Raw genomic sequence first — 63,852 nt, 5'->3', positions numbered from 1 at the left:
ATATCCATACATTAGTGAATCTCTCAGTACTCAATTTGAGAAACTTCTGCTTGCAGTAGATGATATTAACACAGAGACACACAAGGCTAACATGAAAAGAATAGAGAATAAGAAGCTACAGAAATCTCAGCACTAAAGGGAACATAGATAATCAACATCTCCTTCTAATGCTATCAGAAGAGGGGATAGAAAGAGGTGATGGATGACTAAAAGGAAACTTTTTTTGATGCAACAGGGCAGCTACATATACAAACTCATAGCAATTTGACAGCATGTACAAAACCTGTGCAAGTCCAAGCCAAACCAAACACCAGTATGGAGAGTAAAGTTGTGCACACAATCCAATCCTTAGCCATGGAGCAAATGGCAAATGTTAACTGGTAGGAAAGGGATAAGTAATTCTTTTTTCTTTCTAAGAGTGAAGCCCCTGATAACTCAAACACATTTCAGGGGGAGACCAAATCTAGGAATATTTGGATGTCACAACTTTGTCCTGAAGGGTTAAAAAAAATGGACATAATATCTGGGAAGGTAAATAAGGTAGATTTGGGAAGAATTGGTAAAGGATGGCAAATATGATCAAAGCATGTTGAATGATGCTCAATACTCTTAAAGAACTTATAGAAAGAATGGAAGAAAGATGAGGAGCAATGAGCTAGCAGTGCCCCATGGTAACCAGTGTAAGGTGAAGGATGGGAACAGATGGAAAATACTTGATGACATGACTTCCAGAACTGAATGGGAGGGGGGTAGGGCTGTAGATCATGTGTCCTTATGTTTGTTCTTGTTCAGTAATAAAAAGGTGACATTTTCTGTACAGACCATTGCAGATGAGATGGAGAAAAGGAAGAAAATGAGGTGTGTTAGGCAGTGTGACATTAAATTAGAGGCTTCCTAGGGAATCTCTAACAAAGTGAAGTTATTGAGTTCAATGTAGAGATTATTTTTCTATCACAACTAAGATCTGAAAGAAATCAGAGTTCAATATACTCTAACTAGAAAGACAGAAAAAAATATAGGAAGATCTCAAAATATTGATGGCCCATCAAGGGACTATCTATGTCAGGCCCTGGGACTTCAACACATCCAGGATACAAAACAACAAAAGTACCAATGGCACTAGAAAAGCTTAAAGTATGAGGAATTTTTTTTTCAAGATACCTCCATATCTTGAGGTATAATCAAGGGCAACAAATACAGAAATTGGAAATTGTATTGATTAGAAGAATATTAGGGTTTCCTAGGTTAGCAGAGAAAGTACAAAAAACAAAGCTTGATATAAAATAGGTAAGACTTCTAAGAGGTAAACACAGGAATGTGGGAAGACTGGGAACAGCCTGCAATTTGGCAAGAACATTTATCAAACAGACTGGAATGCAGCAGGTCACTAATCTACTTTGCAAACATTAGATATTTAAAATGCTTTAATTTCCTGTGTTTCACAACCAGAAAGCACAGCACATATCCTCCAGGTCTGGCCTTGCCTGCTGAAGCATGAAACATCTGAGGGGGTGGTTTGAAAGAGGATCAAAATCAGAAACAGCCTTGAGAGTAAAAACATGCCAAGTTAGTGGTCATTCAACTGAGCAGGGAACCCACCCCTATGGCTTCACAGACCCCCAGGTAGCTCTTTCTGATGCTAGCTGTAACTTCAAGTTAACAAAAGAAAGTTCATTCAGGTAACTTCTTTTTACTTCTTCCATCCTTAGTCAAACAAAGTCAGTGGTGATACTTCTAGTCTTCTTATATCTCAGATTCCTCCTCCTTTCTATCGATGGTTGTTAGTGTTTGTTAGGTTTACTTTTTTTCCTTCAACACTTTCCTTTTGTTTTCTCTGCATGTGAAAATAGAAAATTTCACTTATTGTGGGTTTCAGCTCTTTGTGTACCATGGGCTACAATTCTGAGAAGAAATAGAATGGAAAAAAAAGGCCTAAGCTGATGATATAGCCTAATTTGTATTCTAGACAGGATGTCATTTCATACACAAAGAAGGAGGAGGGCAGAGGAGGTGGAGATTGTTGGCATAGTTTTCCTGTCCTTCTTTAGAGCAAAGAGACTCTTATGTCTAAGTACCTGGAGCCTTTGTGAGACCACTGTGGCCAATTTGGTATTGATACAGCAACCCCAAAGGAACTGAGTTTTCTCATGTTGAAAACTTAATCTGTACAGTTGACTGGCATTTTCTTTATCTTTACAGAAGACATGAGAAGAAGCATCTGTGTGTACCATGTGACCACACTTTCTCTGATGATCTTAACTTTGACACAAGTTACCTTTTCAGGTGAGCAATCTTGGAGGTAAAATTTTATTTTCTTAAAGCTGTAGAGAACATCATAAGAGTCATTTTTAAAACTTTCTATAAGAGTGTTTTTCTTAAATAGGAAATGTTGAGCTTGTTAGTCCAAACTACATACCATTAAAATTTATTTTCCTAAGAGGAAAAGTCAGCTTTGTTTTCTCCTTTGTAGATTCTTTTCAGCTCTATGTTTGGAACCAAACCAAATCTTCTAGTTCAAAGAAAAATGGAATGTTCTTATTATAAGTAATGTATTGTGAGAGCATGATGTCTTTTCCTAGAATAGATTGTGCATTTCCATGCAGAATTAACAATATCTTTGAAATATGACAGTAGAGGACATGACAATAAAAAGCATGGGCATTTTGTGTGAATGCTGTTGGTGTGTGTCTGGGTAATTGTTCAACAGAAACCAGTGATTTAACATAGCTCAGATCATACGTCTCCTGCCAGGTGTATCTCTTGGAAATGTTTGCCAGTTTATGGGTAGGCTCTAGAGCTTTCTTAAATGACTTTCAAAGAAAAGAAGTTTAGAAATTCAATGAAGTCTAGTTTTTCTTTCATGGATTATGCTTGTGATGTATTATCTAGGTAATCTTTGCTTCCTTTAAGACTAATGTTTGGCATTTATTGTTTCTTTCAGTTTTTATGTGTTGAACTTTAAGTTTGAAATCTACACGGAGTTAGTTTTTCTATATGCTGTAATAAATGTTCACAGTTCTATTTTTTCCACATAGAGTATATAATAGTCTCAGCATCACTTGTTGAAAAGACAGAGCTTTCTTTTCCACAGGATTGCCCTGTTACTCTTTTTTTTAAACATTTATTTCTTCATAGTTTTGTATCTCTTTGGGTTTGTAATTCTGTTTCATTATTTATCTAGTCCTATGCCAGGAAAATGCTATACTAATTTCTACAGTCTTTATTTTTGGAACTATGTAATATCTCACATACAAAGAAGTTAACAAAAAATGGCCATGGTGGGGGTGGTTATGAGATTGCTCATTAGGTAAGGAGTTTTGATCCTGTGGCTGATGACCTGAGTTCAATGCCCATAGCTCACATAGTAGAAGAACTGACTCAAGCAAGTTGTCCTCTGACCTTCACATGTGGGCTGTTTCTGGTACTAAGTAATAAATAAATAGAACCAGCATGATGGATGTTCAGTTGGCTTATGGGTAAAGTTGCTTGTCATCAGGCCTGGTGACCTAGGACTCATGGTAGAAGGAGAGAATTAACTCCTGTAAGTTGTCCTCTGGTTTCTACATGCACACTCTGTCATATTTGTACCTGCAAATGTGCATGCACATGCACATGCACACATACACACAACTACATTTGTAATTTTAAATAAACACATAAATATATTTTCAAAGAATTAAAGGAAATCAAGAAAACACCATAAAGGTGAAAACAAATAGAAACAATGAGGAAAAAAACATATTTCAAGAGAAACATTTTCCCCACTGAAATGGACATAATGAAACTAACCCAAATAATCCTTGAACATAGGATTTCAGTGATAATAATTTCATTTTAAAGAAAATTAAATATGTATTTGTACCAGTCAGTCTTAAGTCTTAACTTGACACCTAGAGTCACCTGGGAAGGGTATCTTAATGAGGAATTATCTACATCTGGTTTGCCAGTGTGTGCCTTGATTACTAATAGATGTAAGAAGACAAAGCTCTTTGTGGGTGGCACCATTCCCTAGGCAAGGCATCCTGAAAAGTATGAGAAGAGAAAGCTTACTGAAAACAAGGCAAGTAAGCAAGGACACACTTATTCTTTCTTGGATTTTGATTATTGATAGGATGCGTCTGCACAGTGTGATATTCTTCCTTGATGTCTGAGAAAAACTTAGATCAAGTAAAACCTAGAATTGTGATCCAAATAAAGCCTTTCTTCCAAAAGTTGGTTTTATGATTTTTGTTTATTTATTTATTTATTTATTTATTTATTGTGTGTGTATTGTGCAGTGTGTGTGTGTGTGTGTGTGTGTGTGTGTGTGTGTGTGTGTGTGTCATTGGTGATATTTATTACAGCAACAGAGATGAAACTCTCGAACAATATAAATTCTAGCTTGTGGAGTTTTTTTTTATAGAAGACAAAATGTTAATTCTTTGCAGATTTTGTGCACATTTTAAGTTTGAACAAATAAGTAAATATATAATGGGTCATGATAGACAATTTCTTTTTTACCAGCAAAGGAAGTTACTTTATAAAGTCCTCTAATAGTTGAAAACAAAACAGTATGCTTCCACAAAACCCAAATCATGGGAACAATTTTGAAGTAGTTTACTTTGTTTTTAAATTTTTTCCTATATAATTATTATTGTTTTTAGATGGATATTGAATAAGGTAGCTTGAAAAGTAAAACAAAAGGATGTCAAGCACAATTCCACAGATCCTTTACCCTAGCTCTCTGAAGGAAGAGGCAGGGGAATCTGTGATTTCATGATCAGCCTGGTCTACAGTGAGTTTCAGGATAGTTGGGGCCACATAGACAGACTATCTCGAAACACCAAATTTAATCAATCAATCAATTAATTGTATGACAAATCTCTACAGAGACAGATTTTCCTTTATTAGAACAATAAAGGGCAGGCATCTTTCCATAGGAAAAGAAACTGTGCACCAAGATGCAGGAGGCTTGAGGATCTTGCAGGGCAGAGAAGGGAACTTTTGGGGTGGAAAATGGCAGCTGCAGGTCTGTTTTCTGCATTCCCAAGCTGTTAATTTTCACTGAAGTTCTTGCCTGTATGTTAAGTTCCTTGTCAAGGGTTTCCCAGCTGTAGCTGCCTGAAGATAGCTTTCAGGGGGTGTGAACTTTTCTGCCAGGAATTTGTCTGCTCACCTGAAGGTTTTAGGTCATTAACCCTTCCGGATTTTACTTATGCAAGTGTTTGTATATGGAGTGTGTGTGGGAGAGGGGCTGTGCATTTGTGTGGAGGCCAGAGAACTATTTTCAGGAATCAGCTCTGTCCCTCCCACCACTCTGTACTCTGGGTTCAAGCTCAAGGCCTCAAACTTGTACAGCAGATGCTGGAACTTCCTAGGACATTTTGCCAGCTCCAATCTGAAATTAATTTTAATTAAAGCAATATGAATAAAAAGTTACATTCAAAGAACTAATATCACCCCTTTCCATTATCGTTTCTGCTCTAATCACACTCCATTTTCTTTGTATTCAATTTCAGTTCTCTGGGCTTCCTGTGTTGATTTTTATCCGGACAATATTTACACACTGTTACCCTCTAGCTGCCTACATGAAGATGGCATACTATAGATGTCTGTTTACAACTTACTTTTCCCAACTCCTGTTGACTCTTGGAAGTCCAAGGGATCATAGTTCATAGGGAACTTCCTTTCTATTGTCCAATTACATACAATTCCACTGAGTAGACACAGCAAACCACTTGGCCACTGTTCCACTGAAGTATTTCATTTTAGTGTGTAACAACAAATAGCTCAATAAACAATCTTATGCATACTAGTTTTTGTATTGTTGGATGTTGAAGCCTGCTCCAACGAGTGAGCTAGGATACCTGAGTAGGGGTGTGAGGATTAAGAAACGGCAGATAAAAGAAACAGAGACAGAAACACATGATAGATTCAGGAGGACTTCCCAGCCCATGCCTTTCAGCACCCCAGACAGCCCGGAGTTTAATTTAGAACCTGCTTATACACACATTAGATGCAAAGTAGAACAAAGAACAACATAGTCAGTAAATCATGCCCCTGCTCTATCCTTGAATCAGAGCAGGAAGGCTTGCTATCTATCATATGAGTCCCGCTAGCAGCAAGCAGCTTCATTCCCTATCTCTATGTGTCTTCTCGCCTGGCCTTCGCCAGCCTGCATCTTAAGATAATATGTTCTTTCCCATGGGCTTAATCGGAGCTTTCTCACAGCTAAGGTGACAAAAGAAGCAAGCTTGAACTCAAATGACTTGTAAATCAGAATAGGCTCCAGATGGAAACTGAGTCACTTGTGGGCTCCCACAGTTGGAGCTATATCCTCTGAAGAAATTCATTGAATTGGAAGTGATATATTAAAATGAAACTTCAAATGTAATTTTGTACCATATTGACAACTTCCTCTTCATAAACAATGCTTTTGGAGTCTCATCATTAAAGAATGAAAAACTTCTTCCACAGCAGCTGACATAATAGGTGATAAGTGATTTTTTTTAAGTATAATTTGAAATAACTCTTATCATGGAATAAGTTGAATATCTTTTACAGATTTTGCTTCTGTATCTCTGCTGTGTGTGTGTGTGCATGAATTATATATGCATGTATATTACCTATTCCGAAATTGACTTCTTCATTATTTTATTACATTATTTTAAATTTACTTTTGTAATATTTTATTTTGGTGAGGACAAATAGCTCAGATTATTTTACACATTGTACAAATATTCTATTATTGAACTGTATATCTAGTCCTAAATTCTGAGGTTTAATTTGGAAATTAGGAATATTTTGTTTATTTATTTATTTATTTAGGTTTTTTGAGATGGGATTTCTCTGTGTAGCTTTGGAGCCTATTCTGGCACTCATCTGTAGCCCGGACTGGCCTCGAACTCACAAAGATCCACTTGCCTCTGCCTCCCGAGTGCTGGGATTAAAGGAGTGTGCCACCACTGCCCAGCTGTAATTTAGGAATATTCATCCATGTATTTTTTAAGTACCTGAAATAGAACTATAGCAGGCCCTATCTTCATTCATTCTCCCAAGGCTGTTCCTTATCTGTAGCCACCAAGAACAACTAACTAAACCTGCTCTTAGCACCACTCTCTTGAAAGCAGGGTGCTTGTTCTACTTACTTGCCATTAACCAATGTATCCATATTAACTTAGTGTCTTAGCAGGACTTGCAGTATATATCATATGTAATTTAATGGAGTTCTGAAAACGCATATAATTACCCTAATTGTTGAAAAGGGAAACCTGGAAATAACATTATAATTCATACAACTCCAAATTGTTTTTATTTAACTGATGAATGCATTTATTGCAATGCTGGAGTTAGAACACAGAATTCACAACTCCAGACAAGCTCTCTGTAGCTTGTCACTCAGCCCAATACTCTTCACTTAATGAGGCAGCAAATTTGCAATGAAGTATGCACTGTAAGAATTGTATACAGAATAGATAAATAGATTGATAGAGCAGTACATAAAAGAATATCACTTAAAGTTCTGTTGCTGTAATTTGCTTATGTAGCTTTATGCATGAGTGACTAGTGGGTGAGATCATATCCCTTCATGACTATTCTTTATATATATGTATGTGTGTATATATATATATATATATATATATACTTTTATTACATATATGTATGTGACAATGATAATTAAGGAAGAGGTCATTAATTTGAGAAGGATTGGAGCAGGCATAGAGGAGATGTAGAGAAGAGAGAAGAGATAAAGACATAGATGTCTTTTGTTTTTGGCAGCATGACTATTCTTTTGACTCATTGTGTTTGTATTTTATTTGCAGCACTTATCAAATCACGCAATCTTTCTACCTGGCCTAAGGTAAACAAATTCCTCAGTTTTAGATTCTCCTTCTAATCTGATTACTCTTCTCAAAGGTGTCTAAACCTTCACATAAGTGAAGTGCATTGACAGATTTTCACATGGCTTTGATTAGACACACATCTTAATCTCTCCATGCTGGACTTCCTCCCATGTAGACTAATCCTGATAACATACTAACATATTTTAGTAAATGTTATAGTAACACATGTGCACACACACACACACACACACACCGATTAGACATAGCTCAGCATTTAGTGAAATAATAACCATTCCTTGCTCAGTCACAAAGTCACAAATGTCACTTATCTCTTGCCTACAAAGACATTCCTTTTTCTTAGAAACTGCATGGAAACCCTGTCCTCTCTAAGTTCACAAACACATAATGAGTAAAGGTATCTACTCATTAACTTCTTATTCAATAGCATACTGGAATGGAGACAAGGTCAAAGGAAAACTGCACTTGGGGTTTAGCAGGGATTCTATTATGATTATCATTCAATGATTATAGGATACATGGGGGTCATTACATTACAAAGGAACAAAAACCCACCTGATGGAAGTTCAGAAGACAGGAAATCCTTAAACATTCAGCTAGAAGGGTTGGAAGTGAAAGGCAATCTATAAATGGGGAAAAATAAACTCTTATTCCTGTCATGTTTATGTTTCCAGCCCCCATGCAAAATGTATTATCCAATAGATCCTGGATATGAAGCAAACTGTCCAGATGTGGTAGCATTTGTTTGCGCTACAAATGGCTTAACATACAAGAATGAGTGCTTCTTTTGTATTGATCGGTGGTAAGTTCAAAACAAAATATAATTTGCTTCAAGGTACAAAACACTATGTTGAAATTTTTCATGGCACATCAGTGTAATCAACACATAGATCAGGCATGTGTAAAGTATGACATGGCAACAGGAATGGAGAAGATGGGCACACATGGAATTGTAGAAACATCTCCCACTTTAGGACTTCATTTAGAAGATAGTGAAAGCACATTTAAGAGCAACATCCACTTTAAGGAACTAACTTTCTGTCTCCTTTCTTTAGGGAATTCGGTCCTCATATTGCATTTGTCAAATATGGAAAGTGTACCTAGCAGCTAATGGAACACCTTCACTTGTTAGTTCTTTCCACTACTTCATTCTGGAAATTATTTCTTTGCAAATTTGAGGCGTTTAACTTGCAGACTACACACATGCTTGTGCCCCACCCAAATTTCAAACCAAATGGAAAACAAAGGAATCCAAATAATGGAAAAAAATGTCATATTTGTTGCAAATAAACACCTTAATACATGAAATGATTGCTATTCATTACTGTAAACTGATAGTTTAAAGTCAGCTTCCATGTGGAGAGATGTATAATCTGTCAGTCCAGTGAGATTACTACTTGCCTATTGAATTAAAATCAGCAGGTCTCTCTCTCTCTCTGTCAGGCAAGCTTTGTGCCACTAGTTTCACTTACAGCCAAAGAGAAAACATCCTTCCCATGAAAGCTAGACTACAGAGAAGGAGGTCATGTGGTTACCCAGACTTAGCACTAGCTTTCAAAATCTCTAAATCATTCCTCCCTCTCTTTGACTGGACTCTAGGAGCTTGGCCCAGAGAGATGATATAAGCAAAGGGCTCAAGACTATAATGGGAAACCCACAGAAACAGCTGACCCGCGCTAGTGGGAGCTCGCAGACTCTGGACTGGAAGCTGGAGGAACCTGCATAGAACTGAACTAGGCCCTCTGAATGTGGGTGACAGCTGTGTGGCTTGGGCAGTTTATGGGTCCACTGGCATGGGACCAGGATTTATCTCTAGTCTGTGAACTGGCCTTTTGGAGCCCATTCCCTGTGGAGGGATACCTTGCTCAGTCTAGATACAGAGGGGAGGGCCTTGGTCCTGCCTCAACATGATGTGACAGACTTTGTTGACTTCCCGTGGGAAACCTCACCCTCTCTGAGGAGTGGATGGGGGTAGGAGGAAAGATGTAGGGAACAGGAAGAGGAAGGGGAGGGAGAACTGGGATTGGCATGTACAATTTAAAACAAACAAACAAACAAACAGTGTTACAGTTCCCATGGTTAGAGGATTAAAACACCAGTGAGAGATGAGGAGTGGAGGAGTGTCACCCTATGAACGCTTCTTACTCAGAGGAAGAAAGAATGGGAGTGTGGAAGTGAGATCAGAACTCTCCCCTCGGTTTTGCTACGGACTGTTTAATTTAGCATCATGCCACTGTCCTTGGCCCTACAGAAGGATGATCTGTTCAGCTTAACTAACTCTCACCTTAAACAAGATGTATGTCCTTATCAAAACCAACTGCTCTTTCACTCGGCAGTGATAAAGGTGAAGGCTGTTAAAGGGTGATTCTCAGCCTTCCTACTGCTGTGACCCCTTAGTACAGTTGCTCATGTTGTGGCAACCCCCCCAGACATAATATTATTTCATTGTTACTTTATAATTGTAACTTTTCTACTGTTATGAATCATAATGTTAAGTATCTGATATGCAGAATATATGATTTGTGAACCCTGTGAAAGGGTTATTTTAGAACCCACAGGTTGAGAACCACTGCTGTGAGCTTCTTACTTATAAAAGAAATAACCCACCACCTAGCAATGAGTGTTGCTAGTGGCTCACTTAGAACCTAAGGCCTTAAGAATATCATTGACAGAGCATCTCTTACTTTTGTCTAAATAGCATTCATCCAGAATCCAGAATCTTAAGCTGGGTGTTGGTGATTTTAATGAAAAATACTCCACATTGTCTCAGGCACTTGAATACCTGGTCTGAAGATGCTGGTGATATTTGGCAAGGTCTGAGAGACGTGTAGCCTTCTTGAAAGAAGTGTGTCACTAGAAGTGGGCTTTGAGAGATGAAGGCCTCACCTACTGTTACTATGTTCTTTCTGCTTTGTGCTTGTGGTTCAAGATGGGAGATCTCAACTCAGTGTTCCAGCTGTCATGACTGCCACCACTCTTGCTGACTCCCCATGATGTCCCTCTGAAACCATAAGCCCTTAGAAACTTTTTCTTCTATATGTTGCCTTGGTCATCATGTTTTATCACAGCAATAGAAAAATAAACAATGCAATGAGCATGGTGGCACACACCTTTAAATCCCAGCACTCAGGAAGCAGGAGTAGACAGCTGTTTATGAGATTGAAGTCAGTCTGCTCCTTATAGCGAATTAACATTCAGCTAGGGCTACATAGCAAGACATTCTTTAAACAACAAAACAAAACAAAAAAAAAACACAACAGCAACAAAAACAAATCAATAAAATAATTATCCTTTTTACCATTAACCTTTTTGGTGGGCTAATTCAACCCTCAGCCTTATGTCTTCAGTCTGTTGGCTCCATGGTTAGAAGTAGAACACAAACCTATACATGGAAATCACCTGGCCACAGGTATCAGACTTGGGAGCAGCATCTGCTTTAATAGAGCCATTGGTATTTTATATTTTACCTAGACAGACTGTGGCAAAGAGAACCACTTTCTCCTGGGTACACACCTAAAAACTCCCTCAGAACCACAGTTAACTCATGAGAACAAATGAGACTCCTCAATGAAACAAAACTACAGGAAATAGAGAGAATTGGAAGGAAATGAAATTACCTCCCATTTAGATCCATTTTTAAAGCCATGCCTCAACCAGATCTGCTGATTTTGACATTTACATGTAATAGTCATTTCCCTTTCTTTTTTACACAAAGAGCATTACATTTTCTCTTCTGCGAGACAACACAAATGATGTGTTGAAGAGCATATCTAAAGAAAAAGTTGAATCCCTGAACCTTTCATTTTAGAAAGATTCTTTCCCAAAAGTTACCTGTATTGGAAGCCAAAGTCTTCTCACGGGCCACAAAGGCAGTATCGTCATTCTATTTCAGTCATGTCTTATATATACAAAATCCATGGCAGCAAGTGAAAGCCATCTTACTCCCACACAAAAAAATATTTAAGATTCAGAGTTATGATATCTCCTATAGCAGCAAGTTCAGAAGACTATTTTACAAGAGAGCAGCAGACCAGCCCTATCTCCACCTGGGGAGAGCTTTCAACAGCGACTTGTCACAGTCTTCCTTCACATTCTGTTATTATTTGATACCTATTCCACTGTGTCTCCTTTTCTATCGTTACCTTCAGGCACAAATGTATGCACTGTGTTTCCCAGATCCATTGCTGTGTGGTAAACAAGTTTACCAATACTTTTATCCTTGTCATAAAATGCTACTCATGGACTGGAAAAGTAGCTCTGTCTGTCAAAGAGCCTGTCTAGAATCCACAGAGCCCCGGATTAAACCTTCAACCCCGAATAAACAAAGAGTGGCAGTATACACCTGCAATCCCAGCATCAAGCTGAGGACCAGAACTTCAAGATGATATCAGCTATATAGTGAGTTGGAATCTATCCTGGGATACATGAGAACTTGTCAAAACAAACAAACAAACAAACAAACACTATGTGTACTTCCTTCCCCTAACTGACACTACTCTTTGCCTGAAATACACTTTTGTTGCTGGGTTAGTAGAGAATGGAATGATCATTATCCTTCAAGATTGGCTGAGACAGTTTCCAGTTCATTTCTAGAAATGCTATGTTAAATACTTAACATTTTAATCAATCCCCTTTTCACAATGCATTCCTATTACCCAGACACTAGCCATTCATTACCTAACATATCCCAGGGATTTTCTACTCAAACATATAGCCTTCTTTGTATGCCATTGACCCAAGCAATGTTAATATACACCGCATACAGAACACCAAATAGACAGGGTCAGAAAATAAATTCCACATGACATATAATTAAACACCAAATGTACAAAACAAAATATTAAAAGCTACAAGGGAAAAGATCAAGTCACTTATAAGGGCAGGGCCATTAGAACAGCACCTGATTTTTCAACAGAGAGACTAAAAGCTAGAAAGGCCTGTATAGATGCTCTGTACACTGTGAGACACAGATGCCAGTCCACCAAAAGTATCAATTGCAATAGGCAGAGAATAAAAAACCATTCCACAATAAATCTGAATTTATCCACCTATTAATCTATCTACTGGTACTGCTCTACAGAAGGCACTAGAAGGAAACTTTAGTCTAAAGAGATTAACTCTACCAAGAGGAAAAATGAATAAATAACATAAGAACAGTATATGAAAAGAAAAGGAAAGACACCAACACCACAACATCAAAATAACAGGAATCGATAAATACTATTCATTAATAAGTCTCAATATGATGATCTCACATACTAATAAACTGTATTATAAATTAGAATCCATCTTTCTGCTGCATCCAGGAAACATCTAACCATCAAGGATAGACATCACCTCAGGGTAAAAGGATAGACAAAGGGACAAAGTTATTCTAAGCAAGTGGAATCAAGGAGCAAGTAGGAATGGATATATATATATATATATATATATATATATATATATATATATATATATATATGGTGTGTATGTGTGTGTGTGTGTGTGTGTGTGTGTGTGTATCTCAAACCAAAATCAATCAGAAGAGATAGGGATGAACACTGCATATTTATTAAAGGAAAAGACTCACCAAAAGGATATTGGAATTCTAAACTTTATGTACCAGACACAAAAGAACCCAAATTCATATAAGAAGCATTGCTACAGCTAAAACAACATATTGACCGTAATAGTGATGATGGAAAACATCGCCAGCTCCCACCAATGGACAGTTCATCCAGACAAAAACTAAAGAAAAAAAATAACCCTGGGATTAAATGTCACCATAAATCAAAGAGCCTAACAGATACCATAGATTTCAAGAGAAACTGACTCTAGAAAATTGTTCAGAGACCTACAAGACTGACCCCAACTAACAATGTGAGCAACAGTGGAAAGGCTACTATAAATGCCCTTCCCTGATAATGAGATTGATGACTAACTTATCCACCATCATAGAGCCCTCATCTAGTAGCTGATGGAAACAGAAGCAGATACTCACAGCTAACTAAACACTGAGCCGAACTGGAATCAAGATGCAGAGAGGGAGGACAAGAACAGGCTATAGAAACCCACAGATACAACTGACCTAAACAAGGAGGAGCTAACAGGCCCCCAGACTGATAGCTGGGAATCCAGCATTGGACCCACTCGGACCCCCTGAACATGGGTCTCAGAAGGTCTGGGCAATCTTAGGGGCCTCTGACAGTGGAACCAGGATGTATCTCTGGCACACAAAAGGACTTTGGGAGCACATTCCCCATGGAGGGATACTCCCTTAACTTAGAGGAAGGAGGGAGGGCCTAGTCCCTACTCCAAATGACTTGACAGATTTAGATGACCACCCCCAGGGCATCACCCTACATGTGGAGTGGGGAGGATGGGAAGGGAGGGTGGTCAGAGTGCAGGTGAGGGTGGAAGAGAGGGAGGGAGGGGGGAAGAAGGGATAGGAAGGGAACTGGGACCGATATGTAAAATAAAAATAAAAAATAAATTAATATTAAAAGAAATAATAATAATAAATAATAGTAATAATAAAACACTAAAGAATATACTTTCTTCTTAGCAGCTCATGGAACTTTCTCCAAAATTGACCACATCTTAGGATACAAAGAAAGTCTCAACAGATAAAAGAAAATTGGGGTAACACCCTGCATTCTGTTTGATCACCACAGATTAAAGCTAGATATCAACAACAACAGATAAAGGAGAAAGCTTACAAACTCATGGAAACTGAACAACTCACTACTGAATGAAAATTAGATAAAGACAGAAATCAAGAAGGAAATTTTTTAAAGAAGTAAATTAAAATTAAAATTTGTTAAGAATTAAATGAAAGTGAAAACACAAAATACCCAAACATGTGACAACATGAAGCAGTTCTAGAAGTGCATAGCATTAAGTGACCACATTTAAAAGGTCTGAAAAGACCTTCTATTAATTATCTAGACCTCATATTAATTACATACTTGACAGCTCTACAAAAATAAGAATAAATAATAATAAAAAAGAGCAGATGGGATAAATACTCAAACTCAGGGTTGAAATAAATGAAATAGAAACAAACAAGCAAACAGATAATACAAAGACTCAATGGAACATAGAGTTGGTTTTTTGAGAAATTCAACAAGATTAACATACCTTTAGCTAAGTTAATCAAAAGATAGGGAATCCAATTTAATAAAATTAGAGATAAAATGTAGATGTTACAATAGTCGAATTTCAGAGAATAGTAATGACATACTTTAAAAAAAAATTGCACTCCACCAAACTGAAAACCTGAAATGACAGAATTTCTGGATCTATATGACCTACAAAGTTAAATCAAAATCAAATAAATGATTTAAACAGGCTGATAACCCCTAGTGAAATAATAGAGTAATGTAAAACCTTCTGGCCTACTATTCTATGGATATAGACTGTGTGCTTTGTTTAACTTCTCCAAGCAATTCTAATACTGACATGTATCAACAAATCTTTAGACTGGGCTCCCCACTTTTACATATGTTCAACAAGATAGTGCAGAATGGAAAAATCAAAGAACAGGGGGAATGGCACTGGGAATATTGCCTCTTTAAGAGTGGAATTGTTCTCAAATGAGGATTCTAACTTGGATAATAAAAATAGCAAACAACAAGACACGTTCTCATGAGTTCTTCATCTTTAGATGTTGCCTATTCGGGAGATTTCACAAGCTTCCTTCTCTCACTTGGCCAATCCTGCCTCCTAGACTCCTCACAGCTTCTGGGCTGAGGCTCTAAATGTATTCTCCTGTATCCTAAATATGCACACCCAGTCAGCTCACGCATCCTCTGTGGCTTCAGCGTTTGTTTGCATCACTTATTCTGGCTTTATTTACCATCCTCACCATCCAGTCTCTTGTGCTGCTCTTACTCGGTTGGTGACTCCCTCACTTCAAGTCCACTTTTCTTCCTTTGTCCTAGTTGCCATTTTACAGAGCTCTGGAGTGGGCATCTGTTAGGTTACCTCTATTCCCAAGCATCTTCATTTCTTCTTATTTCTCTTCTTCATTTGCTGGCTGTTTGTAAATAGGCAGCAGCTCCTGCTCTTTGGTCCTTTTTACATAGATGTCTGACCCTAGTAAATATGATTTGTCTTCCTAAAAATGATTGCAAAACTGCCATTGTCTCTCCATGCCTCTAGCTTGGGTGGTTTGGCTTGCCAAGTCTAGAACTTCAAGTGTGGGGATGTTGGAATGTTACAGGTCCAGAGCCTAGTTACAACTCATCTTTGGCTACCTACACTTACATACCTTAATAGCAATCTCTTGTCCACTTATGTGTTGGCTAACAGGTAAAAAAAATATATATCTTTGGACAAAACCCCTCTTTACACCATCTGCAAGACTAAGAATGCCATCAGAGAGCATGTGATGTCGCTGGAACACTTTTCTCTACTTTGCTTCAACCCACCTACTCAGTGTTCGCACCAATGTATTTTCAAAGTGACCTCATTTATGATTTGCTTTGTTATGTTATTATAAAAAAACCTCATCAAATTGGAACATTGGAACATGTATTTGAGGGTAACTAAATATGTTCCCAAGCCATGGACACTAAGATTTAACTTCAGGATGAACTCTCTCTTTTCCTTTGAGCTGACATGTTTCCTTACATAACTGTGATTGCCAGATGATTGATTAATTACCACTGTTGAACTTGCTCTCCAACTTGATTGACATCGAGTCACCCAAAGTTCCCACCCTGAATCACATGGTCTGACCCGCCCTACCCTCATCCCTCAAGTGTGACCAGCACCACCCTATAATCTGGTGCACCCAGTTCCTATTCTAAACAAGACACACCCATATGTTGTACCATAACTTATATCTGAGATGCCAAAAGCAAAGAGCTGACCCATTTGGGGAACTAGGCCAACTACATAATCCTATATTCTTTGATCCCACCATGCTCTGCTCAGTTTGGAGCTCGTTTCCTTTCAGTCATATCAATAGCTCCTTATTTTTCATGGTTGTGTTCCCAGACCATTAGGTTTTTGTTTTTGTTATTTCAGTTTTCTGAGTTCTCCAAATCACTGCATAACCTCATTTCTTTACCATGACTCCCCCTAAAGCATACTTTACTACCTCCAACTTCTTCCTCATACTGGAATTGCAGTTTCTGAGGACTCGAATTTCAGTTTTAAAGGCTACCACCTACTTTGCCTATGCAGTTCTAATTCTCTGACACTCCTAGATATGCAAAACCTGCCTGTTTTCTTTCACAAATAGTCCTTTCCCTACTATCTACTTTTCTCATGCTTTCTCCTTTTTTCACACAAGTCCTCTCTTATAGCACTGCTTAAGCTCTGCTCCGTCTCATTTTCATTACCGATGTTGGGGCAGAAAAACTGAAGAATGATTTCCATACTCAAAAACTTCAAATTATCAAAAACCTACCAAGTAACAACATCACTAATAACAAAGAGCCAAATAAGACATTCATTACATTACAAATCTGAACATTTACAAGATATCTCACCTGTGATACAAGGTATTTTTTAAGTGAAGATTTCTACTTTATTATGTTTATTGTATTCTTGCATGCATTATTTAATAGTTAAAATATTACATTGATTATGTCAAGAAAAGTTAGACTATAACTAAATTTTAATAATGTTTCTTTAAGATAATTTTATAGTCTCCAGTATCAAATAGAAAACATTTAAGAAAAATACATTTATTTATTGAATCATCAAGGCATTTCTATTTAATTGGTGATTTGGTTCACCTAAAGACAAAAGCTGTTTTAAAAATTATCATGGAAATTAATACAAACATACATAATGCATCTAGTTATAGTCTATGCATTATATACATTTTATTGTATCATTTATGTACAGTATGCATGATTATAAAATATCTGTCCTTACATTTTCAAGCTAAAATTGCCCTTAAATTAAATATAAAGACATATTACTAACATTTTTAAAATAAACTACTAATGATAATAATATGACAATAGTGGTACTTTTTATATTAGTGTATTTAAACTGTTTTAACTGAAATATGTATTGAGCATGTAAATAAAATTTCTAGATAATTTATTTCTTAATTGAGCAAAATTTTTTCAACTCTTAAACTTAGGAAATAACTATTATTGTTATATTGTTCTTATTTATCATTTGGTATTTATTTTTAACAGAAATATCTCACTTTTGAATTGAATTACATTTTTTCACTTTTTGTTAGTTTTCAGAGAACTTCATGCAATGCATTTTGTTCATATTCTCCTCTCCTTCTACTCCTCCCAGAACCACACCCATGACTTTCCAACCTACCCTTTTGTTGTACTATTCATATCCAGTTTGTATTGTCCATATACTCTTGGGTGGCCTTCCCCTAGAGGGTGGTCACCCAACATGAACAGCACTCTGATTGAAAGGGACTCCCTCTGCCAGCAGCTATCCATTGCCAATAGCTTCTTAGTCAGGAGTGGAACTTGCTGCCTGCCTTCCCCCTCCATGTTGAAATTTTGTCTGACTTGAACTTGTTCATGTCTTGTGTGTGATGTCTCAACTGCTGTGAATTCACATGTACAAATTCCCTAGGTGTCTCAAGAAAACACCTTTCTTTTAATCCTAATCTATTTATGCCTCTGAAATCTTCTGGCCCCTCTTTTGAAGTGGTTTGTGTGCCTTGGGAAAAGGGGATATGGTAAAGAGGTCTGGGTTAGTACTGAACACTCCACATCCTCTTATTTCCTACATATTGGCCACTTGTAGTTCTCTGTGTTAATTGCCATATACTCCAAATAGAAGCTTCTCTGATGAAGGTTAACAATACACTAAATCTGTGGGTCTAATGATGTCTTTAGGAGTTGGTTTATTTTATACTATGTCCATTTATCAGAATAATAGTATTGGGTTCTCTCCTAGGGCCTATGACCTGTCTACCAACATATCATAAAGGTACCAAGAATGGGTTTCAATTTGTGCAGTGGCCTTAAATGAAATCAGAAAGTGATTGGTTATATCCACAATATTGATGCCACTATTGGACTTCTGTGTATGACTTGCTAGGCCAGTTATTATTGATGGTTTTCAACACCTTCCATTGCTTCTGAGTACCAGAATGTCTTATCCTTGCCCTGTGACTCGTGTGTGTGTGTGTGTGTGTGTGTGTGTGTGTTGTCTTCAGTAATAGGGTCTTTTCTTTTAATTAAAAACAATCTATTTTACTTAGCAATCCCAGTTCCCTCTCCCTCCTATCCCTCCTCCCATGCCCCCCACCATCTTCCCAACCCACCCTCATCCACTCCTCTGAGAAGGTGAGCTCTCCCATGGGAGATCATCAAAGTCTGTCACATCATTTGGAGCAGGTCTGAGACCCTCCCCTGATTATCTAGGCTGAGATAGTAACCCTCCTTAGGGAATGGGCTCCATAAACCAGTTCAGGCACTAGGACTGGTTCCACTGTCAGCCCATAGACTGCCCAACCCCCCCCCCATAACACCCACATTCAGGGGGCCTAGTTCTGTCTTATGCAGCTGTCAGTCTGGAGTGTGTGAGCTCCCACTTGCTCAGGTCAGCTGTGGGTTCCTGGGAATTCCCCTAGTGCTGGGTTTCTCATTAAACCCATAAAGGATCCCTCTATCAAGGTATCCTTTTCCTTGCTCTCCTCTGTGCTTTTCCCAACTTGATCTTCCTGATCCTTCATGTTCTCCTCCCCTCTCCTCTCCTCCCCTTATCTCTCTCCTACCTCCCCCATCAATCACTCATTTTTAAAATGGCCTACAAGCTTGCCTACAGCTCAGTCTTATAGAGGCATTTTCTTAACTATGGGTACCTTTTCTCAGCTGACTTTAGCTTGTGTCAGGCCGACATAAAATTTTCCAGCACAAGAGATAACCCAGTCCAGGGACTAGGCTTTGTATTGCTTTTATCATATGGTGTCTAATAGGGATATAGTTGACCATTATAAGGGTAACTCCATTTATATTACTTTAGGAAGATTCTGCAGTAGGTTTTCATATAGTCAGTTTGAAATGTCATTAGTAATTAACTTATTAGCTGTTTCCATATTCTCTCCTCCACTCTGACCACCCACCCAGCCCCATTCAACTACTCGGGTCCCATTTTCTCTCTTTATTCCTTTCTGCCACTGTGTTCTATCTTCCTTCCCTTAAAATCATTCCCTGCATCATGCCTTACTAATTGCCTGACCTCTATGGATTTTCAAAATTGAATGGACATATCAAAAGACTCATACAAACATACAAAATGAGAAGAAACATACCATGTGTGTCTGAATCTCACCTCATCTGAGTGATTGTTTACAGCTTCACCCATTTATCTGTGGATTTTTAATTTCATTTCTCTTAAACATACACACACACACACACACATATGTATATGAGAGAGATTATAAGTGATTTTTGTCATTTTAGGCTAATAAAAATAGCGTGATTCCTTACAGCTTTTGCAAATATCCTGAGTTATTAATACCCACTTCCCTCTATGTTGGCATCCCTCCCCCATCCTTAGTTACAGCTTCCACAGTTTTCATACTTTCCTCTTCATGTAAGTTGCATCCTGCTATTCCTCTCTCTAGCATCCCTTACCATCACACACACACACACACTGAAACTATTTTGCTTTTGTGATTGCTGTGGCTATTCCAGGTTATATGCTCATACCTGAAGATTTGGAACTAATAACCACAGGAGACAGAATTTGTGGTGTTTGTCTTTCTGGGTGTGGGTTATGATGTTCAAGATAATATTGCTTAGTTTCATACATTTACTTGCGGATATTATGATTTAATCTATCATGTTTTTATTATTCATTCCTCAGTTGAAGAACATTTAGGTTGTTTCCATTTCCTAGCTATTGTGAAAAGAGTGGCAATGTGCACAACTATATGTTAATTCCTGTCATTTTGTCACTTTTGACTAAAGGAATTATTTATGTATTTTCCATGCCTCCTTAATTTTGTTTAAACCTCTTCCCCCTCTTTTTTTTTTTTCCTGAGACAGGGTTTCTCCATGTAACAGTCCTACTCCTGGAACTAGCTCTATAGACCAGAATGGTCTTGAACCCACAGAGATCTACCTGCCTGTTCCTCCCAAGTGCTGGGTTAAAGGTGTGTGCCACCACCTCCTGGCTATTTAACCCTCTCTTATGTCCTAAGCATCTCTTCTGATATCCTCTGTAGAGCTGGCTTACTATTTATAAATTCCTTGCATCTATTTCATCATGGAAAGCTTTTATTTTGATCATGAGTGATAGTTTTCTGAGTACAATAGTCTGGACTGGCATCTGTAGCCTTCCATAACTTGTAGAACACTGTCCTAAGCCCTTCTGACAGTCAAAGTCCCCACTGAAAGAATCAGCTGCTATTCTGATGGGTGTGACTTTGCCTTTCTTGCTACCCTCAATGCTCTTTCCTTGACCTATATCTTTGGTGTTTTGCCTTTTCCATCCATGTCTTGGAGGGAGAGGGGGTGTCTTTTCTGGTCCTATTTGGTGTTCTGTATGCTTCTTTTTTTAATAATTATTTTATTATCATTATTTACGTAAGTCTGGACACCAGGGGTAAGGAGGATGATATGGAAACCATGGCAAATGGATCAGCAGGTTCAGTGGGAGGCTAGTGGATAGAAAGGGAAGGCTCCCAGTGTGGGAGCGGGGCTGGGAGGGAACCCAGGGAACCAGCCTGGCCAGAGAGGACTCACTCCGAGTCTCACCTCAAAGGCACTGAGCATTGTGTGGGTGAATTTGTCCAGGAGAGCTGGCCCTCTGGCACTGGAGGAGATGGTGGTCTCCAGGGACACTGAGGAGCAAGGCAGTGTGACGGCTGGCTTATGTGACAGCATCAGTGCCTGCTGTTTACTCTTTGCCGGCCACATGGGAATTTCAGACTAAACTTTGTATGTGGCAGCTTAGCGCTTGTTGTTGTTGTTCTGGGTGTTGGGAGTTGTTTTAAAGGGGGCTGGCTGTATTCTTTTTCCAAAGAGCCCATGTGGAGGAGGGAGGTAAAGAAAGAGCCCTGAACTACCTTGCTCGGGAACCAGGGAATTCACCTGATGGCTCATGTTGCCCTTCTGTTGTACCTGGGGAAACAGGCAGTGGCTGCTGGAGGCAGGGAGACTGGTCTCAGATCAGCTTCTTCTCAGGACAATACTCCGTAGACTACATTTTCAGATGAGTTAATCCATAGTACATTTACTACCTTTTTAAATATGTGCATACCTAGAGAGGGCCTTTCCTTCTTTAGCTAGAATGAGCTCTTTTTTAGGTAAACGAATGTAGATGCTTTCTGCATGTCATGTACTACACATGATGATGGAGTTACGAAGGAAATAATATCCGTGGTCCCCAGCTTTAGGGGGAGAGGAACATACAACATCGGGCTTCAGTGCCTTATGGCCTTGTTAAGTAATCACAAAAGCTTTGATCCTCAGAACATCCATTTGCCACCAGCCACCAGGGCACTGTCATTATAGCTCTTGTATTTGGGCACAGTCTGACAAATGACATGTTGTTCAGTTCTTAAACTTCTGTGCCTGGGAAGCACTTACCGCTTCCTCAACCAAAGCAGCAAGGTTTTCTGGGTGAAAAGAAAGAATTGATTCCGGATGGCTCTTGCCAGGGAGGAACTAAATGCAAACGTACAAAAGACAATGCCTTCTTAGTATCTGCCACAGCTGGATGCTTCTTGTACCTTGCTAGGCACCTCTTCCCTTAGTTTAGGGAAGTTTCCTTCTGTGATTTTGTTAAAAATGCTGTCTCTGCCTTTAACCTAGGTTTCTTCTCATTCTTCCATATTTAATATTTTCTTTCCTTGAGTGATCCAGTTCTCCTCCTTGTCTTCAAGACCTGATTTTCTCTTGGTGAGGCCTTTGGTTTTTTTTTTTTTTTTACTTTCTGAGTTTTTCATTTTGAGTTTTTAAACTAAATTTTCATTTAAATTAAATTTTTTTAAATTTTTAAAATTTTTAAAAAATTGGTATTTTATATACCAATTTCAGTTCCATCTGCCTCCCATCCTCCAATTTTGAGTTTTAGGTTTGTATTTTCTTCATAGATTCTGTCTCTTCATTAAATTCCATTTTCTCATCTTGAATTGTTTTTTTCTCTCACCTTTTTTATTGGTGCCTTCATGATCTTCATTCCAGAATTTATTCATATCCCTTTTGAGTTCTTTAAAAATATTTATTATTAACATTTTAAAGTCTGGGATATCAATCAAGTTGCTTTTCTCTGGGATTAACAATTTTTGGAGGAGACATATTGTCTTGATTATTCATGTTGTTTGTGTTTTGCTGTGTGCCTGAGGCATGTGAAGCTAAGTCATTGGTAGTGTTTATTGATATCTGGTCTTTAATTTTGTGTGAGCATTTAAGTCTGTTGTTTTCCCAACTTGTCAGGATGAGTGGGACTTAGGGTCCAGTCTTGGGGAACTCCTTGTTGATGTTCAAATGGGCTATCAGATATGGTTCTGGTTCAGCTAGGACTAAGTGAGATTTCTGGGCCAGGAACATCATTTCTGTAGAGTTATAAGATGTTCCCAGCAGATCTTCAGAATTCCAGGGGATTTGCAAAGGACTCACTGTCAGTGGTTGGCATGAGTGGAGTTGTGATGGGAATCTAAAGTTTGTATTTGGAGAGTAGAAGCATGTGGCAAGGTGGGACCCACTCTTCTCAGGCAGGCTACTGGGGCTGATAGAGTTGACAGTTGGATTTGGGGTTCTTCATTTATAAAAGCAGAATGAGCAGACATGGAACTCATGATCATTAAATAGGAGAAAGCAGTGAGTGGAGTTGGCACTAGGATTCTATGATCCCTGCCAACAGAAGTTGGACATGTAAGTGGGCAGGAGGACTGTCAGCTGACAGGCAGTGGAGGTGGGTGGAGTCTGTACTAAGAGTCTGAGGTCCCTCCTTGAAAAGGAAAGGTAAGTGGATGTGCAGTATCCAGATTGAGAACTGTTGATTTAGGGCTTCTACCCAGAGATCAGGAGTGGCTAGGCACAGGCCATGTGACCCTCTGGCAGAAGGCAAGGGTATGAGGAGTTCCATATGGATTCCTATCCAAAGAGGAGAGACCTATGGTCTCTTTTTATCCACAGTTTCCTTTCCTAAGGTTTAAGTGTCCCAGTCAACTGTGCAATAGAAATGTTACACAGGTTATAAAAAAAACTATTCATAATTTTAAATTACATGCTATTCTAAGTAGAGTGGTAAAACCTCACACCATTATGCTCCAACTCAACCAGGATATGAATCATACCTTTCTCTAGTGTATCTACACTATTCAGACCATTATACCATTAGTCATTCCGGGTTGTTGGATATGCTGTTACATGTCACATTGTTCTTGTTCGAGCAATCACTCACTCTGTAGCAATGTAATACAATATCATGAGATATATATATCATTCATTTTATTTCATCTAAACATATCATCACACATCATCTTGTATAATAACATCCATTATATTATATTTTATAATTGTTTAGTTGTAGTACCAGGTATTGTTTATCTTTTATTTCTAATTCATAAAATTTTATCATAGGTATACACCCATAGAGAAAACATAGGATTGTGTAGATGCAGGCACTCACAAGGGCCATACAAAAAGAAGTACAGTGTGCAGAGGTAAAAATGAAGTAAAATTCAGGAATCACACTTCTCCCGCTTTCAGTCTCTAAGATTCTCTGTTTCTTGGTGGAGGGTGAGTTAAAATATAAACCCAAGAAGAGATTAATTTGCTGGCATTTTTAGGAAAAGGGACCAGTCTGGCTAAAACATGTAATTACTGTGGGCAGGAGATATTTATGGGAGAAGGCAACAGTAACAGAGGCATAGTTGTTTTCTGGATGGTTCTAGAAGGTTGGACTAGAAGGATGGGAGACTGAGGTTATAGCTGAGAAAGGAGAAATGACGGTTAAGAAGGACCTTAATGGTGAGCCTGGAACCTAGTAGTACTGGTATTTTGACAGAAAGAACAGGTGTATGTACTTAAAGTATAAGCTATGTGAAGACCAGTACAAAGCACAGCTGTCTGGAAGCCAAGGAGAGAGGCCAAAGGAGAGACCAGTCAAACCAACACTTAGATGAGATCTCACTGGAACTGTGAGAAAAGAAATCCCTAATGTTCAAGCGCCTCGATTTTTGGTATTCTGTTACAGCAGCTTTAACTAATATTTTATCTCCTGTTGGCTGACTTTTATGTTATAGTTACCCTTTCAGCTCTAAGCACAGTAGATGTGATTTTTATCAGTTACTGCTGACAGCTGTGTGTGTGTCAATCAATATCCAGATATGTGACGTGAACCAGAAGGAAAATTATTATGGTCTATTTTCATCCTCTTATCTCATAATTGGAACTGTTTTTTTTTTTTTTTTTTTGACACTGACCAGAAGACATTCTTTTGTGATAGGGTCTTGAAGGGAACATTCCAGGGGATGAGACAGAGAAGATAGAGGATAAAGAAGATAAAAGCTGGGGTCTGGAGGTTTTGCACAAGCTGAAGCTTATGCCAACCGAGCATATTAAAAGGCACAGCATATTATAAACTATTTTCAGGGGGTGGAAATGGAAAAAAGTGAGCAAAAATTTAATTAGACAATGTTGCACAAGAGGAACACAGGGCATATCAGTAATGTTCCCGACCAAGCACACAACAGCCTTGGGACTGATAACCACAGTCCCTATGGTGGGAAGAGTTGGATTCTCAGGATATGAAGCCACAGCTCCACAAGGTCTGGCCACAGGCCACTGCCAATCATATTCCTGCTTTTGAGAAGGAGCTCTGCTCTTTCTCCGTACATCAGGGCCTCAGGGAAGGCCTCAGTTGACTGGTCAATCCCTCAACAATTTATTCCCAGTGGCTCAAAGGAAATTGAATGCAGGCTGTACGTCGGATCCTTGATTATACAAACTCCCTATTCCCCTAAGCAGCTGGAAACAGCCCTGACATACACAAGACCACAACACAAATGTCCAGCTTTCTATGGCATTATCCCTCCAACACAGAAAAACATGATGGAAGCTGTATCAAGTAAAGACAAGAAAGGAGAAAGAAAAGAAGGAAGGAAGGAAGGAAGGAAGGAAGGAAGGAAAGAGGGAAGGAAAGAGAGCCAAAGTAGGAGGTTGGCACACAATGTAAGAACCAGGAAAAAAGAATGTGGACCAGAGATGGCTCAGCTGAATGCACGACCATGATTTAAGCCTCAGGAAAACCCTGAGGCTTTGGGTGTCAAAGGGAAGGAGCTCTGGGATCTGGGTACAGGTACGGACACAGCAATGACAAGGGAGAATAGAATAAAGAGCAGAGTACCCGCATCTCCTCCATCACTTCGCTTAAACTGCTACCTTCTAAGCCTTGGTTTCTATCTGACCTGAAACCAAGTGACTATTTGTACCGATCTTACAAGGTAGTTTTAAGTTTTAGGTGAACAGTTTCAGAGCCAGAGAGCACATGTTGAGAATGTACTAACTACTTCATGTATGTCAGCTTTTTTTATGATAGTTTGCTGTTATACTGTTCTGCCCCTGGATTATACCCATCTGTGATGCAGTTTCCCTTATGTTTCTCCAAATAGCTGACCCAGAAACACCTCACTCAACCATTATTCCAGTATAACCCTTTAATGAACCATCCTGTTCTTTCCTGGGGGGGTACACCAAATATAATTGGGAAAATATGCAAGACTCCAAAGCTTTTGTGTCTATTTTTCTCTGCATTAATTTTTACATTTTCTCCCACTGTATGGACCCACAGTAGTGGTCCTCTTATAGAATTCAATGTCCCTGCTTTGAAGAACATATAGAGAAACGAAGAAACTGCCCTTGGTCTGAAACAGGCTGCTTTCCCACCCCAGAGCTGTGCCCCCCAGAATGTGTGGTTCATTGTTCAGCAAGAAAATTCCTACTCCTCAGAAGTAGTTTCCGAAACCCAAACCAAGAGTATCTGATCCCTTGACCTCACTCCTCCTCATACTTAATCTCCACCCATCCTCCTTTGCTTTATTTTTGTAAACACCCAGAGTATCATGAATTCAGCCCCACCCTTGAGAAATTAATTTTGACATTTGCCTTCTAGCCATAGCCTGAGCAAACAATTGTTTATGTTCTCACAGTTACTAAATTCATATTTTTGTTTAAAACTTGACCTTCCAGAAGAAACCAGCAGGTGTTTCTAGAATACACAACTTTTCTTTCTTTTTTTTTTTTTTTAATACACAACTTTTCTAAACCTTGGTTCTCCCTAACACAGAAATGTCTTGTCAGAAGTCACTGGTGTACTTATTCAACATTCACAAAATCACTCAGTTGTCATATGGATTTTGAGAAAGATGTGCAGCAAGGTATTCAATTGTGCTGAAGCTTTGCTTAATGGCCATCAGTTTTTATACCCATTTTGTATGATCTGGCATATCCCCATCTACGCTGGTGCCAGACCTTCTCAAGCTACAGCACAACTTAATTCATCTGTTGTGGATAGGAGATTATGATGGACTCAATCTCCTGATCCCTCCAAACAGCATGCTTCACATTCACCTATCCACCTAATCACCTATCTTCTGTGACAGAGGGAATGGCTTCATCCATGCCCTCACCTTTATAGTTAGTTAGCCATATAGTTAGCCTCTAGTTAGCAATAAAGGCCTCTAGTCAGCTACCCTCCACTGTGTCTTTGCCTTTGGCTTCAAGATACTCAGAAAAATATAAGACTTTCCTGAATGAATCCAAAGTTTCTGCTATTTCATCATTTTCCTTGATGCTCAAATATCAAAAATAACACTTTGTGAGCCCATAGTTCCACAGCATCTTGATCTCCCCTGATCTCATCTATAATCCTTTTTAAAATTTTTATGCTAAAAACCAAACAACAAACAAAACAAAACCTGTACTTTAAAACTTTTAAAAAATGCACTTCTTCTTGAAACATGATGGCCTTAGGCTGGTATTCATTATCTGTAAACTTTCATAGCAAACAATAAAGTTTACAACTGTTTGTCTTTATTAGAACACCACTTCTTGCCTGTGACTCAACTCTGTGTAGTCTCCTCTAGTAATTAGTGTCATGATCTTAGGGAAATTTTATGAATCTTCAAAGCTTCAAATTGCAAACTGATTAAATTAGGGCAATAACTACCTTCTTCAAAGTGTTGTCATGAAAATTGCATTCCACAACATGAGTATCAATGTCTGATTATGAACCTAGTACTTGATACAGTGTGCACACACATTCTCTCTCTCTCTCTCTCTTTCTCTCTCTCTCATAAAAGAATTATATACACAGTCATCTTTTAGATATTGATGTTTTAGTCAACAACATGCTGCACACAGAATGATAGGCCCAGAAGATTATAGTGTAGTTGAAAAAATTTCTCATCACCTAGTTGTTTTTGGCCATTGTAACTAATATGTACCCAATGGGAAATATATAGGTTGTGTTTCATTGTGGTGACACTATTTATAATGATGAAATGTATTCAGTTTTCACTGCTGGTCATATAAAAGTACAATGTGTACAATACATGTGCACAATATTTGATAATGAATGATGCTAAACACTTAGTATATGTTATAGTATATACTTTATATATTATCTTAGTACCTGCTCCTACTTGTATGAGAGTTTACTATAAAACAATATATTACTGTGTTATTTCAGGTATAGTCTTATATGCCTCTGGTTTATTACGGCTCCTAATTGTATTATATATCCTATACTTTATTTAATCTTTACTATTATTATTATTTTATTTTACATGTTGGTCCCAGTTCCCTCTCCCTCCCCCCTCTTACCCTCTCTTCCCCCTCACATGCACCCTGACCACCCTCCCCTCCCCTCCCCCAATATTATGCTATCTTATTCAAATGGTCCTAGAAGAAATGAACTATAATAAACATGCATTTTGATATATGTCTACATGTATGTGTACATACATACAGATTATGTGCACATATATATGCTAGCTTGGGTGTGTGTATAATTATATTTTGTGATTTTTATACAACAAAATTGTCATTACATGCTACCTGCACCTCCCACCTCCTGCGTATACATGTGTGTGAAGGTTCATAACAATACGAAACATCCCATTGGGCAAACATTAGTTGTGTTTCAGAGATGAAGGATTAATGTCTCTTGAATTTAACTAACATATTCAATGACTTTTAGATGAACAATACAAATGAGATCTATGGTATACAATGGTAGTGGTTTAACAAGATTATATTGTCCATCCCCAGATATGTTAAAATCTAAATTTTAAGGTGATACAACATCATTTATAAGTTGTTTAATATCATTTGTATATGATGTTTCAGAACATACAAAATTAACCTTACTAATCAGTGAGTTTTATATCCTACTGCCTTCTGGGATTTTCATATATATCCTGGAGCTTTGCAGACAAAAAACAGGCACTTAGACAACTATGCCTGGAAGATACAGTTTACAGTTTAATTGTCAGAAATCCAAGTACTGACTCCTACCTCCTCATATTTTTTCCCTTTTTTAAAATTTAAACTTGAAACAAGCTTGTTTTACAGTTCCCTCTCCTTTCCCTCCTCCCCTGCCCCCCCAAACCCCTATCCCATCCCCTTTCTGCTCCTCAGGCAGGGTGAGGCCTTTTATGAGGGACCTTCAAAGTCTGTCATATCATTTGGAGCAGCACTTAGGCCCTCCCCCCAGGCTGAGAGAGTATCCCTCTATGTGGAATGGGCCCCCAAAGTATATTCTTATACTAGGGATAAATACTGATCCATTTCCAGAGGCCCCATAGATTGCCCAAGTCTCCTAACTGACACCCACGTTCAGGGGGTCTGTGTCAGCCCTATGCTGGTTTCAAAGCTATCAGTCAGGGGTCCATGAGTTCCCCCTTGTTCAGGTCAGCAGTTTCTGTGAGTTTCTCCAACCTGGTTTTGACCCCTTTGTTCATCATTCCTCCCTCTCTGCAACTGGATTCCAGGAGTTCTGCTCAGTGTTTAGCTGTGGGTGTCTGCTTCTGTTTCCATCAGCTACTGGATTAAGGCTCTAGGATGGCATATAAGGTAGTCATCAATCTCTTTACTGGGGAAGGGCATTTAAGGTAGCCTCTCCACTATTGCTTAGATTGTTAGTTGGGGTCATCCTTGAAGATCACTGGACATTTCCCTAGTGCCAGATTTCTCTTTAAACCTATAATGCCTCCCTCTATTGTGGTTTCTCTTTTCTGGCTCTCCTCTATTCTGCCCCCAACTCAATCTTCCTGCTCCCTCATGTCCTTCTCTCCTCTCCTCTTTCTCCTAACTCCCTCTCCCCTCCCCCATGCTTCCAATTTGCTCAGATTCAAACACACTCTGCTTTAGAACACACTTTCATGTTAATGGCATTTAGCTCTGTTGTGACTAATAATAACCCCCCATGGGAATGGGATGACACTCATGCTCTGAGGCAGCCCACTCTGCTATTTGTCAAGTACTTGTAGTCATTTTCATGTTGACCTTTTGGGGGACAAGGTAAGAGTGAGAAAATAATTCTATATCCTCTACACTTGGAAAAGATCATGAGACCAATAGCTATGTGCCAGAAAAGGAAAATGGCAGGAACACCTCTTTTGGGATGGAATATTTATTCCATTGATGGGAAGGGACTTCCTTCAGGATATTTCTTCACCTCACTTGACAACCTTATTCTAAAGAGTGACTGACTACTTTGCCCATTTGGAAACCGGAGTGATAGCTTTTCAGCATCATCTGATCACCCACTCATAGAGATACAAACTTTAAGTCATAGAAATCTCAAAATTACAATTAACTATCATATGACCATGCTTTCCTGACTGGTAAAAGTTCACAGCTTCATCAATGACTTGTCCAAGGTTTCATTGCTAGGAGACGCCAACACCTTCTTCCAAGCCTCATAAATGCCAAAGCTGTTGTCATGTTTGCCAGACCCCATCATGCTTAAGGGGTTCACTGCTTTCAAAAGAAAATTATTTTCTCAGGAACATACCTTAACCTAAATGTAGGAATACTATGGTTTGCCTGTGTTTAATACCTTCCTTTGGAGTAAAATAAACTAAGCAGGTAATTTCCTTTCGTTTCATAACTAAGACAAGAAACCCTTGTCTTAATCTCTTCTGAGAAAAGCTTAGTATAAGTAACAGTCCTACTTATGCAACACACAGAAAAATACCCTTCACCTCACAACACCTCCCTGTTAGTGAGAAGGGAAGTAGTAATTAACTGACAAATGCTACAGCACTACTCAGGGTGTGGCATGCTTTGAGAACTTCTTGGGTCCAACACTGACTTTGGATGATCTCACAGGAAAGGTGGAGAAACCGAAGCATTCCGTATAAATATGACCCCTCTCTTAGTGCACAGCACAGTCAGCTTTAAGCCAACCTCACACCACTAAAGTCCTCAGCACAGCACTCTCCACCATGAAGCTTGTTGGGGGCCTCCTTGTGCTCTTCACAGCAACCTATTTCTGCAACAGCTCAGGTGAGTTGGGTTAGACAGGGTCACACATAGTCCTGAAGAACTTTTCTTTTTCCAAACATTTCCTCTTAGATTCTCATACATAAACATCTGATCAAGAGGGTTTAATGTGAGGAGCAGTTTTGGCTTGGGAGAAGGATCATAGTTCTAGCTTTACTTTGAGGGAGTGGTATTTAATGCCCTCCCTTGAAAGGATTTTTACTTGACCCATGGACAAAAGGGTCCTAATTTCTTTACAAATTCTGTTACATAAGGATATCTATATCAATAGATGGCTACTCCTCAGTACAGAGATACAGAGTCCTTAGGTGTCTTCATGGATCCATCTTGGAGGATCAAAACAAACCATACTTCTCCAGAAAGCTCAAATTGACAATTTAGCTTTTAAATTGTGAGAAGAGGTTTAGCTAAACTAAATTTCTAACATGTTGGAGACATTCATTTACTTTTATGTTTGCTGGTGTGACACAGGATTCCACTATGTAGTCCTAGCTGACCTGGAACTTGCTATGAAGATCAGGATGACCTTGGACTTAGAGAAATCTGCCTGCTTTTGCCTCCAGTGTACTTTGATTAAATGTGTGCTCCAACACATGTGGCCGTTTGCATTTCTTTATGTTGATTAATAGAGCAAGTATATCAATGATAAGGATTCGTTGGCAAATGACTTTGTCAAGTATACCATAGGCTCTAGAAAGAATAAATAAATTTGCCTTCCTGACTCAATGGCTTACCCATGGCTATTCAAGTTTACAATCAAACAGCTGTGATTTTCCATAATGACGGAGTCATTGCCAAAAGAAATGAACAGTCTTTGACTGAAAGGCAGAACAATATTGATTAATGAAGTTCCAGATTTACTTTATTTTTAATATTTCCATTGTATTTGTCTTCCAGAAGTTACCACTCACCCTTCACCAACGGTAAGTGTGTTGAACAAAATTTTCATTTCAATTTCTATTGGCTATCACTTAGTCAAAATATACATCTGTCATATGTTTAGGGAAATCAACAGAGGAGACAAACACAGATGAAGAAATGTTTTCCCCATTTGTAAATAGATATGATAGTAGAACTTCTCTTATCGAAGTGTCCTAAATATTAAATAGTGGGAAATCGTGTCATACTAAAGTTAAATGTCTGATACAGAAATGCTCAGTGATTGCTCACTGAGTGTGGCATTGAAAGGAAGGAAGGGTGCTGGAACTACTGGTATTTATTATGATGGTAGTGTCACTATTTATAGCTTCAGCACCATCAGAACACCTGACATGAGAGAGACTTCAGCTCTTGTAGCCTTTCTAGTTGATCCAAGATAGTATTTGAGAAAACCAGGACATTTTCTTGTGTCTAACCAGGTGGACTGCGACATATACAAGAAGTACCCAGTGGTAGCAATCCCCTGCCCCATTGAAAACACGCCAGTTTGTGGTTCAGACTATATCACCTATGGGAATAAATGCAAGTTGTGTACAGAGATCTTGTGAGTATCAAATATAAAGAGTTTGTATCTGGGAACAATGTTCCCTACTCAAATCTTTTCTCTCCCTTTCCAAGATCCATCTTAATTATTTATAGTCTACTCATTTCCATACAGAATAGAGGGTGAGGAAAAAATCCAGTTGTAGCTGAATCAGACTAGGGTTGGGCCAGCTATTCTGCCAACTTGAACTGCTCCTATCCCACCACATAACCCTAATTATTGTAACTCTAGGAAGTCATGAGTTTTCAAACTCATATTTTGTAACATAGAGTCAAATAAAGAGTCACCAAATAGGTTAAAGTGGCCATTCGGAACCAAAGTTAAAGTTTTGCTACTTTAAAAAGTCAAGTTCCATGTAACTTTCTATGTGAAGAAAGATACCTGAATAATTGGATGTGTGGAATCCACTATGTCACATAATTTCTGAAATTTTGAACAGCTTTATGCATCTGGACTTTATTCTCAAGTTTTTATAGCCTCTAAGTAAGTATCAGTAGTTTTAAAGAACAATAGGCAATGAAATTGATTGGTTTACCTCTTTCCTAAAATAAAGGATGCAGGCTGTTATTATTGAATCAAAAGTCCATGGACATGCTTTGTTTAGGTATTTTGTTCGGTCTGCACAGTATTTGGAAGAATAGTAATTAGGTAGGTAAATTTAAAGTATAAGATGAAGCTTAGCACTTACTATCTTATACCAAATTCACTTTTTGTCATTGTTAACTATCCTTTAGCCACCAGCATTGAGACACTTATGTCTTGTGTTCTCCTCTTTGTGGTTATCTTAGCAAGTTAGAATAGCAAGTTGGGCCTGAGCCCAGTGAATATGACTATGCACACATTTCTGTTTGAGAAGTTTCCTTTCAAAGAAGGAAATATTCTTTAACACAGATGCATATTCAGCCCTGGACCAAGAAACTGGGCATAGTCAAGGCCAGGGGCCCCTGAGAGGGAAACATGATGGAAGTCTCCTTCAGTATCTCAGTATCCAGCTCCATCATTGCCATCCTGACCAAGAAAAACTGAGAGACGAGCTACCTCAGCTTCCTTCTGTGGGGTCTACTTTGTTCTTTGTTCTTTCAGTGCCTGGGGTGATGTTCTTGCTTCTGAGATCGGTAGAAGAAGTAGATTGTGATAGATTATCACTGAAGCAGTGAAACTCTCCTCTCTGGAAACAGCATGATGTTCAGGAACTCAGTCTTCCTTTCTGGAAATAGGTTCTACTCCACAGTCTTGTTCGTAGCCATAAATTACTTCATAGCTTTTGCTTTTTAACTTCCTTTCAACTTTTATATGTTCCTGATTATGTTGAAGTCTTGTTAATTCTATCTTCCCTCAGGAGGAGTAATGGGAAAATTCAGTTTCTTCATGAAGGGCACTGTTGATTTCTCCATGGACAAAGAAAGAACAATGATGTCCCCATCGTGTGTATCATAGTTGGGTTCTGGCAGATTCCCTTCTTTGCTGATGTTCTGATGGGGTTGGATCTAGATTCAGCCATCCTCACTGACTGTGCAACCTTTGTGTTCATCCTACTGACTCATGTCTCCTGTAAAATAGCTTTATTTTCCTATTTAAATAATAATAAATAATCTTTCCAGAAAGCTTAGTTTACTTCTGTTTGTGTTTGTTTCATAGGTAAGGTGTAATGTAGCTCAGTAATAACGGAAACTAAGAAATAGAAAATTATTGTTCAGATGAACTTCTGAACAATGAACACACAGTAGTTTTCAAAAACAAACGCACTCTGACCACATTCAAGATGCCTTCACATAGATATACAAGTGCCAGGTAACTCTTCCCTGTCTTCCAGTCTATAACCACCATGTATGGATGATACCAGTGTTCCAGTCTACAACTACTGTCTATGTATTTATTATATTGGTGTTTATTTTCTCCAAATATCTGGAGGGGATAGTTCAGTTGGTAAAGCATGAGAGCATGGGCTTGATCCCCAGAATCAATATTATCCCAGTGCTGGAGAGGTAGGCACAGGTGGGTACCTGAGGCTTGAAGGTCAAACAGTCTAGCCAAATCAGAGAGCCCCAGATCCTAGTGAGAGGCTCTGATGAATGGAAACCAAGGATAACCATTGTCTTCACTCATATACAATCACATGTTTATGCATACTAACACATGTGTGAAGACAAAACATGCAAACATACTATGTAAAATGTATAAACAACAAATTAAGTAAAAACTTTTATAAGATAAAAACTACTTGATTACTCTGTAGACAGAACAGTTCAGAAGTGAACATTATCCTTTGTGTGTGTGTGTGTGTGTGTGCACGCATGTTCATGTGTGTTTAATACAAAAGAAAAAGAAGAATGCTTTTCAAAAATTTTAAAAATAAATACACAGCCTTTAAAGACCATTGATTACTATCCAGCCTCCACAATTGAATTCTGTTGTCACCCTTGAGTCCTCTACATGAAACAGTTGAACTGTCTCAATCCAGTGACTTATATACAGCACCCAGGCTTCTGTATCCCATTTTTTTTAACCCATTTGTTGCACATAGATGGGAGCATATGTGCACCAAATGGCGGTGACCCTGGCTTTCCCTTTTATCTGTTTCTGAAGCCATGGAACAGCTAATAAGATGAGAAACACCACCACCCACTGCCTGGATTCTCCATATCTTTTCAAGGCCTAGTGATGTGGAAAGCATGTCACTATGTTGATTGCAGAAAGGACCCAAAGAACAGTCACTTGAAGTGTGAGAATTGAAAGAAGATAGCAGGACATTGTAGTTTGTAGGTGGCTCAGATGTTTTGCTGTTCTACACATGTCTATAAAATGTAACTGGAACCAATTGCTCTAAGACAGGAGCCATTGGCCTGTGATTAAATTTCTCTTGATGAACTGGCAAGAATATCCATTTACTGTTACAAAGACAACACAATGATGTTGAGTATCACATCTGGGTCAGATTAGGTGTATCTCAAGTATGAGAAATCAGACTTGGCTTTCAAAAATTTATAAGTATTTATTTTTTTACTTTGGGTGAGTAATTTGCCTATATATATATATATATATGCATAAGAGGCTATGGGATCCCTCAAGAGCTGGAGTTCTGCATGACTGTGAGCTTTTAAGTGGGTTCTGGGAATGTAACCTGGATTCTCAGCTAGAGCAACAAGTGCTCTTAATTGCTAAGCCCTTTCTCCAGCACAAGATTTCAGATTTCTACTCACATTACTGACAGTCTGTCTTGTGATCTTGGCCTTACACTTGTTCAACAGTGTCACATTCAAAAGATTGGGAAAAGGTCTTACAAATAGGAACACTGATTTCAATGATGACATGTATCATATATGACTGTACTCTCCCTTATGTAACCCTTTTTTTGCATCCATTTCCTAAAATAAAACTGCTGAAGGTTTTGCAAGACTTTCCTTCTCCTCATTGGAGGATTAAATGGCATCAACACACTTTGTCAGAGTTATGCACAGCAAGCAACAAACAAGATTTCAGGGTGACACACAACTGCACCTTTAAGTAGCAATCTGTGCCCTAGACCTTTAAGTAGCAAAAACCAAAGGAAAAGTCTGATAGCAGCCACTATTCCAATATATATGATGGTCCCTGTAATAATCAGATGCCACCTAGCCTGCAACTCAGCAGTAGGCAGAAAGAGAAGGAATGAGATAAGAATAGACAGGGCATCCCATATTTACATGTGACCTGCAGAATCACCATGCTAACCTAGTGGTACCATGTGCATTTGTTACTTTTCTCTCATATATAAGATAAATTGGTGTCTTTCATACCTCAAAGCAAGGGTCAAGTTGAGGAAAGGTTCACAAGTTCCTAATCAACCTGTTCAAATCAGACAGTTAAACTCTTTTAATGGCTTTATGTTTATTTGATATCATTTATGAGAAATCTCTCATTTCAAATAGAATTTGAAAATTTTTAAAAGTTTTTAGAAACATAGATATACACCAAGCAGTGTCTCAACTGAAGCTGGGGTGATGAGATATTCTTTTCTTAAGATGTGTAGTTGGATACAAAGAGATGACCAGGAGTTTTTTTTTTTTTTAAGTGTGGCTGGGTGTTTAATTTTCATATCTCTCATAGGGCTAGGTCTATCCTGTTATACCACCTAAGAAACACAGGTCAACTTTTATAGGGGAGTTCTCAGATTAAAAGCAATGGGTTGACGACATGAATAGCTGGTGGAGATAAAGTTTGATGCGACAGGTCTGTGGCTATTCACTAGTGTCTTGTGGGAAGCAGGAACTGAGTCTGGCCTCTGCTTTTCTTAGAGATTGACTGGTAACAGCAGTACTCACTATGCATACACACGTCCCAGAAGCCTCCACCAGAACACTCACTCACCACTGAGCCTGTTGTAAAACAAAACAAAACAAACAAACAAACAAAACAAAACAAAGGATACAGTGATGGTCACACATTGTTCCACATTCCTCACTCTGGTGATTTTACTCTTCCTTTATTGAAAATGTCTCTGGTTAGTCATGAACATTCGTTCTTAAAAGTTTAGGACCATGCTAAGGAAGAAAAGCTCATGAATACTGAATCACCCAACACAGTTGTGCAATGGGAAAATTTTAAAAAGTTCCTGTCATCTACTATAACTTAAAAAAAATGTGTGTGTGTGTGTGTGTGTTTGTGTGCACATATAGTTGCAGGAGGCCAGAAAATGGACTTGGAAGCTGGAGCCAGAGTTACAGGTGGTAATGAGCTGCCTGATATGAGTGCTGGGACCTGAACTTGCATCCTCTGGAGGAATATACTCCGTATGACAGGGCCATCTTCCCAGCACCATGCAAATAAAGAAGAATATTTTGTATTTACCTTTTTCATTGTCTTCTTTTGTTGCTAACAAATAAGGCCAATGTGGTTATATTCATTTTCTCTTAGTTATATAAAATCATACATTTCATTTTTACATTTTTATAAATGCATGTAAATGTGTATTTTAAAGTTGCTTTGAAGTTTACCACATTCACTTAAAACTGACTGATAAATACAAGTTAGCCAAGGAAGATAGTTGGAGGAGGGGTTTGAGTGGGAGTGGGCAAAGTTATCATGGGATTAAGAAATAAGAGACACACACACACACAACTTAAAACTAGAGTCCACAAAAGGGAGGCAATACGTGATGCTTTTTTTTTTTTTTTTTTTTTTTTTTTTTTTGTGTGTGTGGTTTATTTTACTAGACATAATTCTCAAATTTTCCTGTGAATTCCATGAGTTCATTTTTCTTCACAGCTGAATAAACTTCTATGTGTATATGCAAAAAGTAAAAAAGAAATGAGTAGCATGGTAAGGAAACACTGGGAAACGGAAGCACACACAAAAAAATGTTTACAGGTCACATATTTTAGCTTCTCTCTTCCTCTTTATTCTCTCTACTGCTCACTTCTCTAGTACTCCATCTTCCAAACATCTCCAGAGAATATTTTCTAAATCAAAGACCTCATCTCTCATTCATCACTAAGTATGTTTCAGTCAGTCTCACTTCTACTACCCCCAGTATCAGCCGCTCACTTCCCTGACCGATGCTCTCTATTTTCTACTTTCCTTCAGTCTAGTCACCCCTCTCAGAATCTCCTTTATGTCTTCAAGTTAGCATGTTTTTATACCTCTCTCAGCTTTCTGATTTCAATACCACCACTCAGCGCTTTTGCTATCATCTCTAAAAGGCTTGCCATCTGTGTTTGTTTCTCCTAGATCAGCACCTATGATAATATTCTCCCATTAATTCTAATATCTGCCTTCTATGTTAGTTTGAACTTACACCTAGAAAGCCATGTGTTCAAAATTTCAACGAATTAAAATTTTCCAACAAATAAGAAAGCAGCAAAACAATGGTGCTTTATTCTAATATCAATTCCTGATCTAGCTACGTGAGTTCATGTTCTGTACTAATCCCCATCAAGCTTCCTAAAAACAATTTGTAAATGCACAAAAAATGGAGAGCACTTAAGATTGCCCTGGACATTTTGAAGGAATAACCAACAGGCTGTGATCTTGTACATGACACAGCCTAAGACTCCTTATTACATTTTGGGGGGGGGCACCTCTTACAACATCACTTTGGAATTCTCATTTGTAACTTGAAAGGAAAGTTGCTGTAAGAGTTTAAAGATACACAAATTAAGTAACATAAAGTAAATCTGTTACATAGCCAAAAATCTGTTTCCAGGACTGAAGCCGACACAAATTCTAAGACGACACCTCACCCTGTTTCATTTTTAAGTAGATTGCCCACATATTTAAGGAAAGCAGACATTACTTCACCCAGTAACACGGTCTTTCAGAAACAATCGACACATGTCTCTGTCAGAGAGCATGATATTGAAGTAATAACTTTGCAATATTATTTACCAGTAATCATACAGATCAAGGCTATAGAAGCTAAAGTCATAAGGACATTCCTTAATTAAACACACAGTCATGAATGCATCCTGAAAACTCACACACCCGAAGTCATGAGCCAATAGAGAATTAAGCTTTTGAAGAGCTCTGTGTAAGCAAAAAAAGATTTTGTACAAATGCTTCTGGAAACTTGGGTCACTTGGAGTTACTGAATTCTATCTATAACAGGAGGCATTCGATATGCATAAGCAGGCCCAGAGGCTTAAACAGCTTAGGCTAGCTGGCCATGCTCCAGCAGCTCTTCAAAGAACAAGCCTAGCTTTGGGATGTGAGTCTGTGCTTACAACCATTACCAAATTATTCATGGTTTTGTTTGCCTATGTGTGAGTATCCTGCTCTGAGGACGGCTGTGAGACCTTCCAGCACCCAAACCTTCATTCTGTTCCTCTAGGATGTGTTCCCTTCCTTCCCTACATCACTCCTTCTAGAAATTAAGCCCAATGGCACACAATGAAAGATACCATGAATGAGATTACACTGTGCTTTCTGCTCACCCTGCCTCTGCTTTGCCTGTAAGTTTGGGCTCCACTTTCTTATTTATCAGTAAGTCCTACAGATTACATCAACCTTTTGTCACTGCATCCAATAGGTAGTAACTTGTCCTCCCTATCATACGAATTATATGTAAAGTTTGTATGATGCAATGGTTAAGCTTGGGGAGACTGCAAATGTAGAAATCACTAAGATCAAAGATAGGTTAGCCATTTCTAAGTAACCCCAGGTGAATGGTTTGCCTTTTGACTTTTAATGTCCAGCTGTCAAAACATGAACTCTAGACCTACAACTGTGGAGTTCAGAGGACCAGACTAGGATTAGGCCCTCAGTATGTGGGAGACAGTTATAAAGCTTGGACTATCAGAGGGGACCCTGGCAGTAGGACCACATTTAAAACCGAGTACATGAGCTAGCTTGTTGGAACCCATTTGCTATGGTGGGATGGCATGCTCAGTCTTAATACATTGCAGAGGGGCCTGCCCCTGCCCCAACCTATTGTGCCAGGTTGTGTTGACTCCTTATGGGAATCCTTACCAGTGAGGAGGAGTAGACTGGGGGTGAGCTAGGGGGGTAAGGGAGATGGGAGGAGGCGAGGGGGGATGGGAGGAGGGGGTGGGAGGGAAATCTGTGGTTGGAATGTAAAATGAAATAAAAAGTTTAAAAAACCCACAGATATCTCAGTTTCTTACAGGTTATCTTCAGTTAATGAATATAGAGTATGTCATACTGTGACTGATAGATAGTTAACCATCAAATGGTGAGTTTAAAAAACAATACCAAAAATCTGTGATTGTCATAGTTTGCTTACTAACTATGTAGGTGATTTTGAACTTATATGTTTTATTCCCAACTCTATCCTAACTGCCATCCCTACCTGTTCTTGCCCTGAGCTACAGCACAGTCAACCACCTATCACAGCAGAAGTCAGCCAAATGACAGGACTGCAAGACATAAAAATATAGAATCATCACATTTGAGACTCAGGAAGAGCTACAACATTTCCTGATTTGGGAGGCAAAAGCTACCATGTGTCTTTTCTTGGCTTTGGGATTCCTTATAACAGGACTTTGATTTTGATCATCTTGTGTCTGCACTAGGTATTTGGTTATTTTCCTACTATCAGTCCTACAGTTAATGATGCCTCATGTGAATACCTAACTTTTAAACTTTCAGAGGAAAATAAAAATTTAAACAAATCTGATCTTGGATATATTTGAAGCTATAGATTCACTGTTCTAATGCCCTTGATTCCCACCACACTTGAATTCTATATTGCCTGAAAATAACAAGTGGGACAAGTATTACTTAGCAAGTGCAGAAATCAGGAGAGCTAGCTCAGTGCCTCTGCATGTGAAGAAATGTCCCCTAAATGGATGGTTGATGAATGTTCTAACCTAAGAGAGACGCAGAGGTGGAGCCAGGTGACCAGAATAGCAGTGAAGAATAGGTGTTAGGGAGTCAGCCTATGCAACAGTTTGAAGAAATGGTTCATAGATCTGGTTCATGGCCACTGGAAAGCTCATGATATTATTAAACCACATGTGTGCCATAAGCATTCTTATATTACTCAAGACATGATTAAATAAGGCAGGGATAGGGAGGACAAGGACCATAGAAGTAGACGTATAATTATAAAGTATCCTAAGTATAAATTTGCTCTGACTTTGGGGTTTGCCAACAGCATCAACATACCTAATTCGTAGAAAAATGGACTTCTTTCTTAAATAACTACAGGCTTCTTTGACCATTGTGCTTCAAGGGATTTATTAGTTTGCTAAAATAGTTCCAGTGTGACCATGAAAGCAGCCTTAATAGACCAAATGAACAAAGAAAGAAGAGGATACAGCAGGGTGTGTATCACCCCGGTTCCTTTTTCTCTATAAACGTTCCCAGGATGAACAAAGAAAAAAGTTCAGAACATATTATAAATGAACATTTTGGTAAAATAACTCTGGAAATTGAGTCAGTTTAAGAAGGAAATAATCTTGTAATTCAGCAAGGTTTAGGGTTTCACAATGCAGTTGCAGTGACTTTCTTTAAAAATCATTTATTGATAAATAAAATATGAGTCACAATAGAAATTATAACAAAAGTTGCAATCTTTTTTATTCATAAGATACTTTCCTTTTGGTTTCCCATGTGTATTCATTATACAAAATGACATTTTTTGCAGCACTTCTATATGTGGATGTCATATACTTTGCCCATATTCAGAATCCATTATATTTTTTTGTTCTCCTTTCCCTCTTTTCCTGGTTTCCTTCCTGCTCTTAAATGCATAAATATTTTAAATATATATATATATATATATATATATATATATATATTCCATATATGAATGGAAAAGATGTCATACCTGTTTTTCTGGGTGCAGCTTATTTTGCTTCTCATTATGATCTCCAGTTATTTCCATTTTCTGGAAAATGTCATAATTTTATTTTCCTTTGTGTATGGATAAGATTCTATATATGTAGGACATGGTTTCTTTACCTATTCACCTGACTCCGGAAATCACAATCTTTAAGAAGCCTCTTAGCTCTTTAGTTTTTACATGAATATACAATTTTTACACACTGATTTTCTTATCATATTTATTGTTTTTATTTTTTTGTTTTATGTTTTTATTTTGTTTGTTAAATCATTAAGATGCGTTTTTCTCTGGTCCTTTTTTCTCTCCACACCAAACAGTGACTACCTAAGATAGTTGGGACATACAATAGCACTAAAAATATAACTATCAGAATAGTAATATAATGTTTTCAATTCTTGTATGTGTATTAGCAAAACTAACATTTACTTTAATAATTATTTCATGGTAAGAAAAAAAGCTAGAATACCTTTTATGTGATTACATATTTTGATTTGGGGGGCTTTTATCCCATTATTTCTTCTTTCTTTTTTCCCCATTTTATTTAAATTTGAAAAAATATTGTTTAACTTATCAATTCCAGTTCCCTCACCTTACCATCCTGCCCTATCACTCCCATCAAACTCCAACCTATCCCCTTTCTGCTCCCTAGGAAGGGTGAGGCCTTCCATGGGGAGTCTTCAAAGTCTGTCATATCATTTTGGGAAGGGCCTAGGCCCTCCTTCAAGTGTCTAGGCTGAGAAAGTGTCCCTTTATGTGGGACTAGGGATAAATATTGATCCATTACTAGAGGCCCCATAGACTGCCCAGTCCTCCTAACTAACACCCACATTCAGGGGGTCTGCGTCAGGCCTATGCTGATTTCCCAGCTATCAGACTTGGGTGCATGAACTCCCCCTTGTTCAAATCAGCTGATTCTGTGGGTTTGTTCAGCCTGGTCTTGACCCATTTGCTCATTACTCCACCCTCTTTGTAACTGGATTCCAGGAGTTCAGCTAGTATTTAGCTGTGGATGTCTGCTTCTATTTTCATCAGCTACTGGATGAAGGCTCTAGGATGGCATATAAGGTAGTCATCAATCTCATTATCAGGATTTAAGGTACGGGTCATCCTTGTAGATCTCTGGGCATTTCCCTAGTGCCAGATTTCTCCTTAAATCTATAAGGGCTCACTCTATTATGATATCTCTTTCCTTGTTCTCTATTCTTTCCCTGTCTCAATCTTCCTGTTCCCTCATGCCCATCTCTCCCCTCCTCTTCTCTTTCTCCTAACTCCTTCTCCCCTCCCTCCATGATCCTAGTTTACTCAGGAGAGCTTGTCCCTTTCCCCTTCTTCAGGGGACCATGTATGTCTCTCTTAGTGTCCTGCTCGTTTCCTAGCTTTTCTGGTGGTGTGAATCATAGGCTGGTAATCCTTTGCTCTATGTCTAAAATCCATATATGAATGAGTACATACCATGTTTGTATTTTCGTGAATGGGTTACCTCACTCAGGGTGGTTTCTTCTAATTCCATCTATTTTCCTGCAAATTTCAGATCCCATTGTTTTTCCACTGAGTAGTACTCCATTGTGTAAATGTATCACATTTTCTCCATCCATTCTACAGATGAGGGACATCTAGGTTTCTTTCAGGTTGTGGCTATTACAAATAATGTTTCTATGAACATAGTTGAGCAGACATCCTTGTTGTATGAATGCGCACATGCACTTTTTGGCATATATCATTCTTTTTAAAAATCAAGATAGTATCTGACTCAGGGACTGGCATTTAAGAACTCATGAAGACAAGTGGTCCTCAAACAGCATTCTGAGGAGTTCTAGTAGATCCTGTAATCACAGTAGGAGCAGAGGAATAATGGAAAGTGGCCCAAAGAGCCACCCTGCTATTCTGCTGTGTTTCAGAAATGCTTCTCTTCTAGCTGTGTGAATTTGAACAAGTTCTAAATCAGTTTGGCTCAACCTCCTTCATCTGAAGTTATGTTTTGATTCTCTTTGACCCACTTTGTAAGATTTGGATAAGTTTAAACAAGTTTATGATGATAAGTGTGTAGACTATTCATGAGCATCATAGAACCCAGTAAAACCATTATCAGTGTTGACAGACACAAAATGATGAGGGCTATGGTTGTCACACACAAAGCAGCAATCATATCCTGTGATTCCTGTCAGATACTGTTGTGCGCTTTGGGTCCTGAGGCTAAGCAGGTTCTCACTAACTGAAGCAGTCAGAAGCTCAATTCAAAAGCTCTTATTTTTAATCAAGGTCACTCTACTATATTTGCCCTTGAGATCACAAAGGAAAACCAACTGAGATAATTCTTGATGTCTCTAAGATATTTCTTGCATTCCTTCTGAGTTTAAAAACACTAGTTGGAAAAAAAAAAAAAAAACCTCTTGTATCAGGTTCTGTACAAAATGCTTGACATCATGATCTTACTGAATTGAAAAGTAAAAGGCACAAGTCAATGAATACAGACTTTTTATTATGTCTAGATTACAAAATTCCTGACAATATCCATAACATTCACCATGGTATATCTAACACCTACTTTGTTATAAAACATAACATACAAGAGCTGAAAACAAAAACCAAATAAGAACTACAAGTTAACCACTGGTGTGTCTTTCCCCTTACTTAGGAATGTGAAATTTAATTGCAGATATGTTCAACACAGATAGAAATGGTGGAACTTTGATTGACAGCACTGTTATTTGGCTTTAGAACTACGCTCTCAAACAAGCTTACCTTGTACTTCCCAGGAACATCATAATCCCAATTATCATAGCAGCACTTTGGGACAAATTTCCAGATGCCATTTTTATTGATGGGAAAATAATGTGAATTCTGTCACTCAGACTTCTCAGGCCATGATAATTATGTCCATTTCCTGTTACTAACCTTGACTTTTGGCCTATGAACAATAAAGGTAAGAAAAAGTGCTGGTATGTTGTATAATATTGTAATATTACATTGTAATATTACATTGATTGTAATATTGTAATATTACATTGATTTGCGCTGTGGGGTATTTGTGTTAAATGGTGTGAAAACGTGTTGCATTCTTTTATGTTGCATTTGTTTAACTCTGTGAAGTTGTATTACTTTGCTTGCTTAAAACACCTGATGGGTCTAATAGAGAGCTGACCAACCAATAGCTAGGCAGTAAAGTATTAGGCAGAACTGACAAGCAGGGAGAATAAATAGAAGGTGAAAAAGAGGAGGAACAAGAAAAGGAGGAGGGAAGGATGCCATGGGTCAGCCACACAATCAGACATGGAACAAGAAAGAAAGAAAAGATACACAGAAATAAAGGTGAAAGCCCAGAGGCAAAAGGTAGATGGGATAATTTAACTTAAGAAATACTGGCTAAAAAACAAGTCAAGCTAAGGCTGGGCAATTATAAGAAAAAGTCTCTGTGGATTTATTGGGTGGCAGGCCCCAAAGAGCAAAGAGTAAGAGAAGAAAAACCCACAACTACACTAGTAGTTTTTCATAGAGCCATGGGTGACTTTTAAAAGTTTAATTTTAATGTTTTAATTGATATAGAATTACATTACTTAACCCCTGTTCTCTTTCCAACCACCCTCAGCTAACCCTCTTTAAACCCCTTCATGTCTCACAACTCTCACATTAGTAGCCTCTTTTCTTTGATTAACATTGGTGTGTGTGTGTGTGTGTGTGTGTGTGTGTGTGTGTGTGTGTACAGTCTGCTTGGCCTATTTTTGTCCATGGTGTGTACATGGTTTCAAGGCTGACCACTCTACATTGTATAACCAATAAAGAGGCTCATTCCCAAAGAGGTGAATTCTCCTTCTACCTGCAGTCTTTCCTTGCCTGTAGTTCTTTGTCTAAGGATGGGGCCTGGCCAAGTTTTACTCCTTCCACATTAACACAAACCTTGACATTGCTGTTGCTGCAGTCTTGTTTGTGCAGACATTTCTAGGAGAGACTATTCCACTGAAGTCTTCCTGGTGTCCTGGGTCTTACTTTCTTTCTTCCTCCTCTTTCTCCATGTTCCCAGAACCATAGATGCGAGGACTGGGATAAGATGTAACCACTGGGGCTGGGTTCCCCACATCTGTCAATCTCTGCATTGTGGCTACTTGCAGTTTTCTGTGATGGTCTCCATTTGCTGTAAATGGAGGCTTCAGTAATAAGGGAGGGTTGCTACATTTATCTGTGGTATAAGAATAAGATTTAGGATGCTAAGGAACTATGCTTGTCTAGCAAAGCAAAGCAGCAGAAGTCAGTTCTTTTCTAAGGTCTATGACCTCACCACCCTTGCATAGTTGGATAGATTTACAGTTCTGGGGCATTATTTCCCTCCTGTTGGGTGGGTCTTCAGTGCAATTAGACAGCTATTGGTCGCCATTAACAAGTAAGTGCTACTTACTGCACCTTTATGCATATTTTGACATGCTGGTAATGGCCATGATTCATGGGTATTGCACCTGACTAGGACTGGTTAATTGGTTCCTTCCTTTGGCAGACTGCATAGTATTTTCTGAAACCATGGAAACTAGACACACCCAGTTCAAATTATCTGAATCCTATGTCCTGAGTAAACAGTATCTTCAGCAACAGAGGTCTCTTCTTAACCCCTGAGAGGCAAGCAAGGGCTAGATCAATAATCTATAATGTTTTAGAAGTCATTTGGACAACATTGATCAACCATTTGCAAAGAGGGTTTATTATGCTCGGTACTAAGGTTTTGTTTGTTTATTTTGATAGTCTATAGTACATGTGGGGAACATTGTAAGCCAGAGCATCTTAACTTTCTTTAAATATATATGTGTCCATACATACATACATAAATGTATACATATGCACATACATACATGCACATAATATGTATACACATACAAACATGTGTGTGCATATACATACAGATATGCATTGTGTATAATTTTAGGTAAATGTAAAATAAATCTTGATAATGTGATGCATGGAGGCTTTACCGAACAACTTTGGAGCCATTTGGCCCTCACTCCTCCTTCTCCTTCTGTATTGACGTCCCTCTCTCCTACCCAGCTGCAACTCCTTCCCTGTTAGTTTTCTACTTCATATCACCTGTATCCTGCTATGCCCCTCCTAGGACCCTTCACCACCTATGTTCCCTTTATACTTTTCTGAGTACTCCATCTTGTATACTCACTGCTGAGGATTTGGATAGGAATCTCCAGTGAGACAGAACATGTGTTTGTTTTCCTGACTCTGGGTTACCTTAATCAACAGAATCTTTCCAGGATCCATTCATTTACCTGAAACAGACGGATAGTCATAGAACAAAAAAGAAGACCCAAACATACATGAGTACTCATAACTACAACAATCTGTTATTGACAAGAGATGTATTTGTGTGTGTGTGTGTGTGTGTGTGTGTGCCCGCACACGCACATGCACCCACGTGCAAAGGCAGCAGCATCTTCCACAATTGGTGATAGAAAAACATGAATGTCCACATGCAGAAAATGCTATTTTGCATATCATGTCAAGAATAACTTGTAAACGTTTGATTCAGGATAAGTTGCTTCCTCTCGTTAGGCATAGTGAGAAGTGCAAATGTTTTCCTTCTTTTTAACAATGGCAATGTGCTCAACAATTACTAAGTATGGCCTTTGAGACTATTCATAGATGTTTCTAGTTCTTTATAAAAATGTTTTCAGAGATTGTTGTAGAATAGAATATTATTTTAACTATGTAAATATGTGTCACATTTGTTTATGTTACAGAATATTGCTTTAACTATATAAAGATGTGTTGCATTTGTTTATGCTGTATTTGTTTAATTATGTAAAGATATGTTGCTGTTTCACCTTACCTTCCTAAGGCACCCAATTGGTCTAATAAAAGTCTGAATGACCAATAGCTAGGCAGTAGATGGATAGGCAAGGTGGGAGGGCAGAAAGAATAAATAGGAGGAGGAATCTAGACTCAGGAAGAGAGGAGAGAACAGTGGAGAAAAAAAGGAGGACTCCTAGGGTCAGGCAGGCAGGCAGCCACCAGCCAGTCAGCCAGAGTAGAATGTACAGAATGAAAGAAAAGTAAAAAGCACTAAGGCAAAACCTATATGAAAAGAAACAGGTCAAAATAAGTTATAAATGACAAGATGAAGACAAGCATTTATAACTAATATGATCTCTGAGTCATGATTTGGGGGCTGGAGGTCAAAAAAAGCCTACTACAGAAGACTTTGTATATTTTTATTTTATGTATAAGTATTTTGCCTGCATGTATGTCTGACCAGAGTGCATGTGCAATGTTCCAGAGGCCAGAAGAGGGTGTTGAATCCTTGAAACCACATTTAAAGATGACTCTGAACCCCTATTTATGTGCTAGGAATCAACCCTGGTCCTAAGCCACTGGGTGACCTCTTTAGACTAATTATACTTGAACTTTTAGTCAGTCCTGTTTGGAAACAATCATTGTCAAAGAACCAGGGACCACTTAGTCCACACACAGCAGATTTTTAACATATTCACATAAATCACAATTCTAGTGCTTCAAAGATGTGAGGTTTTTTTTTTCTACAGGAAAGCGGTAGATTCCCAGGTGTTTGGACCTTCCTCTGATTAGCTCCATTCATCACACCACCATATCTGAACAGTTCATTTCCTACTGGAGAGCAGTGTGTATCACTGTTCAAACCATGGCAACTGAAATCAGTGAATGCTTAAGGTCCATGCTATATATATAAGCTTAAGGTCCATGCTATATCATGTCCTGGAAGCCTTCCAGTTGAAGAGGAATCTAAATAAAAGAACCAAATAGCTAGTGATAACAGCCTGATCACTAAAACAAACCCACAAGCAGATGAAATTATTGCATGTAATGAGTACTGGACTCAAGGACATGTCTCTAAAGCTTCCTTTTACCATCATTCAGTTCTGAGGTCTTGGACAACTGGTCTCTGCCTTTATAAAATGAGGAGATGAAACTACCCACCTCACTCTTCTATGCTAATCAACTGACTCAGAAGATGTGAACACACTAACACCGATATGCCAGCCAAATGTAAACAAGCATTAATTTAGGTCAGTCATATTATGTAATTGCCTTTCAAACGAATTTTTTTCTCAATGACTCACTAATCCTTTTTAAATTGGTTTAGGGTTCTGTTCATGGAAATAGCCATTTCTTAATAGAGATGACACATCTGGTCAGGATGTATCACAGAACTTAAATAGTCTCAGGCCAGTTATAGCAGCTTGCATCTCTTGCCTTCATATTACTACCTTTTACCACTTTCAGCACTTCAAGAATAATAAGCCCTAGTACTTCCATTTGTCTTCTCAACTGAGAACCTATGTTCAGAAACCCTGGAGTTCTTTCAGGATAACAATAACCTGGTTTACACTTTTATTTATTTGTCTTACTGACAGTAAGTCCCTGATCACATGATCTCAGAATTGGAGTCAACCATCCACCCCAACTCCTTTCTGTAAAATGAAGTTTCCTAAGGGATCCCTGGCCACAATCACCTTGGTTCCCAAGCCACATGAAGACACAACTGAGAAAGAAAACTACAGACCAATATCCCTCATGAACATCGATGCAAACATACTCAATAAAATACTGGCAAATCGAATCCAAGAACACATCAGAAAAATTATCCACAATGACCAAGTAGGCTTCATTCCTGGGTTGCAGGGATGGTTTAACATACGAAAATCTATCAACATGATCCACCATATAAACAAACTGAAAAAGAAAAACCATATGATTATCTCACTAGATGCTGAAAAAGCTTTTGAACAACAAGGCCTCACTCTACAGTCCCTTAATAAGGAATGTTTTCTCTTAGAAGTCTTCTTGGTGCTTGATAACATAATGACTTTTGCTTTCGTGTCACATGGAAATAGAATAATTGCAGAGTGACATCATAATAAGGTCTGAGGTTCTCAAAGTGGGGTGGTCACCACTGATTTCTTAGCAGAACTTGATCAATCTTGAGGATCTTGCTAAGAAACTCTGGGCTGAAGGAATCCAGGCAGAGGAGCTGCATTGCTTCCCATGGAAAAGTCAAAAGTATTCCTCCTGGCTTTCTTGGCCACTAGCTTTTTCTCATGTAAGAATCTGTCAGAGAATACCAGGGAAGGAACAAGCTTTTAATATCCCAGGGTGGGGGAGCACATAAATAAGTACTTCTACTCATATGTAGAAAATTTTGGAAACCTGAGTTTTTTCTTTTCCTCAGAGATGAAGAATTTAATATCTTAACTTAGGTTTTAAAGCAACAGTCTATGAGGACTGCAATCAATATGAGAGATAATTTGGCCTTCTGTGTTGGCTATCAGTGTTTGTTTCACTCTTTTTCTTTCTAGTTCTTTCTCCTCAATTCTCATGTGTATGTGGGGGGCAACTGGTGTGCATACACAACACATTTTAAACAAAGTAACATCAGCTTTGGAAATAGCTTACTATTGAAGGACTAAGGTTGTCAAATCTCTGAATGTCTCAGCATGCATCTGCTAACATCTGAAGTAGATGATGTAATTTGCCACATCAATGATAGGGTAGAGGGCCAGGTGAAGGGATGTCCCAGTAGCAGGGCTTGAAAGAAACCAATGTTGTAAAGCAGAATGTAAAATACAAAGCTAAAAGAATCATTAATAATTTGGGTAACTACCGACATAGGATCTCCTCAAAAATGAGCTTCCTTACCAACAGGTAGAAACTATAGAAAGGAAGATTTTATTAGAGACAGAGATAACCAACGAAGGTGGCATCTACGGTGTCTGTCAACAAACAGCTGGGATGATATGAAGAATTAGTCCTTTCTCAGAAACAAATCTACTCAATACCAGTAGTGTATAACATTGCTGAGTCCCTGATGATGAAGCTTTTGGTTATGTCCTGCTTAAGGTCGGCAGTAAATTTAGGAATATGTCAAGTTTGAGTTTTTAGACAAAATATCAAGACTCTTTTGAAAGGTATATTATTTTATATATTTGGATGTTTTGCCTGCATGTAAGTCTATGCCTGGTAACCATGAAGGGCAGAAGAAGGCCTCAGATCCCCTGGAACTGGAGTTACAGATGGTTGTGTGTCGCCATGTAGATGCTGGAAATTGAATCCATGTCCTCTGTGAGAGCAACAAAAGCTCTAAACTGCTGAACCATCTCTCCAGCCGGAGAATGTCTTGAACAAGAAGAGAGAAAGGAAACAAATTTGGGGATCAGGAGTGTTTCAGAACTTTGTGTGAAGGAGACAGCTTTCTCAGTTCTATGATCCATATTTATGTGACTGACTTGAGTGACACATTTCAACACCTCATTGTTTTATTGGATACTTTAACATTTTTATTACAGATATTATTGGTGACATGTCATTTAAGGTAAGTTCACCTCTGTATAAGAATATTTTCCCACTCTTGTAATTTCTTTTATTTTAAGCCATATGGTCATTAGCATATGGTTAACCTTGTGGTTAGCATCTGGTCATTTTCAGTCTTCATGATGTCAGTTTCATTCGATTCATACTCAGGAACTCTGTCAAAATCAATCCCGGGGGTCAATGAGACACTCTCATATCCTTTTAGTCATTGACAAAAAGAGCTCCTAACTGGTCCCTCTTTCTATCTGCACTGACTCTCTTAATGCTAACCTGCTCCAAGCACTGGCACACAATGGTCACTTGTTTGAGAAAAAAGAGTTATGTAGTTGCATCAGAAGCCAAATAGCTGAAAAAAATCATGAAATATTTGCCACCTAGCTCCAAAGAGATGATTTTGGCCAAACTCAGCTTTAATCTTGAGAATGGAGTCTTTACAACAGAAACCTAAGTGAAATGTCTTTTTATTCAAATCATTGACTCCTAATGTTCTTAAGATAATGTCCTGTGTACCTCACAGTGCCTCTTCTCCAGGAAAGACGCCTCACCTATTTTTTTTCTAGATTCTAGTTAATAGTGTATGAAGGCAACATGCTATTTCATTTGTACTATTGAGTATATAATTTATTCTAATTTTTAAATTTAGGGAATTTGCATACATGAGTAATGTATTCATATCACCTCTGCTCCACCAAAGCCACAGGGAAACATAATTTTATAAGTTTACTTAAGAATACATATACTTGTCTCTAACTAAAAATACTTGTAAAGGCCAAAGGGATGGCTCAGTGATTAAGAGCACTGGTTGCTCTTCCAGAGGACCAGGTTCATGTTTTTAGGACCCATATGGTGGTTCACAGCCAGTCTTAACTCCAGTCCTTAGAGATTAACCACATTTTCTGGACTTCAAGGGTGTTAGACATGCACACAGTGCACATATATACATATAATCAAAACACTCATATACATAGAATAAAAACAAATCTTTAAAAAAAATACTTGCCAGGTAATGGTGGCACACACCTTTAATCCCAGCACTCGGGAGGCAGAGGCAGGCAGATGTCTATGAGTTCTAGGCTAGCATAGAATCTATCAAGCATACCATCCTGAAAAAAAGAAGATAGAAACAATATTTCCCTCAAAGAAGTCAAATAGTTTCAGTATTCTAATTAACATGATAATGAAGCTCTAATTTTTAAAAATTACTGCTATTCTATAATGTTTTAGAAAAATGTAACTATAATTTCAAATTTATTATTGAAAATTATGCTTAAGACAAATTTACAGTGTTTACAAAGTTCAAAACTTGCCAATTTAAAGAAAAAAATATTTTAAAGAAACATATCAAATGGACTTGGGAGGAATTGTAATTGAAGTGACTGAAGCTTTGCAGACAGCTCTGTACTGGGAGGTTCCAGAAGCTTCCAGAGCACGGAAAAGTCTGGTGTGCTGCATGAATGTCCTGTGTGTTGGTCTGCTAGAGTAAGACAGTGCAGCAGCATGTGCCTGATCAGTGTGCTGCACAATGTTCTGACTTTCTAGCCTCCCTTCTTCCTGTAGATATTCTAATATCCACAATACCCCAGGGAAAGCGTATACTACTTCATGCTATCGAGGAAAACAAAATGGTGGGCAAATATTAGAACTATTTGACCATCACAACTCCTTCCTTTTCTATCCCAGAAACCCTATTCCCAGAGGCCTGTACTACACCCTGTATTTGGGATAGGAACACATACTATGTTCCCAGGAACACCACAGCTAAAATATGTCTCTGAAGAAATAAAACCATTGCCACAACAATAAAAATGCTAACCCAAATGGTTCTCTACCCTTCTAATAAATTTTCAGTACAGCCAAGGGTCTGGGCTAAGCAGCTTCAGTTACCTTACAAAATGCTAATCACAAAGGCCTGGCTTACTGAATTTATCAAAATATAGTTTTGATATTTGAGGTTTAAATGGGAGACATTTTACCATTGCTCTCCTTTGCATAAAAGAAAATCCCCAAATACTTTACGTTAGAAGCAGTTAATGGATCATCAGAGGACAGGATGTTTAACCTGTGAGTTTTGTTTTAGGTCATTTCGTGCAGTCATTATCAAAAGAAGTATGTGCAGAAGAAACACATATGCTCCATAAGAGTCAGCCCATTGTGTGCTTCTAACAATGTTACCTATCCTAATTCCTGTGTGTACTGCTTCGCCAACATGTAAGTTGATATGACACCCAAACCAGAACCCCTTGGAGAGTCTAATGTGTACCTGATATACAACAGCTAATTGGTATTTGCTATTTGAAAAAATTGCATATCAATTACTCAAGATATGAACCTGAAACTAAAAATTGGCATGACACTGGCTGAACTCCAGGGTTGTGTGAGAAGTGTGGCACTGAGTCCCACCTCCATGCTCATAAGAGAAACTTTTCTGAGTATGCTTTGAACATTAGTTTTATTAGGAGAATGGATGTTGAAAATTATCTTTGAAAATGATTGAAAAAAAAAATCACCCTTGACAAGATCAGACTAAAGAAAGAAGTCTTGGTATTCAAGGTCAGAGGCTTTAGGCTGAGTCCTGTCCCTGTGTAAGAGAGATCAAGAAGTCTCATAATTTCTCAGTCCTCATGTTCTTATCTTCAATTCTAACATCTGTCCTGTTTTCCCTTCACTCATCCTTATGCTCCAACCATGCTAACTCTTCTTTCCAGTTATTTTCAAATATATAGAGCCTATTTCTGCTTCCAAAACTTTGAACAAAATTTCTTCTCTTCAACAATATTTCCCCAGGTCCTTCTCAGGGCTACAGTTTCTTTATTGTTTGTGCTTCAACCTAAATTGATCTCTTTTTAAGTGGTAAATCTACACTCTCAGAGGAAAGGAGTCTTCCTGAACACCGATACAATGCACCTCTGGTGTTTTTCATATTAAATCTTACCTTTCTTTCATAATACGTGTAGTCTTCTAATATTTTAATTTTCTGTTTCTTATTTCTAATCTGTTGCCATACATAAGCTGCATTAAGTAAAAAAAATGATAGATAGCTATTGCTGAATTTTATACAGTGCCTGTGTCAACTATGCCATTAATAAGTGTTTATTTAACAAACTAAGAAGCTAGTGCTTCTCAAGAGAGAGTATAACAATGGGTGTCAAATTCACTTCAAAACTTAAAGCACCATTGTGGCATTTAAAGAAAATGTTATAACTTGATATTTTGCTTCAGTGTCTTAAGACATATTATTAGAAGTAAAGACTCTAGTATGAGTGACATGGGTTTTGATCTCAACTTATGTCTATGTGGTTTAAGACATATTAATATCATAATTACCTTCCCCTCAGAGACTGGCAATGTTAACTGAAAAGATAATACCTAAAGAAGGCTTAGCATAGTGGGCCTTAGTAAATAATAGCTTATGTCATTTGTGGTTGCTACCAACTAGAGACACAACCATCCCAATTTTACTGGGTCTGAGGGTTTTCCTAGGATATGATGTTTTGACAAAGGATGGTGATGAAACACCCAGAATGGGTGATAGCTTACCATCATTTTGTCTTCACAGTCAGTGCAGCTGTTGTATTTTCCATATTTATTGAATCTTTTTAGCCAGTTAACCTGTTCTACAGTTTTCCCCAATAGTACAAAAGTATCTTCTGGATATCACAAGGCCTCATTTAGTAGGTTTTCAGGATAATTCTGTGACATGGATAAGAATTCCTCTGAACAAACTAAGTACATGACTGTTTTCCTAAATTGACCCTCCACTTCCATTCTATGTTCACATTCACTGCCTAACCCCTCTCCTGAAGCTCAAGGTCTGGAGCAAAGAAAAACCTCTGAGACTTAAGAACTTACACTTTACATTTTAATACAATAATATTAAATACGAAGTCCCATCTCTTAAAGACTAGTACTACTCCATCTCAGGGCAATTATTTAATCTACCTATATCTATCTCTATCTATCTGTCTCTCTGTCTGTCTGTCTGTCTATCTATCTATCTATATATATATCTACTCATCCATTCATTATCTATTTTCCTTTTATTGAAAATAGGTTCTTCCAAGACAGGCTCCAAAAGCTACACAGAGAAATCCTGTGTCAAAAAAACAAAAAAAAAAATTTAAAAAAATTTAAAAAGATTCTTTCCTCATACAATATATCCTGATTATAGTTTCCCTTCCCTATACTCCTCCCAATTTTGACTCCCTTCTGGATTCACTCCCTTTCTGTCTCTCATTAGAAAATAACAGGCTTCCAAGAGATAACAAGAAAAATGTGACAAAATAAAAAACATAATGCAATATGATAAAACAAAAGCTATCATATTGAAGTTGAACACAGCAACCAAACAGGAGGAAGAGTCCCCAGAGTACGCACAAGAGTCAGATACCCACTTAATCACAGTCAGGAGTCCCGTAAAAATACTAAGCTAAAAGCTGTAATATATATACACAGAGGACCTGGTACAGACCCCTGTAGGTTCTGTGCTTGCTGCTTCAGAGTCTGTGATCTCTTGTGTACCTTCCTTAGTTGACTGGGTGGGCCATGTTCTCCTGGTTCTCCATCCCCTCTGGCTCTTAAAAAAATCTTCGTGGAATTTCCTGAGCTCTGAAGGGTGTGATTTGGTGGACAGCACCCATTTAGAGTCTTTTTCTGCACAGAGTCAGGCTCTGGGTCTCTGCATTTGTTCCCATATGCTGCTGGAAGAAGTCTCTGATGATGACTGGATAAGACAATGATTTTTGTGTATAGCAGAATATCATTAGGAGTAATTTTATTGATATTTTTTTCCCTGACCAGTAGGGTTTGGTTTTACCCCAAGTCTCTGGGCTATCTGGTTTCTGGTTCTTGGTTACCCTAGCACTTATGGATTTTATCTTGTGGAGTAGGACTTAGATCAAATCAGGATAATTTTCTTTTTTTAAAATTTTTTTATTTATTGTATATAACAAAGTCCATTTAAATGAAAACAAACATTTATAGACAATATTTGGGAATTTGGGCGTTGTTCTTTCCAAACTACTTCCTTCTGGTAAGGGGTGTTGTCATGGGGGAAATCAACCCCTCTACAATGTGAGCTTTCTGACCCAGCAGGTCCTGCCGCCTTTCTCATCCTCAAAGAAACACATGAACACTATATTTGTTATGAAGTTGTTGGCCATTGACTAAGGTTCTTATTGGCTAGCTCTGTCTTAATTATTAACCCATAACTACTAATCCATATATTTCCACGTGATTCTGGCTTACTGAGGAATGTCGGACCTGCAACTCCTTTGCCTGTTACACGATGACTGCTCAGTGTCTCTGCAGAGAAGAAAGGAGAGAGATTTCCTACCTATATCCTGATTCTGCCCAGCTATGTAACTTCCTGACTTTTTGAATTGATCTCCAGACCTCTACGGTTAGCTGGTGGCAAGTTTCTGCCAAGCTATGCTACTTGTTGCCTGGCCAAACAGCCAATCAGTGTTTTATTTATTAACCAATAAGAGGAACAAATATACAGAAAGATTTTCCCTATCACACCTCCAACCCTTGGCAGCTAGTGTCTGGAAACTTCTGGCCTACTTCCTGTCATTACAATTTTACCTATTCTAGACAATTTTTATAAATGAAACTATATGAAGCCTTTCATTTCTGGATTTTGGTTGCTTGGATGACTTTCTCCAGACACATTCATGATGTAGGAAACATTAATTCTTTGTGTCTTACTATGGCTGACATTTGGATTACTCTTTCATCCATTAATGAACATTAAGTTATTATTTAAGGCCAATGTGAATAATGCTATTACTTTCACATGCAAACATGTATTTAGACATATACTGCTATTTTTCTATGAGCATAATTCTATGAGTGGATGTTCTAGGGGGCAGATGGTAAGTTTGTGCTTAACATTTTCAGAATCATCAAACTTTTTTTCAAATTAGATACAATGTTTTAAAGTGCCACTACCATGATACCTTTGCTAATGCTTATTATCACCCATCATTTTGATGATAATCATGCAGGTGGGTAGAAAGTTATATCTGACATCATGTTTTATATTTCCCTAATGACCAATGTAGGTATTATTTCATACACTTAATAGTAATTTATATACTTATCCAAATTCCTTTCTCACTCTCTAGACATATTATTAATGATTTTTATGGTGGAAATGCAAGTGTCCTTCATTATGGGTACAATTTCCATGTGATATGTTAACTTCAAATCTTTTTTCTAGTATATGAGTTGTCCTTTCATATTACTAATCATGTTCTTTAAAGCACAGAAGATTTTAATTTTGATAAAGTACAGTCAATCTTGCACTTTGGGGTCATTGTTTAACTTAGGGACATGAAGATCGACAAGTATGTTTTAATCCAATAAAAGAGTGGTGGGTTCTACTTCCAAGTCCTTGGAGGTTTACTTTGAGTTTTTATTTGTTTTGTTTTTGTTTGTTTATAGGGACGATTGAATGAGTTAGGCATTATGAGATTCGGGCTTTTACACGTTTTTAAAGCTTTTGCACATGCATACATTGATTATTAAGCCTTTTCTTCATCACAGTCTCTATTTCCCTTTTCTGGCCCTTTGTCCCTTAGGTGTTTCGCAAATATTTTCATGACATGTGTTTAGATATGCACACACACATGCATATATGTATGACTTGGTGTGCACATATAAAACAAGAAACCATAAATGAGAAAAGGCATATAGTATTCATCTGAGACTGACCTCATTTACTTAATATAATTTTTTTCAGTTGCATTCATTTTCCCACCACAATTCCATTTCTCTATGCAGTTTATTTGGGTTTTGTGTGATGCTGATAGTATTAGGGCATTCAGCTTTGTTTTGTACATGAACATCCAGTTTTCCCACAAACATTGTGGGGTTAAAGTTGACTCTTTCCTTTATTGAATTGTCTTAACAGTTTTATTAAAAATTGTTTGACTACAAATATTCATTTTTAAGCTCTCAGTTCTTTAAGTGTATATGTCCTTTATCTCAATACTTCACTGTCTCAATTGCTATAGTTTCTTCTCTGTTTGGAATTAGTAAGAATGGGTTGTTGTTTCAGATTATTTGGTTATTTTGCATCCTGTGCTTAGGAAGCAGTAGAGATTTTTTACAGAATAATTCACAGATGTCAGCACCATAGCTCTGAGACTTAATACTAGGAAAAGTTAAATACTGTAAAAAATCTAGCTTGTATAATTTATTGTACATTTAAAACTAATATTTCCTGACAAATACTTGGTTATGTTTATATAACTGTGGCTGCAGATGACAAGGCTATGAATATCAGTTCTCCAATGCCCTTTACAGTCAAATATTTCCCAAGCTATTTTTCAAAGAGTTCTTAGCATCTCTTTACACAATAATGAGACTACAGCTTGTAGTTTTCTCAAAACAAATGTGCATCATTTGGCATGGTGGTGTGGCCATTTCAGAACCCTTGTCAGTGTTGCGCCTTGATATTTGTTCCCCCTTTGCTCTCCTGCTCATTTATCCCCCTCCCAGGCCAGCCCAGAGTTGATCCTACTTCTCCTGCACTATTTTTGAGGAGTTCCCACATAGCTATCATCTGGCTTACACTCTCATAGTTGGCTTCTTTCAGCCTTTAGTTTTCCTCTCCTCAGATTTTCTGGGAACTAAAAATGTGAGCCCAGGTCATATTTGTGATAGAGTGGGAGGGCAGAGACACTTTTACCTCTCCCCACATGTGGCCTCCCTCCTCGTTCTAGCCCTAGCAATGTTTTTGATTAATACTGTACCCAAAATCTGTGACTTTGTTTTGCTTAAAGTTTCATTACTTGTTCGCATTTATTTAATTTGTTTGTTGTAATGTTTGTGATTGAATCCACGTGTTACACATGGGGCAATAACTCTCTTATTGAGTTATACCCAGATCTCCACATATACCAACATAATTTTTCAAAAATCTTATGTATTTAATGTCAAGTTTTCTAAAAACAACTCTGTTGCATAATATTAAGCTTAAAAAGGAAACTGCCATATATATATACATATATATATATATATATATATATATATATGTTACAGGACTTTAATGTAGATGAATTACATATAAGCAAATATAAAGTATTAAAAGAATATGTGATTTTAACTTAGAATGTATTACATACCAGATTATATACTTGGTTCTACTTAGCAATTATCTACTTCACTATTCAAAACTGTCTTACAAAGTAGATATAAAAATGTCTACTTCTAGTTTTATATACAATAAAACAAACCTAGTGAGACTTGGGATTTTTCCAACTTAGAAATAAATCTGCAAATTTGATCTATACAAGAAGCAGGCTTAGCTTCCCATTTTATTATCTCAAGATTAGAATTTCATATCTGTACAGGGATCTAGAATTTTACAAAAACAGCTTCTTGGACCAAGTCCTTGCATAGCAGATATAAAGCCTTAAATTTTATTCTGAGTACCACAAAACTTCTTTTTAACTGTCATATGAATGTTTAATAAGCACCTTGTGAATTCCAGACATTGGTGCTAGGTGTAGTGAAAGCAAAGCAAACATCCAACAAGGTGCTATCACCCTCAAACTATTGTTTCAAATAGTATAGATACAAGTCTACTTTTATGAGAAAATAATTTACCAAAGCAAGGTCCTTATAATCTCATGATAGTACTGTGTAATAGGTTAGGCATGGGGGAGTCATTACCTTTTATATATAAAAACAGACTCCAAACTTAATATTCTTGTCCAAGTTTATATTGAGTATATTTATAGACAATGGATGTTTTCATAGTTTCAAATGAGTTTTATGTGGATATTTTTAGTTTTTAAAATGCTGGACCACTTTTATATTTAATATGAGTGTAAAGCCCACTGAAAGTAACATGTAGTATTTGGGTTTCCCTTGTAATTACGATTCTGTTGATAAACATTTTCACTGATTTTTCTATGCTCCCCTGATTTATTTTGTGACCATCATGTTATCTTTCTCATGATAGGGTATACCCCTGTTTATAGTTTATTCAGCATTTTCACAGTGAGTCCTCCACCATCTATGTCAGTAGGTTACCAATGTCACAAAATTTTATAGATCTGATCATTATAATTCAGGGAAGTGAAAATTTTTCCCAGGATACATCAACTTCTTGATTCCCACATCTTCTATCTGTTAGGACACAGGTTTTTATCTTTGCTAAAAACTCATAATTATTCACTATGGTTACAAAACAAAGGGATCTCCATGGCAGAAGGGTGCAGAAATGTTTAGTGAGGTGAGAAGAAAAATCTCTGTAGCTCAGGTCCATGTGTAAGTCAGAAGCTTACAAATCAAAGCTCCTGTCCCTTACAGTAATTATACAATTAGAGTAAGGAGAAGCAAGGTTATATTTTATACAAATTGTGTATAAATATTTAAATCACTTCTCCTTAGAGCTTTGGATTTTTCGCTTCGAATCCAATACAGTGGAAAATGTATGAAGCCCACTTCTTGATTATTCTTCATTCATCACAAGTGAGACATTTGAATCAAGCATCACCTTTTCTTCATAAAACAAAATTTATTATTATTACTTTACAAACCAATAAATTTGATCCTATGAAAGCTCTTCTTTGGCTTGAGATATAATTAATGGGACATGTGGGAACTATGTTTGATTCTAGAAATAAAACATTAAATTGAAACTTATCCCTGACTGAAAAATTAATAGTTTTAAAGAACTAATTGAGCTACTGGACATTTGCCAAGAAATACTATTTTTTCATGAGAGTCAGAAATTTGGCCAGATTCTTGGGTGTCAATTGTAACAACAACAGCAAAAAAAAAAAAAAAATGCATGCACTTCTGCAGCTTTCACTCCAGGGGAGAAACAAGAAAAGCAACACAGGTTAGTTAGCCTCCTATTATGTATGAGCCTTGCCATAAGATGAATAGTTTCACAGAACATTCACATCTGACAAATTCATTTTGTGCCTATGATGAATCACAACAAAGGTTGAATAACTGGTTAATCATGTCTGAATACTGGCAAAATATACACATTATCTAAGCCACAGAATATCAGATACACCCCTATATTAAGACTAATAAAATGACTGATGTTTCACCAATTACTACGTTTTCTTAGACTCAGTCATCCTTCCTTCTAATTAAGGTTTCTGAAGACACCTTATTGAAAGATTGTGCCTGTTTATGAGAGTACCCAATCAAAGTAAAGCCTCCCTTCTTTAAAATGAATGAGATCAACAATGCAAACTCCTACAGTAGGTCCTTTCTAATGTCTTCTGTGGCTATCCAAGTGTGTTTTCTCTAATAATAATAGCAATCCAAACTTTTTTGACTGTGTGTTATTTGTGGCCTTTGGATGAGACCATAATCTTGATCTTGTTGGTCAAGAAAGCTGCTTCTGCTGCTTCTTCTCCTTCTTCTTCTTCTTCTTCTTCTTCTTCTTCTTCTTCTTCTTCTTCTTCTTCTTCTTCTTCTTCTTCTTCTTTTCTCCTTTTCTTCTTCTCCTCCTTTTCTTCTTCCTCTTATTCTTTTATCCTTCTTTCTTCTTCCTCCTGTCTTTTTCTTCTCTTCTCCAAAGTCATCTACAGAGTCACAAAGATTATGAAAATAGATTATCTGCAACTTTTGATGAACAAGGAGTAATTTGTTGGTTTGTCAGTCATTTTATTAACTCATACCCTGTCCTGCAAATAATCTAAGTAGTTAGTATTGTTAATGCAGTCAGATGCAGCAAAGAAATATGCTCAGTACTGATAATAAAGACATCATCCTGTCCAAAGAATATGTGTGCCAGTGGAGCACTAAGGTGGGGTGAGGGAACCCAAATAGCACTGATGTATAAGCAATACTGCTTCCACTTCCCTTTTCTTGACTATTACTGACATATCAACAACCTGTTGTCAAATTCTACCTAACTTTCGGTCACTGTGAGCATCTTCTTCTCTGTTGGTCTCTCATTTTCATCTCTGTTCTCATCGGTCTTCTGACTATGAAGCGCGGCCTTGTCCTAAAATCTAGAGATTACTCATTTTCCTCCTTAGTCTTAAAGACTTTGAGACTCCAGTGAAATCCTCACATAAATCCATACTAAGTTGTTTTTGTTTAACACAACAATTTAAATAAAATACTAGCTTTGTACCAGGATTTTAAAGTACACAGGGGTCCTGATTTTATTGAACTTTTTTCATAAATATATAATAATGTTTTCACCCTCCATTAAACTTCCTCCCACGACTCCTCCCAGATCTTCACCACTTTCCCATTCACCCAACTCCATGCCCCTCTCTTTTTCTCACTGTCTCCCTTGATATTTACTTATCTCTATGTCAAGAAATACTATTAGCATTCAGAGTCACAGGTAGCTTTAGTGGTTGAAGCTCTTCAATATCCTGTCCTGACTGAAAAAAAATACCCTCCAAATATCAACCATGCTCCTATAAGAAACAACTACCCTTCCAGATGACAGCTGTCAATTTAATCCATCTCTTCTGCTTTTCCTGCCCATATACGTTGCTAGTAATCAATGACAGCACACTCCACTGAGCTGGGTGAGACCTCAAAACTCTCTCTCAACAGAGTAACTAGGCATACTTTGCTATTAGACTCCAAGGAAGATAAACATTTACCATCTCTGTTCTTAATCCTTTCCCTTTGAACCTAAGTGACTATCCTGATACTTTGAACCTTACTGTACTATTTCCTTTCTATACCTTTAGTCATGTGAGTCCTTCTGAGGCATGGGCTCTTAGGGAAGAGCCCTGCTGCTTAGCTCTTTATTGATTATACCTTCACAATTGTTATCCTTTTTATTGATGTTCAAAGTTAACATAGAAAGCAATGCATTTTTATTATGCAGCCTGCAGGTGCCTTTGTCAGTAACTGTATGAGAGCATGTATTGCCTCAAATTCAATAAATGAACTACACCATCTAGTGGGGAACCCAGAGGTAGTATTTAACTAACTTGACAGGACAACAATTTCTATCATCTTCTGTATTGACTGAACTCCATACTTTAAAAAATGAGTGAAAGAAAAACAATATGGGGAGGTGCATACAGTTGGATGTACAATAATATATGGAGTTGAGATTCTATGATAACCTATAGAGTTAAAAAATGTAATATTCAGACATGGTTGTGTGAAAAAAAAATCACCCATATTTTGCCAGAAAGCTGTCCACTTGTTGGTAAAATCTAGGCTTTCATCTATCCTATAAGCTATTTTTTTTGAGAATTTTATATATGAGTGCTGAGTTTATATCATTTCCCCCATCCCTCTAACTCCTCCTCTGCACTCTTAAATTCATGATGTCTCTTTCTTACTATTGTTATACACATATATGTATAAATACATATATACCACCTGCTGAATTCATTTAGTGTTACTCATATATGTATTTAGGGATGACCCTTAGTATTAGATAATCATTTATGGGGTTCACTTCTAGGGAAGACTGATTCTCACTCTCAGTAGTCAATTAACGGTCTGTAG

The 63,852-nt window shown here is 37.8% G+C and overlaps 2 protein-coding genes and 1 long non-coding RNA gene across 3 annotated transcripts; all 3 read left to right on the top strand.

Annotated features, from left to right (window-relative positions):
- The first annotated feature begins 2,178 nt into the window (after positions 1-2,178).
- Spink13 (serine peptidase inhibitor Kazal type 13) lies at positions 2,179-9,567 on the top strand. The gene is made up of 4 exons (XM_051201194.1): positions 2,179-2,283; positions 7,803-7,840; positions 8,516-8,643; positions 9,441-9,567. The coding sequence occupies exons 1-4, from the start codon at positions 2,205-2,207 to the stop codon at positions 9,565-9,567; spliced, it is 372 nt and encodes a 123-aa protein (XP_051057151.1). The 5' UTR covers positions 2,179-2,204.
- A 21,608-nt stretch (positions 9,568-31,175) lies between these two features.
- Positions 31,176-34,181, top strand: LOC127234146 (serine protease inhibitor Kazal-type 7). The gene is made up of 4 exons (XM_051200922.1): positions 31,176-31,291; positions 32,186-32,211; positions 32,647-32,771; positions 34,111-34,181. Exons 1-4 carry the CDS (start codon positions 31,231-31,233, stop codon positions 34,154-34,156), a joined length of 258 nt encoding a protein of 85 aa, XP_051056879.1. The 5' UTR covers positions 31,176-31,230; the 3' UTR covers positions 34,157-34,181.
- Positions 34,182-50,013: 15,832 nt separating this feature from the next.
- On the top strand, positions 50,014-60,871 carry LOC127234237 (uncharacterized). The gene is made up of 3 exons (XR_007835561.1): positions 50,014-50,116; positions 53,462-53,592; positions 60,787-60,871. It is a non-coding gene; the product is annotated as an uncharacterized LOC127234237 (long non-coding RNA).
- The last annotated feature ends 2,981 nt before the right edge of the window (positions 60,872-63,852 follow it).

Source organism: Phodopus roborovskii, unplaced genomic scaffold (genome assembly GCF_943737965.1).
Source record: "Phodopus roborovskii unplaced genomic scaffold, PHOROB, whole genome shotgun sequence".
Classification (NCBI taxonomy): domain Eukaryota; kingdom Metazoa; phylum Chordata; class Mammalia; order Rodentia; family Cricetidae; genus Phodopus; species Phodopus roborovskii.
Note: the sequence above shows the minus strand (reverse complement) of the source record. Positions and strands in the feature narration are given on the sequence as shown.

Coding starts and splice junctions, on each gene's coding strand:
- Spink13 (XM_051201194.1), top strand. CDS start 2,205: ATGAGAAGAAGCATCTGTGTGTACCATGTGACCACACTTTCTCTGATG. Junction 7,841..8,515: donor ATCTTTCTACCTGGCCTAAG/GTAAACAAATTC, acceptor TTATGTTTCCAG/CCCCCATGCAAAATGTATTA. Junction 8,644..9,440: donor TTCTTTTGTATTGATCGGTG/GTAAGTTCAAAA, acceptor ACTGGACTCTAG/GAGCTTGGCCCAGAGAGATG.
- LOC127234146 (XM_051200922.1), top strand. CDS start 31,231: ATGAAGCTTGTTGGGGGCCTCCTTGTGCTCTTCACAGCAACCTATTTC. Junction 31,292..32,185: donor CTATTTCTGCAACAGCTCAG/GTGAGTTGGGTT, acceptor TTTGTCTTCCAG/AAGTTACCACTCACCCTTCA. Junction 32,212..32,646: donor CCACTCACCCTTCACCAACG/GTAAGTGTGTTG, acceptor GTGTCTAACCAG/GTGGACTGCGACATATACAA.